Raw genomic sequence first — 72,089 nt, 5'->3', positions numbered from 1 at the left:
CGGAGGATATTTCCTTTAGCCCTATAGTCTTCAAAGGGATCCAAATATCTGTTCTCAGTTTCCACAGAAATAAGGCTAGCAAAGAGATCCACGAAATACAGATGTAACTCTGTGACATGATTACACAGAACACAAAGAAGTTTCTCAGAAAGCTTCTTTCTCTTTGTTATCGGAGGATATTTCCTTTGGCCCTATAGTCTTCAAAGGGATCCGAAATATCTGTTCTCAGATTCCACAGAAATAAGGCTAGCAAAGAGATCCACGAAATACAGATGTAACTCTGTGAGATGAATTAACAGAACACTAAGCAGTTTCTCAGAAATCTTCTTTCCAGATTTCATCTGAGGATATTTCCTTTGTCACCGTAGCCCTCTATGGCCTTCCAAATATCACTTTGCCAATTCCACAAGAACTGTCTTAGCGAAAGGCTTCTTGAGGGGTAAGCTGTAACTCTGTGAGATGATTTCACAGAACACAAAGAAGTTTCTCAGAAAGCTTCTTTCTCTTTGTTATCGGAGGATATTTCCTTTGGCCCTATAGTCTTCAAAGGGATCCGAAATATCTGTTCTCAGTTTCCACAGAAATAAGGCTAGCAAAGATATCCACGAAATACAGATGTAACTCTGTGAGATGAATTAACAGAACACTAAGCAGTTTCTCAGAGAACTTCTTTCCAGATTTCATCTGAGGATATTTCCTTTTTCACCATAGCTCTCTATGGCGTTCCAAATATCACTTTGCCAATTCCACAAGAACTGTCTTAGCGAAAGGCTTCTTGAGGGGAAAGCTGTAACTCTGTGAGATGATTTCACAGAACACGAAGAAGTTTCTCAGAAAGCTTCTTTCTCTTGGTTATCAGAGGATATTTCTTTTGGCCCTATAGTCTTCAAAGGGATCCTCAATATCTGTTCTCAGATTCCACAGAAATAAGGCTAGCAAAGAGATCCACGAAATACAGATGTAACTCTGTGAGATGAATTAACAGAACACTAAGCAGTTTCTCAGAAAGCTTCTTTCCAGATTTCATCTGAGGATATTTCCTTTTTCACCATAGCCCTCTAAGGGCTTCCAAATATCACTTTGCCAATTCCACAAGAACTGTGTTAGCGAAAGGCTTCTTGAGGGGAAAGCTGTAACTCCGTATGATGATTTCACAGAACACAAAGAAGTTTCTCAGAAAGCTTCTTTCTCTTTGTAATCGGAGGATATTTCCTTTGGCCCTATAGTCGTCAAAGGGATCCGAAATATCTGTTCTCAGATTCCACAGAAATAAGGCTAGCAAAGAGATCCACGAAATACAGATGTAACTCTGTGAGATGAATTAACAGAACACTAAGAAGTTTCTCAGAAAGCTTCCTTCCAGATTTCATCTGAGGATATTTCCTTTGTCAACATAGCCCTCTATGGCCTTCCAAATATCACTTTGCCAATTCCACAAGAACTGTCTTAGCGAAAGGCTTCTTGAGGGGAAAGCTGTAACTCTTTGAGATGATTTCACAGAAAACAAAGAAGTTTCTTAGAAAGCTTCTTTCTCTTTGTTATCGGAGGATATTTCCTTTGGCCCTGTAGTCTTCAAAGGGATGGGAAATATCTGTTCTCAGATTCCACAGAAATAAGGCTAGCAAGGAGATCCGAGAAATAGAGATGTAACTCTGTGAGTGGAAGTCACATATCACAGAGCAGTTTCTCAGAAAGCTTCTTTCCAGATTTCATCTGAGGATATTTCCTTTGTCACCGTAGCCCTTTATGGGCTTCCAAATATCACTTTGCCAATTCCACCAGAACTGTCTTAGCGAAAGGCTTCTTGAGGGGAAAGCTGTAACTCTGTGAGATGATTTCACAGAACACAAAGAAGTTTCTCAGAAAGCTTCTTTCTCTTTGTTATCGGAGGATATTTCCTTTCTCCCTATAGTCTTCAAAGGGATCCGAAATATCTGTTCTCAGTTTCCACAGAAATAAGGCTAGCAAAGATATCCACGAAATACAGATGTAACTCTGTGAGATGAATTAACAGAACACTAAGCAGTTTCTCAGTAAGCTTCTTTCCAGATTTCATCTGAGGATATTTCCTTTTTCACCATAGCCCTCTATGGGCTTCCAAATATCACTTTGCCAATTCCACAAGAACTGTCTTAGCGAAAGGCTTCTTGAGGGGAAAGCTGTAACTCTGTGAGATGATTTCACAGAACACAAAGAAGTTTCTCAGAAAGCTTCTTTCTCTTTGTTATCGGAGGATATTTCCTTTGGCCCTATAGTCTTCAAAGGGATCCGAAATATCTGTTCTCAGATTCCTCAGAAATAAGGCTAGCAAAGAGATCCACGAAATACAGATGTAACTCTGTGAGTGGAAGTCACATATCACAGAGCAGTTCCTCAGAAAGCTTCTTTCCAGATTTCATCTGAGGATATTTCCTTTTTCACCATAGCCTTCTATGGCCTTCCAAATATCACTTTGCCAATTCCACAAGAACTGTCTTAGCGAAAGGCTTCTTGAGGGGAAAGCTGTAACTCTGTGAGATGATTTCACAGAACACAAAGAAGTTTCTCAGAAAGCTTCTTTCTCTTTGTAATCGGTGGATATTGCCTTTGGACCTATAGTCTTCAAAGAGATCCGAAATATCTGTTCTCAGATTCCACAGAAATAAGGCTAGCAAAGAGATCCACGAAATACAGATGTAACTCTGTGAGATGAATTAACAGAACACTAAGCAGTTTCTCAGAAAGCTTCTTTCCAGATTTCATCTGAGGATATTTCCTTTTTCACCATAGCCCTCTACTGGCTTCCAAATATCACTTTGCCAATTCCACAAGAACTGTCTTAGCGAAAGGCTTCTTGAGGGGAAAGCTGTAACTCTGTGAGATGATTTCACAGAACACAAAGAAGTTTCTCAGAAAGCTTCTTTCTCTTTGTAATCGGAGGATATTTCCTTTGGCCCTATAGTCTTCAAAGGGATCCGAAATATCTGTTCTCAGATTCCACAGAAATAAGGCTGGCAAGGAGATCCACAAAATACAGACGTAACTCTGTGAGTGGAAGTCACATATTACAGAGCAGTTTCTCAGAAAGCTTCTTTCCAGATTTTGTCAGAGGATATTTCCTTTTTCACCGTAGCCCTCAATGGCGTTCCAAATATCACTTTGCCAATTCCACAAGAACTGTCTTCGCAAAAGGCTTCTTGAAGGGAAAGCTGTAACTCTGTGAGATGATTTCACAGAACACAAAGAAGTTTCTCAGAAAGCTTCTTTCTCTTTGTTATCGGAGGATATTTCCTTTGGCCATATAGTCTTCAAAGGGATGGGAAATATCTGTTCTCAGATTCCACAGAAATTAGGCTAGCAAAGAGATCCACGAAATACAGATGTAACTCTGTGAGAAGAATTAACAGAACACTAAGCAGTTTCTCAGAAAGCTTCTTTCCAGATTTCATCTGAGGATATTTCCTTTGTCACCATAGCCCTCTATGGCCTTCCAAATATCACTTTGCCAATTCCACAAGAACTGTCTTAGCGAAAGGCTTCTTGAGGGGAAAGCTGTAACTCTGTGAGATGATTTCACAGAACACAAAGAAGTTTCTCAGAAAGCTTCTTTCTCTTTGTTATCGGAGGATATTTCCCTTGGCCCTATAGTCTTCAAAGGGATCCGAAATATCTGTTCTCAGTTTCCACAGAAATAAGGCTAGCAAAGAGATCCACGAAATACAGATGTAATTCTGTGAGATGAATTAACAGAACACTAAGCAGTTTCTCAGAGAGCTTCTTTCCAGATTTCATCTGAGGAAATTTCCTTTGTCACCCTAGCCCTCTAGGGACTTCCAAATATCACTTTGCCAATTCCACAAGAACTGTCTTAGCGAAAGGCTTCTTGAGGGAAAAGCTGTAACTCTGTCAGATGATTTCACAGAACACTAAGAAGTTTCTCAGAAAGCTTCTTTCTCTTTGTTATCGGAGGATATTTCCTTTGGCACTATGGTCTTCAAAGGGATCCGAAATATCTGTTTTCAGATTCCACAGAAATAAGGCTAGCAAAGAGATCCACGAAACACAGATTCAACTCCGTGGGATGAATTAACAGAACACTAAGCAGTTTCTCAGAAAGCTTCTTTCCAGATTTCATCTGAGGCTGTTTCCTTTTTCACCCCAGCCCTCTATGGCTTTCCAAATATCACTTTGCCTATTCCACAAGACTGTCTTAGCGAAAGGCTTCTTGAGGGGAAAGCTGTAACTCTGTGAGATGATTTCACAGAACACAAAGAAGTTTCTCAGAAAGCTTCTTTCTCTTTGTTATCGGAAGATATTTCCTTTGGCCCTATAGTTTTCAAAGGGATCCGAAATATCTGTTCTCAGATTCCACAGAAATAAGGCTAGCAAAGAGATCCACGAAATACAGATGTAACTCTGTGAGATGAATTAACAGAACACTAAGCAGTTTCTCAGAAAGCTTCTTTCCAGATTTCATCTGAGGATATTTCCTTTTTCACCATAGCCCTCTATGGCCTTCCAAATATCACTTTGCCAATTCCACAAGAACTGTCTTAGCGAAAGGCTTCTTAAGGGGAAAGCTGTAACTCTGTGAGATGATTTCACATAACAGAAAGAAGTTTCTCAGAAAGCTTCTTTCTCTTTGTTATCGGAGGATATTTCCTTTGGCCCTATAGACTTCAAAGGGATCCGAAATATCTGTTCTCAGATTCCACAGAAATAAGGCTAGCAAAGAGATCCACGAAATACAGATGTAATTCTGTGAGATGGATTAACAGAACACTAAGCAGTTTCTCGGAAAGCTTCTTTCCAGATTTCATCGGAGGATATTTCCTTTTTCACCATAGCCCTCTATGGCCTTCCAAATATCACTTTGCCAATTCCACAAGAACTGTCTTAGCGAAAGGCTTCTTGAGGGGAAAGCTGTAACTCTGTGAGATGATTTCACAGAACACAAAGAAGTTTCTCAGAAAGCTTCTTTCTCTTTGTTATCGGAGGATATTTCCTTTGGCCCTATAGTCTTCAAAGGGATCCGAAATATCTGTTCTCAGATTCCTCAGAAATAAGGCTAGCAAAGAGATCCACGAAATACAGATGTAACTCTGTGAGTGGAAGTCACATATCACAGAGCAGTTCCTCAGAAAGCTTCTTTCCAGATTTCATCTGAGGATATTTCCTTTTTCACCATAGCCTTCTATGGCCTTCCAAATATCACTTTGCCAATTCCACAAGAACTGTCTTAGCGAAAGGCTTCTTGAGGGGAAAGCTGTAACTCTGTGAGATGATTTCACAGAACACAAAGAAGTTTCTCAGAAAGCTTCTTTCTCTTTGTAATCGGTGGATATTGCCTTTGGACCTATAGTCTTCAAAGAGATCCGAAATATCTGTTCTCAAATTCCACAGAAATAAGGCTAGCAAAGAGATCCACGAAATACAGATGTAACTCTGTGAGTTGAATTAACAGAACACTAAGCAGTTTCTCAGAAAGCTTCTTTCCAGATTTCATCTGAGGATATTTCCTTTTTCACCATAGCCCTCTACTAGCTTCCAAATATCACTTTGCCAATTCCACAAGAACTGTCTTAGCGAAAGGCTTCTTGAGGGGAAAGCTGTAACTCTGTGAGATGATTTCACAGAACACAAAGAAGTTTCTCAGAAAGCTTCTTTCTCTTTGTTATCGGAGGGTATTTCCTTTGGCCCGATAGTCTTCAAAGGGATGGGAAATATCTGTTCTCAGATTCCACTGAAATTAGGTTAGCAAAGAGATCCACGAAATACAGATGTAACTCTGTGAGATGAAGTAACAGAACACTAAGCAGTTTCTCAGAAAGCTTCTTTCCAGATTTCATCTGAGGATATTTCCTTTTTCACCATAGCCCTCTATGGTATTCCAAATATCACTTTACCAATTCCACAAGAACTGTCTTAGCGAAAGGCTTCTTGAGGGGAAAGCTGTAACTCTGTGAGATGATTTCACAGAACACAAAAGAAGTTTCTCGGAAAGCTTCTTTCTCTTTGTTATCGGAGGATATTTCCTTTGGCTCTAGAGTCTTCAAAGGGATGAGAAATATCTGTTCTAAGATTCCACAGAAATTAGGCTAGCAAAGAGATCCACGAAATACAGATGTAATTCTGTGAGATGAATTAACAGAACACTAAGCAGTTTCTCAGAAAGCTTCTTTCCAGATTTCATCTGAGGATATTTACTTTTTCACCACAGGCCTCTATGGCCTTCCAAATATCACTTTGCCAATTCCACAAGAACTGTCTTAGCGAAAGGCTTCTTGAGGGGAAAGCTGTAACTCTGTGAGATGATTTCACAGAACACAAAGAAGTTTCTCAGAAAGCTTCTTTCTTCTTGTTATCGGAGGATATTTCCTTTGGCCCTATAGTCTTCAAAGGGATCCGAAATATCTGTTCTCAGATTCCACAGAAATAAGGCTAGCTAGGAGATCCACGAAATACAGATGTAACTCTGTGAGTGGAAGTCACATATAACAGAGCAGTTTCTCAGAAAGCTTCTTTCCAGATTTTATCTAAGGATATTTACTTTTTCACCATAGCCCTCAATGGCGTTCCAAATATCACTTTGCCAATTGCACCAAAACTGTCTTAGCAAAAGGCTTCTTGAGGCGAAAGCTGTAACTCTGTGAGATGATTTCACAGAACACAAAGAAGTTTCTCAGAAAGCTTCTTTCTCTTTGTTATCGGAGGATATTTCCTTTGGCCCTATAGTCTTCAAAGGGATGGGAAATATCTGTTCTCAGATTCCACAGAAATTAGGCTAGGAAAGAGATCCACGAAATACAGATGTAACTCTGTGAGATGAATTAACAGAACACTAAGCAGTTTCTCAGAAAGCTTCTTTCCAGATTTCATCTGAGGATATTTCCTTTTTCACCATAGCCCTCTATGGTATTCCAAATATCACTTTGCCAAATCCACAAGAACTGTCTTAGCGAAATGCTTCTTGAGGGGAAAGCTGTAACTCTGTGAGATGATTTCACAGAACACAAAGAAGTTTCTCAGAAAGCTTCTTTCTCTTTGTTATCGGAGGATATTTCCTTTGGCCCTATAGTCTTCAAAGGGATCCGAAATATCTGTTCTCAGATTCCACAGAAATAAGGCTAGCAAAGAGATCCACGAAATACAGATGTAACTCTGTGAGTGGAAGTCACATATAACAGAGCAGTTTCTCAGAAAGCTTCTTTCCAGATTTCATCTGTGGATATTTCCTTTTACACCATAGCCCTCTATGGCGTTCCAAATATCACTTTGCCAATTCCACAAGAACTGTCTTAGCGAAAGGCTTCTTGAGGGGAAAGCTGTAACTCTGTGAGATGATTTCACAGAACACAAAGAAGTTTCTCAGAAAGCTTCTTTCTCTTTCTTATCGGAGGATATTTCCTTTGGCACTATGGTCTTCAAAGAGATCCGAAATATCTGTTCTCAGATTCCAGAGAAATAAGGCTAGCAAAGTGTTCCACGATATACAGATGTAACTCTGTGAGATGAATTAACAGAACACTAAGCAGTTTCTCAGAAAGCTTCTTTCCAGATTTCATCTGAGGATATTTCCTTTTTCACCATAGCCCTCTATGGCCTTCCAAATATCACTTTGCCAATTCCACAAGAACTGTCTTAGCGAAAGGCTTCTTGAGGGGAAAGCTGTAACTCTGTGAGATGATTTCACAGAACACAAAGAAGTTTCTCAGAAAGCTTCTTTCTCTTTCTTATCGGAGGATATTTCCTTTGGCCCTATAGTCTTCAAAGGTATGGGAAATATCTGTTCTCAGATTCCACAGAAATTAGGCTAGCAAAGAGATCCACGAAATACAGATGTAACTCTGTGAGATGAATTAACAGAACACTAAGCAGTTTCTCAGAAAGCTTCTTTCCAGATTTCATCTGAGGATATTTCCTTTGTCACCATAGCACTCTATGGGCTTCCAAATATCACTTTGCCAATTCCACAAGAACTGTCTAAGCGAAAGGCTTCTTGAGGGGAAAGCTGTAACTCTGTGAGATGATTTCACAAAACACAAAGAAGTTTCTCAGAAAGCTTCTTTCTCTTTATTATTGGAGGATATTTCCTTTGGCCCTATAGTCTTCAAAGGGATGGGAAATATCTGTTCTCAGATTCCACAGAAATAAGGCTAGCAAAGAGGTCCTCGAAATAGACTTGTAACTCTGGGAGTGGAAGTCACATATCACAGAGCAGTTTCTCAGAATGCTTCTTTCCAGATTTCATCTGAGGATATTTCCTTTTTCACCCTAGCCCTCCATGGCCTTCAAATATCACTTTGCCAATTCCACAAGAACTGTCTTAGCGAAAGGCTTCTTGAGGGGAAAGCTGTAACTCTGTGAGATGATTTCACAGAACACAAAGAAGTTTCTCAGAAAGCTTCTTTCTCTTTGTTATCGGAGGATATTTCCTTTGGCCCTATTGTCTTCAAAGGGATGGGAAATATCTGTTCTCAGATTCCACAGAAATAAGGCTAGCAAAGAGATCTACGAAATACAGATGTAACTCTGTGAGATGACTTAACAGAACACTAAGCAGTTTCTCAGAAAGCTTCTTTTCAGATTTCATCTGAGGATATTTACTTTTTCACCATAGCCCTGTATGGCCTTCCAAATATCACTTTACCAATTCCACAAGAACTGTCTTAGCGAAAGGCTTCTTGAGGGGAAAGCTGTAACTCTGTGAGATGATTTCACAGAACACAAAGAAGTTTCTCAGAAAGCTTCTTTCTCCTTGTTATCGGAGTATATTTCCTTTGGCCCTATTGTCTTCAAAGGGATGGGAAATATCTGTTCTCAGATTCCACAGAAATAAGGCTAGCAAAGAGATCCACGAAATACAGATGTAACTCTGTGAGATGAGTTAACAGAACACTAAGCAGTTTCTCAGAAAGCTTCTTTCCAGATTTCATCTGAGGATATTTCCTTTTTCACCATAGCCCTCTAAGGCCTTCCAAATATCACTTTGCCAATTCCACAAGAACTGTCTTAGCGAAAGGCTTCTTGAGGGGAAAGCTGTAACTCTGGGAGATGATTTCACAGAACACAAAGAAGTATCTCAGAAAGTTTCTTTCTCTTTGTTATCGGAGGATATTTCCTTTGGCTCTAGAGTCTTCAAAGGGATGAGAAATATCTCTTCTAAGATTCCACAGAAATTAGGCTAGCAAAGAGATCCACGAAATACAGATGTAATTCTGTGAGATGAATTAACAGAACACTAAGCAGTTTCTCAGAAAGCTTCTTTCCAGATTTCATCTGAGGATATTTACTTTTTCACCACAGGCCTCTATGGCCTTCCAAATATCACTTTGCCAATTCCACAAGAACTGTCTTAGCGAAAGGCTTCTTGAGGGGAAAGCTGTAACTCTGTGAGATGATTTCACAGAACACAAAGAAGTTTCTCAGAAAGCTTCTTTCTCTTTGTTATCGGAGGATATTTCCTTTGGCCCTATAGTCTTCAAAGGGATCCGAAATATCTGTTCTCAGATTCCACAGAAATAAGGCTAGCTAGGAGATCCACGAAATACAGATGTAACTCTGTGAGTGGAAGTCACATATAACAGAGCAGTTTCTCAGAAAGCTTCTTTCCAGATTTTATCTAAGGATATTTACTTTTTCACCATAGCCCTCAATGGCGTTCCAAATATCACTTTGCCAATTGCACCAAAACTGTCTTAGCAAAAGGCTTCTTGAGGCGAAAGCTGTAACTCTGTGAGATGATTTCACAGAACACAAAGAAGTTTCTCAGAAAGCTTCTTTCTCTTTGTTATCGGAGGATATTTCCTTTGGCCCTATAGTCTTCAAAGGGATGGGAAATATCTGTTCTCAGATTCCACAGAAATTAGGCTAGGAAAGAGATCCACGAAATACAGATGTAACTCTGTGAGATGAATTAACAGAACACTAAGCAGTTTCTCAGAAAGCTTCTTTCCAGATTTCATCTGAGGATATTTCCTTTTTCACCATAGCCCTCTATGGTATTCCAAATATCACTTTGCCAAATCCACAAGAACTGTCTTAGCGAAATGCTTCTTGAGGGGAAAGCTGTAACTCTGTGAGATGATTTCACAGAACACAAAGAAGTTTCTCAGAAAGCTTCTTTCTCTTTGTTATCGGAGGATATTACCTTTGGCCCTATAGTCTTCAAAGGGATCCGAAATATCTGTTCTCAGATTCCACAGAAATAAGGCTAGCAAAGAGATCCACGAAATACAGATGTAACTCTGTGAGTGGAAGTCACATATAACAGAGCAGTTTCTCAGAAAGCTTCTTTCCAGATTTCATCTGTGGATATTTCCTTTTACACCATAGCCCTCTATGGCGTTCCAAATATCACTTTGCCAATTCCACAAGAACTGTCTTAGCGAAAGGCTTCTTGAGGGGAAAGCTGTAACTCTGTGAGATGATTTCACAGAACACAAAGAAGTTTCTCAGAAAGCTTCTTTCTCTTTGTTATCGGAGGATATTTCCTTTGGCACTATGGTCTTCAAAGAGATCCGAAATATCTGTTCTCAGATTCCTGAGAAATAAGGCTAGCAAAGTGTTCCACGATATACAGATGTAACTCTGTGAGATGAATTAACAGAACACTAAGCAGTTTCTCAGAAAGCTTCTTTCCAGATTTCATCTGAGGATATTTCCTTTTTCACCATAGCCCTCTATGGCCTTCCAAATATCACTTTGCCAATTCCACAAGAACTGTCTTAGCGAAAGGCTTCTTGAGGGGAAAGCTGTAACTCTGTGAGATGATTTCACAGAACACAAAGAAGTTTCTCAGAAAGCTTCTTTCTCTTTCTTATCGGAGGATATTTCCTTTGGCCCTATAGTCTTCAAAGGTATGGGAAATATCTGTTCTCAGATTCCACAGAAATTAGGCTAGCAAAGAGATCCACGAAATACAGATGTAACTCTGTGAGATGAATTAACAGAACACTAAGCAGTTTCTCAGAAAGCTTCTTTCCAGATTTCATCTGAGGATATTTCCTTTGTCACCATAGCACTCTATGGGCTTCCAAATATCACTTTGCCAATTCCACAAGAACTGTCTAAGCGAAAGGCTTCTTGAGGGGAAAGCTGTAACTCTGTGAGATGATTTCACAAAACACAAAGAAGTTTCTCAGAAAGCTTCTTTCTCTTTATTATTGGAGGATATTTCCTTTGGCCCTATAGTCTTCAACGGGATGGGAAATATCTGTTCTCAGATTCCACAGAAATAAGGCTAGCAAAGAGGTCCTCGACATAGACTTGTAACTCTGGGAGTGGAAGTCACATATCACAGAGCAGTTTCTCAGAATGCTTCTTTCCAGATTTCATCTGTGGATATTTCCTTTTTCACCCTAGCCCTCCATGGCCTTCAAATATCACTTTGCCAATTCCACAAGAACTGTCTTAGCGAAAGGCTTCTTGAGGGGAAAGCTGTAACTCTGTGAGATGATTTCACAGAACACAAAGAAGTTTCTCAGAAAGCTTCTTTCTCTTTGTTATCGGAGGATATTTCCTTTGGCCCTATTGTCTTCAAAGGGATGGGAAATATCTGTTCTCAGATTCCACAGAAATAAGGCTAGCAAAGAGATCTACGAAATACAGATGTAACTCTGTGAGATGACTTAACAGAACACTAAGCAGTTTCTCAGAAAGCTTCTTTTCAGATTTCATCTGAGGATATTTACTTTTTCACCATAGCCCTGTATGGCCTTCCAAATATCACTTTACCAATTCCACAAGAACTGTCTTAGCGAAAGGCTTCTTGAGGGGAAAGCTGTAACTCTGTGAGATGATTTCACAGAACACAAAGAAGTTTCTCAGAAAGCTTCTTTCTCTTTGTTATCGGAGTATATTTCCTTTGGCCCTATTGTCTTCAAAGGGATGGGAAATATCTGTTCTCAGATTCCACAGAAATAAGGCTAGCAAAGAGATCCACGAAATACAGATGTAACTCTGTGAGATGAGTTAACAGAACACTAAGCAGTTTCTCAGAAAGCTTCTTTCCAGATTTCATCTGAGGATATTTCCTTTTTCACCATAGCCCTCTAAGGCCTTCCAAATATCACTTTGCCAATTCCACAAGAACTGTCTTAGCGAAAGGCTTCTTGAGGGGAAAGCTGTAACTCTGGGAGATGATTTCACAGAACACAAAGAAGTATCTCAGAAAGTTTCTTTCTCTTTGTTATCGGAGGATATTTCCTTTGGCCCTTTAGTCTTCAAAGGGATCCGCAATATCTGTTCTCAGATTCCACAGAAATAAGGCTAGCAAAGAGATCCACGAAATACAGATGTAACTCTGTGAGATGAATTAACAGAACACTAAGCAGTTTCTCAGAAAGCTTCCTTCCAGATTACATCTGAGGATATTTAATTTTTCAACATAGCCCTGTATGGCCTTCCAAATATCACTTTACCAATTCCACAAGAACTGTCTTAGCGGAAGGCTTCTTGGGGGGAAAGCTGTAACTCTGTGAGATGATTTCACAGAACACAAAGAAGTTTCTCAGAAAGCTTCTTTCTCTTTGTTATCGGAGGATATTTCCTTTGGCCCTATAGTCTTCAAAGGGATCCGAAATATCTATTCTCAGATTCCACAGAAATAAGGCTATCAAGAGATCCACGAAATACAGATGTACCTCTGTGGGATGAATTAACAGAACACTAAGCAGTTTCTCAGAAAGCTTCTTTCCAGATTTCATCTGAGGATATTTCCTTTTTCACCATAGCCCTCTATGGCCTTCCAAATATCACTTTGCCAATTCCACAAGAACTGTCTTAGCGAAAGGCTTCTTGAGGGGAAATCTGTAACTCTGTGAGATGATTTCACAGAACACAAAGAAGTTTCTCAGAAAGCTTCTTTCTCTTTGTTATCGGAGGATATTTCCTTTGGCCCTATAGTCTTCAAAGGGATCCGAAATATCTGTTCTAAGATTCCACAGAAATAACGCTAGCAAAGAGATCCACGAAATACAGATGTAACTCTTTGAGATGAATTAACAGAACACTAAGCAGTTTCTCAGAAAGCTTCTTTTCAGATTTAATCTGAGGATATTTACTTTTTCACCATAGCCCTGTATGGCCTTCCAAATATCACTTTACCAATTCCGCAAGAACTGTCTTAGCGAAAGGCTTCTTCAGGGGAAAGCTGTAACTCTGTGAGATGATTTCACGGAACACAAAGAAGTATCTCAGAAAGCTTCTTTCTCTTTGTTATCGGTGGATATTTCCTTTGGCCCTATAGTCTTCTAAGGGATCCGAAATATCTGTTCTCAGATTCCAGAGAAATAAGGCTAGCAAAGTGTTCCACGAAATACAAATGTAACTCTGTGAGATGAATTAACAGAACACTAAGCAGTTTCTCTGAAAGCTTCTTTCCAGAATTCGTCTGAGGATATTTCCTTTTTCACCATAGCCCTCTTTGGGCTTCCAAATATCACTTTGCCAATTCCACAAGAACTGTCTTAGCGAAAGGCTTCTTGCGGGGAAAGCTGTAACTCTGTGAGATGATTTCACAGAACACAAAGAAGTTTCTCAGAAAGCTTCTTTCTCTTTGTTATCGGAGGATATTTCCTTTGGCCCTATAGTCTTCAAAGGGATCCGAAATATCTGTTCTCAGATTCCACAGAAATAAGGCTAGCAAAGAGATCCACGAAATACAGATGTAACTCTGTGAGATGAATTAACAGAACACTAAGCAGTTTCTCAGAAAGCTTCTTTCCAGATTTCATCTGAGGATATTTCCTTTGTCACCATAGCCCACTATGGCCTTCCAAATATCATTTTGCCAATTCCACAAGAACTGTATTAGCGAAAGACTTCTTGAGGGGAAAGCTGTAACTCTGTGAGATGATTTCACAGAACACAAAGAAGTTTCTCAGAAAGCTTCTTTCTCTTTGTTATCGGAGGATATTTCCTTTGGCCCTATAGTCTTCAAGGGATCCGAAATATCTGTTCTCAGTTTCCACAGAAATAAGGCTAGCAAAGAGATCCACGAAATACAGATGTAACTCTGTGAGTGGAAGTCACATATCACAGAGCAGTTCCTCAGAAAGCTTCTTTCCAGATTTCATCTGAGGATATTTCCTTTTTCACCATAGCCCTCTATGGCCTTCCAAATATCACTTTGCCAATTCCACAAGAACTGTCTTAGCGAAAGGCTTCTTGAGGGGAAAGCTGTAACTCTGTGAGATGATTTCACAGAACACAAAGAAGTTTCTCAGACAGCTTCTTTCTCTTTGTGATCGGAGGATATTTCCTTTGGCACTATGGTCTTCAAAGGGATCCGAAATATCTGTTCTCAGATTCCACAGAAATAAGGCTAGCAATGAGATCCACGAAATACAGATGTAACTCTGTGAGATGAATTAACAGAACACTAAGCAGTTTCTCAGAAAGCTTCTTTCCAGATTTCATCTGAGGATATTTCCTTTGTCACCATAGCCCTCTATGGGCTTCCAAATATCACTTTGCCAATTCCACAAGAACTGTCTTAGCGAAAGGCTTCTTAAGGGGAGAGCTGTAACTCTGTGAGATGATTTCACAGAACACAAAGAAGCTTCTCAGAAACTTATCGGAGGATATTTCCTTTGCCCCTATAGTCTTCAAAGGGATGGGAAATATCTGTTCTCAGATTCCACAGAAATAAGGCTAGCAAAGAGATCCACGAAATACAGATGTAACTCTGTGAGATGAATTAGCAGAACACTAAGCAGTTTCTCAGAAAGCTTCTTTCCAGATTTCATCTGAGGATATTTCCTTTTTCACCATTGCCCTCTATGGTATTCCAAATATCACTTTGCCAATTCCACAAGAACTGTCTCAGCGAAAGGCTTCTTGAGGGGAAAGCTGTAACTCTGTGAGATGATTTCACAGAACACAAAGAAGTTTCTCAGAAAGCTTCTTTCTCTTTGTTATCGGAGGATATTTCCTTTGGCCCTATAGTCTTCAAAGGGATGAGAAATATCTGTTCTCAGATTCCACAGAAATTAGGCTAGCAAAGAGATCCACGAAATACAGATGTAACTCTGTGAGATGAATTAACAGAACACTAAGCAGTTTCTCAGAAAGCTTCTTTCCAGATTTCATCTGAGGATATTTCCTTTGTCACCATAGCCCTCTATGGCCTTCCAAATATCAATTTGCCAATTCCACAAGAACTGTCTTAGCGAAAGGCTTCTTGAGGGGAAAGTTGTAACTCTGTTAGATGATTTCACAGAACACAAAGAAGTTTCTCAGAAAGCTTCTTTCTCTTTGTTATCGGAGGATATTTCCTTTGGCCTTATAGTCTTCAAAGGGATCCGAAATATCTGTTCTCAGATTCCACAGAAATAAGGCTAGCAAAGACATCCACGAAATACAGATGTAACTCTGTGAGATGAATTAACAGAACACTAAGCAGTTTCTCTGAAAGCTTCTTTCCAGATTTCATCTGAGGATATTTCCTTTTTCACCACAGGCCTCTATGGCCTTCCAAATATCACTTTGCCAATTCCACAAGAACTGTCTTAGCGAAAGGCTTCTTGAGGGGAAAGCTGTAACTCTGTGAGATGATTTCACAGAACACAAAGAAGTTTCTCAGAAAGCTTCTTTCTCTTTGTTATCGGAGGATATTTCCTTTGGCCCTATAGTCTTCAAAGGGATCCGAAATATCTGTTCTCAGATTCCACAGAAATAAGGCTAGCAAAGAGATCCACGAAATAGAGATGTAACTCTGTGACATGAATTAACAGAACACTAAGCAGTTTCTCTGAAATCTTCTTTCCAGAATTCGTCTGAGGATATTTCCTTTTTCACCATAGCCCTCTATGGGCTTCCAAATATCACTTTGCCAATTCCACAAGAACTGTCTTAGCGAAAGGCTTCTTGCGGGGAAAGCTGTAACTCTGTGAGATGATTTCACAGAACACAAAGAAGTTTCTCAGAAAGCTTCTTTCTCTTTGTTATCGGAGGATATTTCCTTTGGCCCTATAGTCTTCAAAGGGATCCGAAATATCTGTTCTCAGATTCCACAGAAATAAGGCTAGCAAAGAGATCCACGAAATACAGATGTAACTCTGTGAGATGAATTAACAGAACACTAAGCAGTTTCTCAGAAAGCTTCTTTCCAGATTTCATCTGAGGATATTTCCTTTGTCACCATAGCCCTCTATGGCCTTCCAAATATCACTTTGCCAATTCACAAGAACTGTATTAGCGAAAGGCTTCTTGAGGGGAAAGCTGTAACTCTGTGAGATGATTTCACAGAACACAAAGAAGTTTCTCAGAAAGCTTCTTTCTCTTTGTTATCGGAGGATATTTCCTTTGGCCCTATAGTCTTCAAGGGATCCGAAATATCTGTTCTCAGTTTCCACAGAAATAAGGCTAGCAAAGAGATCCACGAAATACAGATGTAACTCTGTAAGTGGAAGTCACATATCACAGAGCAGTTCCTCAGAAAGCTTCTTTCCAGATTTCATCTGAGGATATTTCCTTTTTCACCATAGCCCTCTATGGCCTTCCAAATATCACTTTGCCAATTCCACAAGAACTGTCTTAGCGAAAGGCTTCTTGAGGGGAAAGCTGTAACTCTGTGAGATGATTTCACAGAACACAAAGAAGTTTCTCAGACAGCTTCTTTCTCTTTGTGATCGGAGGATATTTCCTTTGGCACTATGGTCTTCAAAGGGATCCGAAATATCTGTTCTCAGATTCCACAGAAATAAGGCTAGCAATGAGATCCACGAAATACAGATGTAACTCTGTGAGATGAATTAACAGAACACTAAGCAGTTTCTCAGAAAGCTTCTTTCCAGATTTCATCTGAGGATATTTCCTTTGTCACCATAGCCCTCTATGGGCTTCCAAATATCACTTTGCCAATTCCACAAGAACTGTCTTAGCGAAAGGCTTCTTAAGGGGAGAGCTGTAACTCTGTGAGATGATTTCACAGAACACAAAGAAGCTTCTCAGAAACTTATCGGAGGATATTTCCTTTGCCCCTATAGTCTTCAAAGGGATGGGAAATATCTGTTCTCAGATTCCACAGAAATAAGGCTAGCAAAGAGATCCACGAAATACAGATGTAACTCTGTGAGATGAATTAGCAGAACACTAAGCAGTTTCTCAGAAAGCTTCTTTCCAGATTTCATCTGAGGATATTTCCTTTTTCACCATTGCCCTCTATGGTATTCCAAATATCACTTTGCCAATTCCACAAGAACTGTCTCAGCGAAAAGCTTCTTGAGGGGAAAGCTGTAACTCTGTGAGATGATTTCACAGAACACAAAGAAGTTTCTCAGAAAGCTTCTTTCTCTTTGTTATTGGAGGATATTTCCTTTGGCCCTATAGTCTTCAAAGGGATGAGAAATATCTGTTCTCAGATTCCACAGAAATTCGGCTAGCAAAGAGATCCACGAAATACAGATGTAACTCTGTGAGATGAATTAACAGAACACTAAGCAGTTTCTCAGAAAGCTTCTTTCCAGATTTCATCTGAGGATATTTCCTTTGTCACCATAGCCCTCTATGGCCTTCCAAATATCAATTTGCCAATTCCACAAGAACTGTCTTAGCGAAAGGCTTCTTGAGGGGAAAGTTGTAACTCTGTTAGATGATTTCACAGAACACAAAGAAGTTTCTCACAAAGCTTCTTTCTCTTTGTTATCGGAGGATATTTCCTTTGGCCTTATAGTCTTCAAAGGGATCCGAAATATCTGTTCTCAGATTCCACAGAAATAAGGCTAGCAAATAGATCCACGAAATACAGATGTAATTCTGTGAGATGAATTAACAGAACACTAAGCAGTTTCTCAGAAAGCTTCTTTCCAGATTTCATCTGAGGATATTTACTTTTTCACCACAGGCCTCTGTGGCCTTCCAAATATCACTTTGCCAATTCCACAAGAACTGTCTTAGCGAAAGGCTTCTTGAGGGGAAAGCTGTAACTCTGTGAGATGATTTCACAGAACACAAAGAAGTATCTCAGAAAGCTTCTTTCTCTTTGTTATCGGAGGATATTTCCTTTGGCCCTATAGTCTTCAAAGGGATCCGAAATATCTGTTCTCAGATTCCACAGAAATAAGGCTAGCAAAGAGATCCTCGAAATACAGATGTAACTCTGTGAGATGAATTAACAGAACACTAAGCAGTTTCTCAGAAAGCTTCTTTCCAGATTTCATCTGAGGATATTTCCTTTTTTACCATAGCCCTCTATCGCCTTCCAAATATAACTTTGCCAATTCCACAAGAACTGTCTTAGCGAAAGGCTTTTTGAGGGGAAAGCTGTAACTCTGTGAGATGATTTCACAGAACACAAAGAAGTTTCTCAGAAAGCTTCTTTCTCTTTGTTATCGGAGGATATTTCCTTTGGCCCTATAGTCTTCAAAGGGATCCGAAATATCTGTTCTCAGATTCCACAGAAATAAGGCTAGCTAGGAGATCCACGAAATACAGATGTAACTCTGTGAGTGGAAGTCACATATAACAGAGCAGTTTCTCAGAAAGCTTCTTTCCAGATTTTATCTGAGGATATTTACTTTTTCACCATAACCCTCAATGGCGTTCCAAATATGACTTTGCCAATTCCACAAGAACTGTCTTAGCGAAAGGCTTCTTGAGGGGAAAGCGGTAACTCTGTGAGATGATTTCACAGAACACAAAGAAGTTTCTCAGAAAGCTTCTTTCTCTTTGTTATCGGAGGATATTTCCTTTGGCCCTATAGTCTTCAAAGGGATGGGAAATATCTGTTCTCAGATTCCACAGAAATTAGGCTAGCAAAGAGATTCACGAAATACAGATGTAACTATGTGAGATGAAGTAACAGAACACTAAGCAGTTTCTCAGAAAGCTTCTTTCCAGATTTCATCTGAGGATATTTCCTTTTTCACCATAGCCCTCTATGGGATTCCAAATATCACTTTGCCAATTCCACAAGAACTGTCTTAGCGAAAGGCTTCTTGAGGGGAAAGCTGTAACTCTGTGAGATGATTTCACAGAACACAAAGAAGTTTCTCGGAAAGCTTCTTTCTCTTTGTTATCGGAGGATATTTCCTTTGGCCCTATAGTCTTCAAAGGGATGGGAAATATCTGTTCTCAGATTCAACAGAAATAAGGCTAGCAAAGAGATCCGAGAAATAGAGATGTAACTCTGTGAGTGGAAGTCACATATCACAGAGCAGTTTCTCAGAAAGCTTCTTTCCAGATTTCATCTGAGGATATTTCCTTTTTCACCATAGCCCTCTATGGCCTTCCAAATATCACTTTGCCAATTCCACAAGAACTGTATTAGCGAAAGGCTTCTTGAGGGGAAAGCTGTAACTCTGTGAGATGATTTCACAGAACACATAGAAGTTTTTCAGAAAGCTTCTTTCTCTTTGTTATCGGAGGATATTTCCTTTGGCCCTATAGTCTTCAAGGGATCCGAAATATCTGTTCTCAGATTCCACAGAAATAAGGCTAGCAAAGAGATCCACGAAATACAGATGTAACTCTGTGAGATGAATTAACAGAACACTAAGCAGTTTCTCAGAAAGCTTCTTTCCAGATTTCATCTGAGGATATTTCCTTTGTCACCATAGCCCTCTATGGCCTTCCAAATATCACTTTGCCAATTCACAAGAACTGTATTAGCGAAAGGCTTCTTGAGGGGAAAGCTGTAACTCTGTGAGATGATTTCACAGAACACAAAGAAGTTTCTCAGAAAGCTTCTTTCTCTTTGTTATCGGAGGATATTTCCTTTGGCCCTATAGTCTTCAAGGGATCCGAAATATCTGTTCTCAGTTTCCACAGAAATAAGGCTAGCAAAGAGATCCACGAAATACAGATGTAACTCTGTAAGTGGAAGTCACATATCACAGAGCAGTTCCTCAGAAAGCTTCTTTCCAGATTTCATCTGAGGATATTTCCTTTTTCACCATAGCCCTCTATGGCCTTCCAAATATCACTTTGCCAATTCCACAAGAACTGTCTTAGCGAAAGGCTTCTTGAGGGGAAAGCTGTAACTCTGTGAGATGATTTCACAGAACACAAAGAAGTTTCTCAGACAGCTTCTTTCTCTTTGTGATCGGAGGATATTTCCTTTGGCACTATGGTCTTCAAAGGGATCCGAAATATCTGTTCTCAGATTCCACAGAAATAAGGCTAGCAATGAGATCCACGAAATACAGATGTAACTCTGTGAGATGAATTAACAGAACACTAAGCAGTTTCTCAGAAAGCTTCTTTCCAGATTTCATCTGAGGATATTTCCTTTGTCACCATAGCCCTCTATGGGCTTCCAAATATCACTTTGCCAATTCCACAAGAACTGTCTTAGCGAAAGGCTTCTTAAGGGGAGAGCTGTAACTCTGTGAGATGATTTCACAGAACACAAAGAAGCTTCTCAGAAACTTATCGGAGGATATTTCCTTTGCCCCTATAGTCTTCAAAGGGATGGGAAATATCTGTTCTCAGATTCCACAGAAATAAGGCTAGCAAAGAGATCCACGAAATACAGATGTAACTCTGTGAGATGAATTAGCAGAACACTAAGCAGTTTCTCAGAAAGCTTCTTTCCAGATTTCATCTGAGGATATTTCCTTTTTCACCATTGCCCTCTATGGTATTCCAAATATCACTTTGCCAATTCCACAAGAACTGTCTCAGCGAAAGGCTTCTTGAGGGGAAAGCTGTAACTCTGTGAGATGATTTCACAGAACACAAAGAAGTTTCTCAGAAAGCTTCTTTCTCTTTGTTATTGGAGGATATTTCCTTTGGCCCTATAGTCTTCAAAGGGATGAGAAATATCTGTTCTCAGATTCCACAGAAATTAGGCTAGCAAAGAGATCCACGAAATACAGATGTAACTCTGTGAGATGAATTAACAGAACACTAAGCAGTTTCTCAGAAAGCTTCTTTCCAGATTTCATCTGAGGATATTTCCTTTGTCACCATAGCCCTCTATGGCCTTCCAAATATCAATTTGCCAATTCCACAAGAACTGTCTTAGCGAAAGGCTTCTTGAGGGGAAAGTTGTAACTCTGTTAGATGATTTCACAGAACACAAAGAAGTTTCTCAGAAAGCTTCTTTCTCTTTGTTATCGGAGGATATTTCCTTTGGCCTTATAGTCTTCAAAGGGATCCGAAATATCTGTTCTCAGATTCCACAGAAATAAGGCTAGCAAATAGATCCACGAAATACAGATGTAATTCTGTGAGATGAATTAACAGAACACTAAGCAGTTTCTCAGAAAGCTTCTTTCCAGATTTCATCTGAGGATATTTACTTTTTCACCACAGGCCTCTGTGGCCTTCCAAATATCACTTTGCCAATTCCACAAGAACTGTCTTAGCGAAAGGCTTCTTGAGGGGAAAGCTGTAACTCTGTGAGATGATTTCACAGAACACAAAGAAGTATCTCAGAAAGCTTCTTTCTCTTTGTTATCGGAGGATATTTCCTTTGGCCCTATAGTCTTCAAAGGGATCCGAAATATCTGTTCTCAGATTCCACAGAAATAAGGCTAGCAAAGAGATCCTCGAAATACAGATGTAACTCTGTGAGATGAATTAACAGAACACTAAGCAGTTTCTCAGAAAGCTTCTTTCCAGATTTCATCTGAGGATATTTCCTTTTTTACCATAGCCCTCTATCGCCTTCCAAATATAACTTTGCCAATTCCACAAGAACTGTCTTAGCGAAAGGCTTTTTGAGGGGAAAGCTGTAACTCTGTGAGATGATTTCACAGAACACAAAGAAGTTTCTCAGAAAGCTTCTTTCTCTTTGTTATCGGAGGATATTTCCTTTGGCCCTATAGTCTTCAAAGGGATCCGAAATATCTGTTCTCAGATTCCACAGAAATAAGGCTAGCTAGGAGATCCACGAAATACAGATGTAACTCTGTGAGTGGAAGTCACATATAACAGAGCAGTTTCTCAGAAAGCTTCTTTCCAGATTTTATCTGAGGATATTTACTTTTTCACCATAACCCTCAATGGCGTTCCAAATATCACTTTGCCAATTCCACAAGAACTGTCTTAGCGAAAGGCTTCTTGAGGGGAAAGCGGTAACTCTGTGAGATGATTTCACAGAACACAAAGAAGTTTCTCAGAAAGCTTCTTTCTCTTTGTTATCGGAGGATATTTCCTTTGGCCCTATAGTCTTCAAAGGGATGGGAAATATCTGTTCTCAGATTCCACAGAAATTAGGCTAGCAAAGAGATTCACGAAATACAGATGTAACTATGTGAGATGAAGTAACAGAACACTAAGCAGTTTCTCAGAAAGCTTCTTTCCAGATTTCATCTGAGGATATTTCCTTTTTCACCATAGCCCTCTATGGGATTCCAAATATCACTTTGCCAATTCCACAAGAACTGTCTTAGCGAAAGGCTTCTTGAGGGGAAAGCTGTAACTCTGTGAGATGATTTCACAGAACACAAAGAAGTTTCTCGGAAAGCTTCTTTCTCTTTGTTATCGGAGGATATTTCCTTTGGCCCTATAGTCTTCAAAGGGATGGGAAATATCTGTTCTCAGATTCAACAGAAATAAGGCTAGCAAAGAGATCCGAGAAATAGAGATGTAACTCTGTGAGTGGAAGTCACATATCACAGAGCAGTTTCTCAGAAAGCTTCTTTCCAGATTTCATCTGAGGATATTTCCTTTTTCACCATAGCCCTCTATGGCCTTCCAAATATCACTTTGCCAATTCCACAAGAACTGTATTAGCGAAAGGCTTCTTGAGGGGAAAGCTGTAACTCTGTGAGATGATTTCACAGAACACAAAGAAGTTTTTCAGAAAGCTTCTTTCTCTTTGTTATCGGAGGATATTTCCTTTGGCCCTATAGTCTTCAAGGGATCCGAAATATCTGTTCTCAGTTTCCACAGAAATAAGGCTAGCAAAGAGATCCACGAAATACAGATGTAACTCTGTGAGATGAATTAACAGAACACTAAGCAGTTTTTCAGAAAACTTCTTTCCAGATTTCATCTGAGGATATTTCCTTTTTCACCGTAGCCCTCTATTGGCTTCCAAGTATCACTTTGCCAATTCCACAAGAACTGTCTTAGCGAAAGGCTTCTTGAGGGGAAAGCTGTAACTCTGTGAGATGATTTCACAGAACACAAAGAAGTTTCTCAGAAAGCTTCTTTCTCTTTGTTATTGGAGGATATTTCCTTTGGCCCTATAGTCTTCAAAGGGATCCGAAATATCTGTTCTCAGATTCCACAGAAATTAGGCTAGCAAAGAGATCCACGAAATACAGATGTAACTCTGTGAGATGAATTAACGGAACACTAAGCAGTTTCTCAGAAAGCTTCTTTCCAGATTTCATCTGAGGATATTTCCTTTTTCACCATAGCCCTCTATGGGCTTCCAAATATCACTTCGCCAATTCCACAAGAACTGTCTTAGCGAAAGGCTTATTGAGGGGAAAGCTGTAACTCTCTGAGATGATTTCACAGAACACAAAGAAGTTTCTCAGAAAGCTTCTTTCTCTTTGTTATCGGAGGATATTTCCTTTGGCCCTATAGTCTTCAAAGAGATCCGAAATATCTGTTCTCAGATTCCACAGAAATAAGGCTAGCAAAGAGATCCACGAAATACAGATGTAATTCCGTGAGATGAATTAACAGAACACTAAGCAGTTTCTCAGAGAGCTTCTTTCCAGATTTCATCTGAGGATATTTCCTTTTTCACCATAGCCCTCTATGGGCTTCCAAATATCACTTTGCCAATTCCACAAGAACTGTCTTAGCGAAAGGCTTCTTGAGGGGAAAGCTGTAACTCTGTGAGATGATTTCACAGAACACAAAGAAGTTTCTCAGAAAGCTTCTTTCTCTTTGTTATCGGAGGATATTTCCTTTGGCCCTATAGTCTTGAAAGGTATCCGAAATATCTGTTCTCAGATTCCACAGAAATAAGGCTAGCAAAGAGATCCACGAAATACAGATGTAACTCTGTGAGATGAATTAACAGAACACTAAGCAGTTTCTCAGAAAGCTTCTTTCCAGATTTCATCTGAGGATATTTCCTTTTTCACCATAACCCTCTATGGCCTTACAAATATCACTTTGCAAATTCCACAAGAACTGTCTTAGCGAAAGGCTTCTTGAGGGGAAAGCTGTAACTCTGTGAGATGATTTCACAGAACACAAAGAAGTTTCTCAGAAAGCTTCTTTCTCTTTGTTATCGGAGGATATTTCCTTTGGCCCTATAGTCTTCAAAGGGATCCGAAATATCTGTTCTCAGATTCCACAGAAATAAAGCTAGCAAGGAGATACACGAAATGCAGATGTAACTCTGTGAGTGGAAGTGACATATAACAGAGCAGTTTCTCAGAAAGATTCTTTCCAGATTTCATCTGTGGATAATTCCTTTTTCACCATAGCCCTCTATGTCGTTTCTAATATCACTTTGCCAATTCCACAAGAACTGTCTTAGCGAAAGGCTTCTTGAGGGGAAATCTGTAACTCTGTGAGATGATTTCACAGAACACAAAGAAGTTTCTCAGAAAGCTTCTTTCTCTTTGTTATCGGAGGATATTTCCTTTGGCCCTATAGTCTTCAAAGGGATCCGAAATATCTGTTCTCAGATTCCACAGAAATAAGGCTAGCAAAGAGATCCACGAACTACAGATGTAACTCTGTGAGATGAATTAACAGAATACTAAGCAGTTTCTCAGAAAGATTCTTTCCAGATTTCATCTGAGGATATTTCCTTTTTCACCATAGACCTCTATGGCCTTCCAAATATCACTTTGCCAATTCCACAAGAACTGTCTTAGCGAAAGGCTTCTTGAGGGGAAAGCTGTAACTCTGTGAGATGATTTCACAGAACACAAAGAAGTTTCTCAGAAAGCTTCTTTCTCTTTGTTATCGGAGGATATTTCCTTTGGCCCTATAGTCTTCAAGATATCCGAAATATCTGTTCTCAGTTTCCACAGAAATAAGGCTAGCAAAGAGATCCACGAAATACAGATGTAACTCTGTGAGATGAATTAACAGAACACTAAGCAGTTCCTCAGAAAGCTTCTTTCCAGAATTCGTCTGAGGATATTTCCTTTTTCACCATAGCCCTCTATGGGCTTCCAAATATCACTTTGCCAATTCCACAAGAACTGTCTTAGCGAAAGGCTTCTTGAGGGGAAAGCGGTAACTCTGTGAGATGATTTCAAAGAACACAAAGAAGTTTCTCAGAAAGCTTCTTTCTCTTTGTTATCGGAGGATATTTCCTTTGGCACTATGGTCTTCAAAGGGATCCGAAATATCTGTTCTCAGATTCCACAGAAATAAGGCTAGCAATGAGATCCACGAAATACAGATGTAACTCTGTGAGATGAATTAACAGAACATTAAGCAGTTTCTCAGAAAGCTTCTTTCCAGATTTCATCTGAGGATATTTCCTTTGTCACCATAGCCCTCTATGGCCTTCCAAATATCACTTTGCCAATTCCACAAGAACTGTCTTAGCGAAAGGCTTCTTGAGGGGAAAGCTGTAACTCTGTGAGATGATTACACAGAACACAAAGAAGTTTCTCAGAAAGCTTCTTTCTCTTTGTTATCGGAGGATATTTCCTTTGGCCCTATAGTCTTCAAATGGATGGGAAATATCTGTTCTCAGATTCCACAGAAATAAGACTAGCAAAGAGATCCGAGAAATAGAGATGTAACTCTGTGAGTGGAAGTCACATATCACAGAGCAGTTTCTCAGAAAGCTTCTTTCCAGATTTCATCTGAGGATATTTCCTTTGCCACCATAGCCCTCTATGGCCTTCCAAATATCACTTTGCCAATTCCACAAGAACTGTATTAGCGAAAGGCTTCTTGAGGGGAAAGCTGTAACTCTGTGAGATGATTTCACAGAACACAAAGATGTTTCTCAGAAAGCTTCTTTCTCTTTGTTATCGGAGGATATTTCCTTTGGCCCTATATTCTTTAAGGGATCCGAAATATCTGTTCTCAGTTTCCACAGAAATAAGGCTAGGAAAGAGATCCACGAAATACAGATGTAACTCTGTGAGTGGAAGTCACATATCACAGAGCAGTTCCTCAGAAAGCTTCTTTCCAGATTTCATCTGAGGATATTTCCTTTTTCACCATAGCCCTCTATGGCCTTCCAAATATCACTTTGCCAATTCCACAAGAACTGTCTTAGCGAAAGGCTTCTTGAGGGGAAAGCTGTAACTCTGTGAGATGATTTCACAGAACACAAAGAAGTTTCTCAGAAAGCTTCTTTCTCTTTGTTATCGGAGGATATTTCCTTTGGCACTATGGTCTTCAAAGGGATCCGAAATATCTGTTCTCAGATTCCACAGAAATAAGGCTATCAATGAGATCCACGAAATACAGATGTAACTCTGTAAGATGATTTAACAGAACACTAAGCAGTTTCTCAGAAAGCTTCTTTCCAGATTTCATCTGAGGATATTTCCTTTGTCACCATAGCCCTCTATGGGCTTCCAAATATCACTTTGCCAATTCCACAAGAACTGTCTTAACGAAAGGCTTCTTAAGGGGAAAGCTGTAACTCTGTGAGATGATTTCACAGAACACAAAGAAGTTTCTCAGAAAGCTTCTTTCTCTTTGTTATCGGAGGATATTTCCTTTGCCCCTATAGTCTTCAAAGGGATGGGAAATATCTGTTCTCAGATTCCACAGAAATAAGGCTAGCAAAGAGATCCACGAAATACAGATGTAACTCTGTGAGATGAATTAGCAGAACACTAAGCAGTTTCTCAGAAAGCTTCTTTCCAGATTTCATCTGAGGATATTTCCTTTGTCACCATAGCCCTCAATGGTATTCCAAATATCACTTTGCCAATTCCACAAGAACTGTCTTAGCGAAAGGCTTCTTGAGGGGAAAGCTGTAACTCTGTGAGATGATTTCACAGAACACAAAGAAGTTTCTCAGAAAGCTTCTTTCTCTTTGTTATTGGAGGATATTTCCTTTGGCCCTATAGTCTTCAAAGGGATCCGAAATATCTGTTCTCAGATTCCACAGAAATTAGGCTAGCAAAGAGATCCACGAAATACAGATGTAACTCTGTGAGATGAATTAACAGAACACTAAGCAGTTTCTGAGAAAGTTTCTTTCCAGAATTCACCTGAGGATATTTCCTTTTTCACCATAGCCCTCTATGGGCTTCCAAATATCACTTTGCCAATTCCACAAGAACTGTCTTAGCGAAAGGCTTCTTGCGGGGAAAGCTGTAACTCTGTGAGATGATTTCACAGAACACAAAGAAGTTTCTCAGAAAGCTTCTTTCTCTTTGTTATCGGAGGATATTTCCTTTGGCCCTATAGTCTTCAAAGGGATCCGAAATATCTGTTCTCAGATTCCACAGAAATAAGGCTAGCAAAGAGATCCACGAAATACAGATGTAACTCTGTGAGATGAATTAACAGAACACTAAGCAGTTTCTCAGAAAGCTTCTTTCCAGATTTCATCTGAGGATATTTCCTTTTTCACCATAGCCCTCTATGGCCTTACAAATATCACTTTGCAAATTCCACAAGAACTGTCTTAGCGAAAGGCTTCTTGAGGGGAAAGCTGTAACTCTGTGAGATGATTTCACAGAACACAAAGAAGTTTCTCAGAAAGCTTCTTTCTCTTTGTTATGGAGGATATTTCCTTTGGCCCTATAGTCTTCAAAGGGATCCGAAATATCTGTTCTCAGATTCCACAGAAATAAAGCTAGCAAGGAGATACACGAAATGCAGATGTAACTCTGTGAGTGGAAGTGACATATAACAGAGCAGTTTCTCAGAAAGATTCTTTCCAGATTTCATCTGTGGATAATTCCTTTTTCACCATACCCCTCTATGTCGTTCCTAATATCACTTTGCCAATTCCACAAGAACTGTCTTAGCGAAAGGCTTCTTGAGGGGAAAGCTGTAACTCTGTGAGATGATTACACAGAACACAAAGAAGTTTCTCAGAAAGCTTCTTTCTCTTTGTTATCGGAGGATATTTCCTTTGGCCCTATAGTCTTCAAAGGGATGGGAAATATCTGTTCTCAGATTCAACAGATATAAGGCTAGCAAAGAGATCCGAGAAATAGAGATGTAACTCTGTGAGTGGAAGTCACATATCACAGAGCAGTTTCTCAGAAAGCTTCTTTCCAGATTTCATCTGAGGATATTTCCTTTGTCACCATAGCCCTCTATGGCCTTCCAAATATCACTTTGCCAATTCCACAAGAACTGTATTAGCGAAAGGCTTCTTGAGGGGAAAGCTGTAACTCTGTGAGATGATTTCACAGAACACAAAGAAGTTTCTCAGAAAGCTTCTTTCTCTTTGTTATCGGAGGATATTTCCTTTGGCCCTATAGTCTTCAAGGGATCCGAAATATCTGTTCTCAGTTTCCACAGAAATAAGGCTAGCAAAGAGATCCACGAAATACAGATGTAACTCTGTGAGATGAATTAACAGAACACTAAGCAGTTTCTCAGAAAGCTTCTTTCCAGATTTCATCTGAGGATATTTCCTTTTTCACCATAGCCCTCTATGGCCTTCCAAATATCACTTTGCCAATTCCACAAGAACTGTCTTAGCGAAAGGCTTCTTGCGGGGAAAGCTGTAACTCTGTGAGATGATTTCACAGAACACAAAGAAGTTTCTCAGAAAGCTTCTTTCTCTTTGTTATCGGAGGATATTTCCTTTGGCCCTATAGTCTTCAAAGGGATCCGAAATATCTGCTCTCAGATTCCACAGAAATAAGGCTAGCAAAGAGATCCACGAAATACAGATGTAACTCTGTGAGATGAATTAACAGAACACTAAGCAGTTTCTCAGAAAGCTTCTTTCCTGAATTCGTCTAAGGATATTTCCTTTGTCACCATAGCCCTCTATGGGCTTCCAAATATCACTTTGCCAATTCCACAAGAACTGTCTTAGCGAAAGGCTTCTTAAGGGGAAAGCTGTAACTCTGTGAGATGATTTCACAGAACACAAACAAGTTTCTCAGAAAGCTTCTTTCTCTTTGTTATCGGAGGATATTTCCTTTGGCCCTATAGTCTTCAAAGGGATCCGAAATATCTGTTCTCAGATTCCACAGAAATAAGGCTAGCAAAGAGATCCACGAAATACAGATGTAACTCTGTGAGATGAATTAACAGAACACTAAGCAGTTTCTCAGAAAGCTTCTTTCCAGATGTCATCTGAGGATATTTCCTTTTTCACCATAGCCCTCTATGGCCTTCCAAATATCACTTTGCCAATTCCACAAGAACTGTCTTAGCGAAAGGCTTCTTGAGGGGAAAGCTGTAACTCTGTGAGATGATTTCACAGAACACAAAGAAGTTTCTCAGAAAGCTTCTTTCTCTTTGTTATCGGAGGATATTTCCTTTGGCCCTATAGTCTTCAAAGGGATGGGAAATATCTGTTCTCAGATTCAACAGAAATAAGGCTAGCAAAGAGATCCGAGAAATAGAGATGTAACTCTGTGAGTGGAAGTCACATATCATAGAGCAGTTTCTCAGAAAGCTTCTTTCCAGATTTCATCTGAGGATATTTCCTTTGCCACCATAGCCCTCTATGGCCTTCCAAATATCACTTTGCCAATTCCACAAGAACTGTATTAGCGAAAGGCTTCTTGAGGGGAAAGCTGTAACTCTGTGAGATGATTTCACAGAACACAAAGAAGTTTCTCAGAAAGCTTCTTTCTCTTTGTTATCGGAGGATATTTCCTTTGGCCCTATAGTCTTCAAGGGATCCGAAATATCTGTTCTCAGTTTCCACAGAAATAAGGCTAGCAAAGAGATCCACGAAATACAGATGTAACTCTGTGAGTGGAAGTCACATATCACAGAGCAGTTCCTCAGAAAGCTTCTTTCCAGATTTCATCTGAGGATATTTCCTTTTTCACCATAGCCCTCTAAGGCCTTCCAAATATCACTTTGCCAATACCACAAGAACTGTCTTAGCGAAAGGCTTCTTGAGGGGAAAGCTGTAACTCTGTGAGATGATTTCACAGAACACAAAGAAGTTTCTCAGAAAGCTTCTTTCTCTTTGTTATCGGAGGATATTTCCTTTGGCACTATGGTCTTCAAAGGGATCCGAAATATCTGTTCTCAGATTCCACAGAAATAAGGCTAGCAATGAGATCCACGAAATACAGATGTAACTCTGTGAGATGATTTAACAGAACACTAAGCAGTTTCTCAGAAAGCTTCTTTCCAGATTTCATCTGAGGATATTTCCTTTTTCACCATAGCCCTCTATGGGCTTCCAAATATCACTTTGCCAATTCCACAAGAACTGTCTTAGCGAAAGGCTTCTTAAGGGGAAAGCTGTAACTCTGTGAGATGATTTCACAGAACACAAAGAAGTTTCTCAGAAAGCTTCTTTCTCTTTGTTATCGGAGGATATTTCCTTTGCCCCTATAGTCTTCAAAGGGATGGGAAATATCTGTTCTCAGATTCCACAGAAATAAGGCTAGCAAAGAGATCCACGAAATACAGATGTAACTCTGTGAGATGAATTAGCAGAACACTAAGCAGTTTCTCAGAAAGCTTCTTTCCAGATTTCATCTGAGGATATTTCCTTTTTCACCAATGCCCTCTATGGTATTCCAAATATCACTTTGCCAATTCCACAAGAACTGTCTTAGCGAAAGGCTTCTTGAGGGGAAAGCTGTAACTCTGTGACATGATTTCACAGAACACAAAGAAGTTTCTCAGAAAGCTTCTTTCTCTTTGTTATTGGAGGATATTTCCTTTGGCCCTATAGTCTTCAAAGGGATCCGAAATATCTGTTCTCAGATTCCACAGAAATTAGGCTAGCAAAGAGATCCACGAAATACAGATGTAACTCTGTGAGTAGAAATCACATATAACAGAGCAGTTTCTCAGAAAGCTTCTTTCCAGATTTTATCTGAGGATATTTCCTTTTTCACCATAGCCCTCTATGGGCTTCCAAATATCACTTTGTCAATTCCACAAGAACTGTCTTAGCGAAAGGCTTCTTGAGGGGAAAGCTGTAACTCTGTGAGATGATTTCACAGAACACAAAGAAGTTTCTCAGAAAGCTTCTTTCTCTTTTTTATCGGAGGATATTTCCTTTGGCCATATAGTCTTCAAAGGGATGGGAAATATCTGTTCTCAGATTCCACAGAAATTAGGCTAGCAAAGAGATCCACGAAATACAGATGTAACACTGTGAGATGAATTAACAGAACACTAAGCAGTTTCTCAGAAAGCTTCTTTCCAAATTTCATCTGAGGATATTTCCTTTTTCACCATATCCCTCTATGGCTTCCACATATCACTTTGACAATTTCACAAGAACTGTCTTAGCGAAAGGCTTCTTGAGGGGAAAGCTGTAACTCTGTGAGATGATTTCACAGAACACAAAGAAGTTTCTCAGAAAGCTTCTTTCTCCTTGTTATCGGAGGATATTTCCTTTGGCCCTATACTCTTCAAAGGGATCCGAAATATCTGTTCTCAGATTCCACAGAAATAAGGCTAGCAAAGAGATCCACGAAATAGAGATGTAACTCTGTGAGTGGAAGTCATATATCACAGAGCAGTTTCTCAGAAAGCTTCTTTCCAGATTTCATCTGAGGATATTTCCTTTGTCACCATAGCCCTCTATGTGCTTCCAAATATCACTTTGCCAATTCCACAAGAACTGTCTTAACGAAAGGCTTCTTGAGGGGAAAGCTGTAACTCTGTGAGATGATTTCACAGAACACAAAGAAGTTTCTCAGAAAGCTTCTTTCTCTTTGTTATCGGAGGATATTTCCTTTAGCCCTATAGTCTTCAAAGGGATCCAAATATCTGTTCTCAGTTTCCACAGAAATAAGGCTAGCAAAGAGATCCACGAAATACAGATGTAACTCTGTGACATGATTACACAGAACACAAAGAAGTTTCTCAGAAAGCTTCTTTCTCTTTGTTATCGGAGGATATTTCCTTTGGCCCTATAGTCTTCAAAGGGATCCGAAATATCTGTTCTCAGATTCCACAGAAATAAGGCTAGCAAAGAGATCCACGAAATACAGATGTAACTCTGTGAGATGAATTAACAGAACACTAAGCAGTTTCTCAGAAATCTTCTTTCCAGATTTCATCTGAGGATATTTCCTTTGTCACCGTAGCCCTCTATGGCCTTCCAAATATCACTTTGCCAATTCCACAAGAACTGTCTTAGCGAAAGGCTTCTTGAGGGGTAAGCTGTAACTCTGTGAGATGATTTCACAGAACACAAAGAAGTTTCTCAGAAAGCTTCTTTCTCTTTGTTATCGGAGGATATTTCCTTTGGCCCTATAGTCTTCAAAGGGATCCGAAATATCTGTTCTCAGTTTCCACAGAAATAAGGCTAGCAAAGATATCCACGAAATACAGATGTAACTCTGTGAGATGAATTAACAGAACACTAAGCAGTTTCTCAGAGAACTTCTTTCCAGATTTCATCTGAGGATATTTCCTTTTTCACCATAGCTCTCTATGGCGTTCCAAATATCACTTTGCCAATTCCACAAGAACTGTCTTAGCGAAAGGCTTCTTGAGGGGAAAGCTGTAACTCTGTGAGATGATTTCACAGAACACGAAGAAGTTTCTCAGAAAGCTTCTTTCTCTTGGTTATCAGAGGATATTTCTTTTGGCCCTATAGTCTTCAAAGGGATCCTCAATATCTGTTCTCAGATTCCACAGAAATAAGGCTAGCAAAGAGATCCACGAAATACAGATGTAACTCTGTGAGATGAATTAACAGAACACTAAGCAGTTTCTCAGAAAGCTTCTTTCCAGATTTCATCTGAGGATATTTCCTTTTTCACCATAGCCCTCTAAGGGCTTCCAAATATCACTTTGCCAATTCCACAAGAACTGTGTTAGCGAAAGGCTTCTTGAGGGGAAAGCTGTAACTCCGTATGATGATTTCACAGAACACAAAGAAGTTTCTCAGAAAGCTTCTTTCTCTTTGTAATCGGAGGATATTTCCTTTGGCCCTATAGTCGTCAAAGGGATCCGAAATATCTGTTCTCAGATTCCACAGAAATAAGGCTAGCAAAGAGATCCACGAAATACAGATGTAACTCTGTGAGATGAATTAACAGAACACTAAGAAGTTTCTCAGAAAGCTTCCTTCCAGATTTCATCTGAGGATATTTCCTTTGTCAACATAGCCCTCTATGGCCTTCCAAATATCACTTTGCCAATTCCACAAGAACTGTCTTAGCGAAAGGCTTCTTGAGGGGAAAGCTGTAACTCTTTGAGATGATTTCACAGAAAACAAAGAAGTTTCTTAGAAAGCTTCTTTCTCTTTGTTATCGGAGGATATTTCCTTTGGCCCTGTAGTCTTCAAAGGGATGGGAAATATCTGTTCTCAGATTCCACAGAAATAAGGCTAGCAAGGAGATCCGAGAAATAGAGATGTAACTCTGTGAGTGGAAGTCACATATCACAGAGCAGTTTCTCAGAAAGCTTCTTTCCAGATTTCATCTGAGGATATTTCCTTTGTCACCGTAGCCCTTTATGGGCTTCCAAATATCACTTTGCCAATTCCACCAGAACTGTCTTAGCGAAAGGCTTCTTGAGGGGAAAGCTGTAACTCTGTGAGATGATTTCACAGAACACAAAGAAGTTTCTCAGAAAGCTTCTTTCTCTTTGTTATCGGAGGATATTTCCTTTCTCCCTATAGTCTTCAAAGGGATCCGAAATATCTGTTCTCAGTTTCCACAGAAATAAGGCTAGCAAAGATATCCACGAAATACAGATGTAACTCTGTGAGATGAATTAACAGAACACTAAGCAGTTTCTCAGTAAGCTTCTTTCCAGATTTCATCTGAGGATATTTCCTTTTTCACCATAGCCCTCTATGGGCTTCCAAATATCACTTTGCCAATTCCACAAGAACTGTCTTAGCGAAAGGCTTCTTGAGGGGAAAGCTGTAACTCTGTGAGATGATTTCACAGAACACAAAGAAGTTTCTCAGAAAGCTTCTTTCTCTTTGTTATCGGAGGATATTTCCTTTGGCCCTATAGTCTTCAAAGGGATCCGAAATATCTGTTCTCAGATTCCTCAGAAATAAGGCTAGCAAAGAGATCCACGAAATACAGATGTAACTCTGTGAGTGGAAGTCACATATCACAGAGCAGTTCCTCAGAAAGCTTCTTTCCAGATTTCATCTGAGGATATTTCCTTTTTCACCATAGCCTTCTATGGCCTTCCAAATATCACTTTGCCAATTCCACAAGAACTGTCTTAGCGAAAGGCTTCTTGAGGGGAAAGCTGTAACTCTGTGAGATGATTTCACAGAACACAAAGAAGTTTCTCAGAAAGCTTCTTTCTCTTTGTAATCGGTGGATATTGCCTTTGGACCTATAGTCTTCAAAGAGATCCGAAATATCTGTTCTCAGATTCCACAGAAATAAGGCTAGCAAAGAGATCCACGAAATACAGATGTAACTCTGTGAGATGAATTAACAGAACACTAAGCAGTTTCTCAGAAAGCTTCTTTCCAGATTTCATCTGAGGATATTTCCTTTTTCACCATAGCCCTCTACTGGCTTCCAAATATCACTTTGCCAATTCCACAAGAACTGTCTTAGCGAAAGGCTTCTTGAGGGGAAAGCTGTAACTCTGTGAGATGATTTCACAGAACACAAAGAAGTTTCTCAGAAAGCTTCTTTCTCTTTGTTATCGGAGGGTATTTCCTTTGGCCCGATAGTCTTCAAAGGGATGGGAAATATCTGTTCTCAGATTCCACTGAAATTAGGTTAGCAAAGAGATCCACGAAATACAGATGTAACTCTGTGAGATGAAGTAACAGAACACTAAGCAGTTTCTCAGAAAGCTTCTTTCCAGATTTCATCTGAGGATATTTCCTTTTTCACCATAGCCCTCTATGATATTCCAAATATCACTTTTCCAATTCCACAAGAACTGTCTTAGCGAAAGGCTTCTTGAGGGGAAAGCTGTAACTCTGTGAGATGATTTCACAGAACACAAAGAAGTTTCTCAGAAAGCTTTTTTCTCTTTGTTATCGCAGGATATTTCCTTTGGCCCTATAGTCTTCAAAGGGATGGGAAATATCTGTTCTCAGATTCCACAGAAATTAGGCTAGCAAAGAGATCCACGAAATACAGATGTAACTCTGTGAGATGAATTAACAGAAAACTAAGCAGTTTCTCAGAAAGCTTCTTTCCAGATTTCATCTGAGAATATTTCCTTTGTCACCATAGCCCTCTATGGGCTTCCAAATATCACTTTGCCAATTCCACAAGAACTGTCTTAGCGAAAGGCTTCTTGAGGGGAAAGCTGTAACTCTGTGAGATGATTTCACAGAACACAAAGAAGTTTCTCAGAAAGCTTCTTTCTCTTTGTAATCGGAGGATATTTCCTTTGGCCCTATAGTCTTCAAAGGGATCCGAAATATCTGTTCTCAGATTCCACAGAAATAAGGCTAGCAAGGAGATCCACAAAATACAGACGTAACTCTGTGAGTGGAAGTCACATATTACAGAGCAGTTTCTCAGAAAGCTTCTTTCCAGATTTTGTCAGAGGATATTTCCTTTTTCACCGTAGCCCTCAATGGCGTTCCAAATATCACTTTGCCAATTCCACAAGAACTGTCTTAGCAAAAGGCTTCTTGAAGGGAAAGCTGTAACTCTGTGAGATGATTTCACAGAACACAAAGAAGTTTCTCAGAAAGCTTCTTTCTCTTTGTTATCGGAGGATATTTCCTTTGGCCATATAGTCTTCAAAGGGATGGGAAATATCTGTTCTCAGATTCCACAGAAATTAGGCTAGCAAAGAGATCCACGAAATACAGATGTAACTCTGTGAGAAGAATTAACAGAACACTAAGCAGTTTCTCAGAAAGCTTCTTTCCAGATTTCATCTGAGGATATTTCCTTTGTCACCATAGCCCTCTATGGCCTTCCAAATATCACTTTGCCAATTCCACAAGAACTGTCTTAGCGAAAGGCTTCTTGAGGGGAAAGCTGTAACTCTGTGAGATGATTTCACAGAACACAAAGAAGTTTCTCAGAAAGCTTCTTTCTCTTTGTTATCGGAGGATATTTCCCTTGGCCCTATAGTCTTCAAAGGGATCCGAAATATCTGTTCTCAGTTTCCACAGAAATAAGGCTAGCAAAGAGATCCACGAAATACAGATGTAATTCTGTGAGATGAATTAACAGAACACTAAGCAGTTTCTCAGAGAGCTTCTTTCCAGATTTCATCTGAGGAAATTTCCTTTGTCACCCTAGCCCTCTAGGGACTTCCAAATATCACTTTGCCAATTCCACAAGAACTGTCTTAGCGAAAGGCTTCTTGAGGGAAAAGCTGTAACTCTGTCAGATGATTTCACAGAACACTAAGAAGTTTCTCAGAAAGCTTCTTTCTCTTTGTTATCGGAGGATATTTCCTTTGGCACTATGGTCTTCAAAGGGATCCGAAATATCTGTTTTCAGATTCCACAGAAATAAGGCTAGCAAAGAGATCCACGAAACACAGATTCAACTCCGTGGGATGAATTAACAGAACACTAAGCAGTTTCTCAGAAAGCTTCTTTCCAGATTTCATCTGAGGCTGTTTCCTTTTTCACCCCAGCCCTCTATGGCCGTCCAAATATCACTTTGCCTATTCCACAAGACTGTCTTAGCGAAAGGCTTCTTGAGGGGAAAGCTGTAACTCTGTGAGATGATTTCACAGAACACAAAGAAGTTTCTCAGAAAGCTTCTTTCTCTTTGTTATCGGAAGATATTTCCTTTGGCCCTATAGTTTTCAAAGGGATCCGAAATATCTGTTCTCAGATTCCACAGAAATAAGGCTAGCAAAGAGATCCACGAAATACAGATGTAACTCTGTGAGATGAATTAACAGAACACTAAGCAGTTTCTCAGAAAGCTTCTTTCCAGATTTCATCTGAGGATATTTCCTTTTTCACCATAGCCCTCTATGGCCTTCCAAATATCACTTTGCCAATTCCACAAGAACTGTCTTAGCGAAAGGCTTCTTAAGGGGAAAGCTGTAACTCTGTGAGATGATTTCACATAACAGAAAGAAGTTTCTCAGAAAGCTTCTTTCTCTTTGTTATCGGAGGATATTTCCTTTGGCCCTATAGACTTCAAAGGGATCCGAAATATCTGTTCTCAGATTCCACAGAAATAAGGCTAGCAAAGAGATCCACGAAATACAGATGTAATTCTGTGAGATGGATTAACAGAACACTAAGCAGTTTCTCAGAAAGCTTCTTTCCAGATTTCATCGGAGGATATTTCCTTTTTCACCATAGCCCTCTATGGCCTTCCAAATATCACTTTGCCAATTCCACAAGAACTGTCTTAGCGAAAGGCTTCTTGAGGGGAAAGCTGTAACTCTGTGAGATGATTTCACAGAACACAAAGAAGTTTCTCAGAAAGCTTCTTTCTCTTTGTTATCGGAGGATATTTCCTTTGGCCCTATAGTCTTCAAAGGGATCCGAAATATCTGTTCTCAGATTCCTCAGAAATAAGGCTAGCAAAGAGATCCACGAAATACAGATGTAACTCTGTGAGTGGAAGTCACATATCACAGAGCAGTTCCTCAGAAAGCTTCTTTCCAGATTTCATCTGAGGATATTTCCTTTTTCACCATAGCCTTCTATGGCCTTCCAAATATCACTTTGCCAATTCCACAAGAACTGTCTTAGCGAAAGGCTTCTTGAGGGGAAAGCTGTAACTCTGTGAGATGATTTCACAGAACACAAAGAAGTTTCTCAGAAAGCTTCTTTCTCTTTGTAATCGGTGGATATTGCCTTTGGACCTATAGTCTTCAAAGAGATCCGAAATATCTGTTCTCAGATTCCACAGAAATAAGGCTAGCAAAGAGATCCACGAAATACAGATGTAACTCTGTGAGTTGAATTAACAGAACACTAAGCAGTTTCTCAGAAAGCTTCTTTCCAGATTTCATCTGAGGATATTTCCTTTTTCACCATAGCCCTCTACTAGCTTCCAAATATCACTTTGCCAATTCCACAAGAACTGTCTTAGCGAAAGGCTTCTTGAGGGGAAAGCTGTAACTCTGTGAGATGATTTCACAGAACACAAAGAAGTTTCTCAGAAAGCTTCTTTCTCTTTGTTATCGGAGGGTATTTCCTTTGGCCCGATAGTCTTCAAAGGGATGGGAAATATCTGTTCTCAGATTCCACTGAAATTAGGTTAGCAAAGAGATCCACGAAATACAGATGTAACTCTGTGAGATGAAGTAACAGAACACTAAGCAGTTTCTCAGAAAGCTTCTTTCCAGATTTCATCTGAGGATATTTCCTTTTTCACCATAGCCCTCTATGGTATTCCAAATATCACTTTACCAATTCCACAAGAACTGTCTTAGCGAAAGGCTTCTTGAGGGGAAAGCTGTAACTCTGTGAGATGATTTCACAGAACACAAAAGAAGTTTCTCGGAAAGCTTCTTTCTCTTTGTTATCGGAGGATATTTCCTTTGGCTCTAGAGTCTTCAAAGGGATGAGAAATATCTGTTCTAAGATTCCACAGAAATTAGGCTAGCAAAGAGATCCACGAAATACAGATGTAATTCTGTGAGATGAATTAACAGAACACTAAGCAGTTTCTCAGAAAGCTTCTTTCCAGATTTCATCTGAGGATATTTACTTTTTCACCACAGGCCTCTATGGCCTTCCAAATATCACTTTGCCAATTCCACAAGAACTGTCTTAGCGAAAGGCTTCTTGAGGGGAAAGCTGTAACTCTGTGAGATGATTTCACAGAACACAAAGAAGTTTCTCAGAAAGCTTCTTTCTTCTTGTTATCGGAGGATATTTCCTTTGGCCCTATAGTCTTCAAAGGGATCCGAAATATCTGTTCTCAGATTCCACAGAAATAAGGCTAGCTAGGAGATCCACGAAATACAGATGTAACTCTGTGAGTGGAAGTCACATATAACAGAGCAGTTTCTCAGAAAGCTTCTTTCCAGATTTTATCTAAGGATATTTACTTTTTCACCATAGCCCTCAATGGCGTTCCAAATATCACTTTGCCAATTGCACCAAAACTGTCTTAGCAAAAGGCTTCTTGAGGCGAAAGCTGTAACTCTGTGAGATGATTTCACAGAACACAAAGAAGTTTCTCAGAAAGCTTCTTTCTCTTTGTTATCGGAGGATATTTCCTTTGGCCCTATAGTCTTCAAAGGGATGGGAAATATCTGTTCTCAGATTCCACAGAAATTAGGCTAGGAAAGAGATCCACGAAATACAGATGTAACTCTGTGAGTTGAATTAACAGAACACTAAGCAGTTTCTCAGAAAGCTTCTTTCCAGATTTCATCTGAGGATATTTCCTTTTTCACCATAGCCCTCTACTAGCTTCCAAATATCACTTTGCCAATTCCACAAGAACTGTCTTAGCGAAAGGCTTCTTGAGGGGAAAGCTGTAACTCTGTGAGATGATTTCACAGAACACAAAGAAGTTTCTCAGAAAGCTTCTTTCTCTTTGTTATCGGAGGGTATTTCCTTTGGCCCGATAGTCTTCAAAGGGATGGGAAATATCTGTTCTCAGATTCCACTGAAATTAGGTTAGCAAAGAGATCCACGAAATACAGATGTAACTCTGTGAGATGAAGTAACAGAACACTAAGCAGTTTCTCAGAAAGCTTCTTTCCAGATTTCATCTGAGGATATTTCCTTTTTCACCATAGCCCTCTATGGTATTCCAAATATCACTTTACCAATTCCACAAGAACTGTCTTAGCGAAAGGCTTCTTGAGGGGAAAGCTGTAACTCTGTGAGATGATTTCACAGAACACAAAAGAAGTTTCTCGGAAAGCTTCTTTCTCTTTGTTATCGGAGGATATTTCCTTTGGCTCTAGAGTCTTCAAAGGGATGAGAAATATCTGTTCTAAGATTCCACAGAAATTAGGCTAGCAAAGAGATCCACGAAATACAGATGTAATTCTGTGAGATGAATTAACAGAACACTAAGCAGTTTCTCAGAAAGCTTCTTTCCAGATTTCATCTGAGGATATTTACTTTTTCACCACAGGCCTCTATGGCCTTCCAAATATCACTTTGCCAATTCCACAAGAACTGTCTTAGCGAAAGGCTTCTTGAGGGGAAAGCTGTAACTCTGTGAGATGATTTCACAGAACACAAAGAAGTTTCTCAGAAAGCTTCTTTCTTCTTGTTATCGGAGGATATTTCCTTTGGCCCTATAGTCTTCAAAGGGATCCGAAATATCTGTTCTCAGATTCCACAGAAATAAGGCTAGCTAGGAGATCCACGAAATACAGATGTAACTCTGTGAGTGGAAGTCACATATAACAGAGCAGTTTCTCAGAAAGCTTCTTTCCAGATTTTATCTAAGGATATTTACTTTTTCACCATAGCCCTCAATGGCGTTCCAAATATCACTTTGCCAATTGCACCAAAACTGTCTTAGCAAAAGGCTTCTTGAGGCGAAAGCTGTAACTCTGTGAGATGATTTCACAGAACACAAAGAAGTTTCTCAGAAAGCTTCTTTCTCTTTGTTATCGGAGGATATTTCCTTTGGCCCTATAGTCTTCAAAGGGATGGGAAATATCTGTTCTCAGATTCCACAGAAATTAGGCTAGGAAAGAGATCCACGAAATACAGATGTAACTCTGTGAGATGAATTAACAGAACACTAAGCAGTTTCTCAGAAAGCTTCTTTCCAGATTTCATCTGAGGATATTTCCTTTTTCACCATAGCCCTCTATGGTATTCCAAATATCACTTTGCCAAATCCACAAGAACTGTCTTAGCGAAATGCTTCTTGAGGGGAAAGCTGTAACTCTGTGAGATGATTTCACAGAACACAAAGAAGTTTCTCAGAAAGCTTCTTTCTCTTTGTTATCGGAGGATATTTCCTTTGGCCCTATAGTCTTCAAAGGGATCCGAAATATCTGTTCTCAGATTCCACAGAAATAAGGCTAGCAAAGAGATCCACGAAATACAGATGTAACTCTGTGAGTGGAAGTCACATATAACAGAGCAGTTTCTCAGAAAGCTTCTTTCCAGATTTCATCTGTGGATATTTCCTTTTACACCATAGCCCTCTATGGCGTTCCAAATATCACTTTGCCAATTCCACAAGAACTGTCTTAGCGAAAGGCTTCTTGAGGGGAAAGCTGTAACTCTGTGAGATGATTTCACAGAACACAAAGAAGTTTCTCAGAAAGCTTCTTTCTCTTTCTTATCGGAGGATATTTCCTTTGGCACTATGGTCTTCAAAGAGATCCGAAATATCTGTTCTCAGATTCCAGAGAAATAAGGCTAGCAAAGTGTTCCACGATATACAGATGTAACTCTGTGAGATGAATTAACAGAACACTAAGCAGTTTCTCAGAAAGCTTCTTTCCAGATTTCATCTGAGGATATTTCCTTTTTCACCATAGCCCTCTATGGCCTTCCAAATATCACTTTGCCAATTCCACAAGAACTGTCTTAGCGAAAGGCTTCTTGAGGGGAAAGCTGTAACTCTGTGAGATGATTTCACAGAACACAAAGAAGTTTCTCAGAAAGCTTCTTTCTCTTTCTTATCGGAGGATATTTCCTTTGGCCCTATAGTCTTCAAAGGTATGGGAAATATCTGTTCTCAGATTCCACAGAAATTAGGCTAGCAAAGAGATCCACGAAATACAGATGTAACTCTGTGAGATGAATTAACAGAACACTAAGCAGTTTCTCAGAAAGCTTCTTTCCAGATTTCATCTGAGGATATTTCCTTTGTCACCATAGCACTCTATGGGCTTCCAAATATCACTTTGCCAATTCCACAAGAACTGTCTAAGCGAAAGGCTTCTTGAGGGGAAAGCTGTAACTCTGTGAGATGATTTCACAAAACACAAAGAAGTTTCTCAGAAAGCTTCTTTCTCTTTATTATTGGAGGATATTTCCTTTGGCCCTATAGTCTTCAAAGGGATGGGAAATATCTGTTCTCAGATTCCACAGAAATAAGGCTAGCAAAGAGGTCCTCGAAATAGACTTGTAACTCTGGGAGTGGAAGTCACATATCACAGAGCAGTTTCTCAGAATGCTTCTTTCCAGATTTCATCTGAGGATATTTCCTTTTTCACCCTAGCCCTCCATGGCCTTCAAATATCACTTTGCCAATTCCACAAGAACTGTCTTAGCGAAAGGCTTCTTGAGGGGAAAGCTGTAACTCTGTGAGATGATTTCACAGAACACAAAGAAGTTTCTCAGAAAGCTTCTTTCTCTTTGTTATCGGAGGATATTTCCTTTGGCCCTATTGTCTTCAAAGGGATGGGAAATATCTGTTCTCAGATTCCACAGAAATAAGGCTAGCAAAGAGATCTACGAAATACAGATGTAACTCTGTGAGATGACTTAACAGAACACTAAGCAGTTTCTCAGAAAGCTTCTTTTCAGATTTCATCTGAGGATATTTACTTTTTCACCATAGCCCTGTATGGCCTTCCAAATATCACTTTACCAATTCCACAAGAACTGTCTTAGCGAAAGGCTTCTTGAGGGGAAAGCTGTAACTCTGTGAGATGATTTCACAGAACACAAAGAAGTTTCTCAGAAAGCTTCTTTCTCCTTGTTATCGGAGTATATTTCCTTTGGCCCTATTGTCTTCAAAGGGATGGGAAATATCTGTTCTCAGATTCCACAGAAATAAGGCTAGCAAAGAGATCCACGAAATACAGATGTAACTCTGTGAGATGAGTTAACAGAACACTAAGCAGTTTCTCAGAAAGCTTCTTTCCAGATTTCATCTGAGGATATTTCCTTTTTCACCATAGCCCTCTAAGGCCTTCCAAATATCACTTTGCCAATTCCACAAGAACTGTCTTAGCGAAAGGCTTCTTGAGGGGAAAGCTGTAACTCTGGGAGATGATTTCACAGAACACAAAGAAGTATCTCAGAAAGTTTCTTTCTCTTTGTTATCGGAGGATATTTCCTTTGGCTCTAGAGTCTTCAAAGGGATGAGAAATATCTGTTCTAAGATTCCACAGAAATTAGGCTAGCAAAGAGATCCACGAAATACAGATGTAATTCTGTGAGATGAATTAACAGAACACTAAGCAGTTTCTCAGAAAGCTTCTTTCCAGATTTCATCTGAGGATATTTACTTTTTCACCACAGGCCTCTATGGCCTTCCAAATATCACTTTGCCAATTCCACAAGAACTGTCTTAGCGAAAGGCTTCTTGAGGGGAAAGCTGTAACTCTGTGAGATGATTTCACAGAACACAAAGAAGTTTCTCAGAAAGCTTCTTTCTCTTTGTTATCGGAGGATATTTCCTTTGGCCCTATAGTCTTCAAAGGGATCCGAAATATCTGTTCTCAGATTCCACAGAAATAAGGCTAGCTAGGAGATCCACGAAATACAGATGTAACTCTGTGAGTGGAAGTCACATATAACAGAGCAGTTTCTCAGAAAGCTTCTTTCCAGATTTTATCTAAGGATATTTACTTTTTCACCATAGCCCTCAATGGCGTTCCAAATATCACTTTGCCAATTGCACCAAAACTGTCTTAGCAAAAGGCTTCTTGAGGCGAAAGCTGTAACTCTGTGAGATGATTTCACAGAACACAAAGAAGTTTCTCAGAAAGCTTCTTTCTCTTTGTTATCGGAGGATATTTCCTTTGGCCCTATAGTCTTCAAAGGGATGGGAAATATCTGTTCTCAGATTCCACAGAAATTAGGCTAGGAAAGAGATCCACGAAATACAGATGTAACTCTGTGAGATGAATTAACAGAACACTAAGCAGTTTCTCAGAAAGCTTCTTTCCAGATTTCATCTGAGGATATTTCCTTTTTCACCATAGCCCTCTATGGTATTCCAAATATCACTTTGCCAAATCCACAAGAACTGTCTTAGCGAAATGCTTCTTGAGGGGAAAGCTGTAACTCTGTGAGATGATTTCACAGAACACAAAGAAGTTTCTCAGAAAGCTTCTTTCTCTTTGTTATCGGAGGATATTACCTTTGGCCCTATAGTCTTCAAAGGGATCCGAAATATCTGTTCTCAGATTCCACAGAAATAAGGCTAGCAAAGAGATCCACGAAATACAGATGTAACTCTGTGAGTGGAAGTCACATATAACAGAGCAGTTTCTCAGAAAGCTTCTTTCCAGATTTCATCTGTGGATATTTCCTTTTACACCATAGCCCTCTATGGCGTTCCAAATATCACTTTGCCAATTCCACAAGAACTGTCTTAGCGAAAGGCTTCTTGAGGGGAAAGCTGTAACTCTGTGAGATGATTTCACAGAACACAAAGAAGTTTCTCAGAAAGCTTCTTTCTCTTTGTTATCGGAGGATATTTCCTTTGGCACTATGGTCTTCAAAGAGATCCGAAATATCTGTTCTCAGATTCCAGAGAAATAAGGCTAGCAAAGTGTTCCACGATATACAGATGTAACTCTGTGAGATGAATTAACAGAACACTAAGCAGTTTCTCAGAAAGCTTCTTTCCAGATTTCATCTGAGGATATTTCCTTTTTCACCATAGCCCTCTATGGCCTTCCAAATATCACTTTGCCAATTCCACAAGAACTGTCTTAGCGAAAGGCTTCTTGAGGGGAAAGCTGTAACTCTGTGAGATGATTTCACAGAACACAAAGAAGTTTCTCAGAAAGCTTCTTTCTCTTTCTTATCGGAGGATATTTCCTTTGGCCCTATAGTCTTCAAAGGTATGGGAAATATCTGTTCTCAGATTCCACAGAAATTAGGCTAGCAAAGAGATCCACGAAATACAGATGTAACTCTGTGAGATGAATTAACAGAACACTAAGCAGTTTCTCAGAAAGCTTCTTTCCAGATTTCATCTGAGGATATTTCCTTTGTCACCATAGCACTCTATGGGCTTCCAAATATCACTTTGCCAATTCCACAAGAACTGTCTAAGCGAAAGGCTTCTTGAGGGGAAAGCTGTAACTCTGTGAGATGATTTCACAAAACACAAAGAAGTTTCTCAGAAAGCTTCTTTCTCTTTATTATTGGAGGATATTTCCTTTGGCCCTATAGTCTTCAACGGGATGGGAAATATCTGTTCTCAGATTCCACAGAAATAAGGCTAGCAAAGAGGTCCTCGACATAGACTTGTAACTCTGGGAGTGGAAGTCACATATCACAGAGCAGTTTCTCAGAATGCTTCTTTCCAGATTTCATCTGTGGATATTTCCTTTTTCACCCTAGCCCTCCATGGCCTTCAAATATCACTTTGCCAATTCCACAAGAACTGTCTTAGCGAAAGGCTTCTTGAGGGGAAAGCTGTAACTCTGTGAGATGATTTCACAGAACACAAAGAAGTTTCTCAGAAAGCTTCTTTCTCTTTGTTATCGGAGGATATTTCCTTTGGCCCTATTGTCTTCAAAGGGATGGGAAATATCTGTTCTCAGATTCCACAGAAATAAGGCTAGCAAAGAGATCTACGAAATACAGATGTAACTCTGTGAGATGACTTAACAGAACACTAAGCAGTTTCTCAGAAAGCTTCTTTTCAGATTTCATCTGAGGATATTTACTTTTTCACCATAGCCCTGTATGGCCTTCCAAATATCACTTTACCAATTCCACAAGAACTGTCTTAGCGAAAGGCTTCTTGAGGGGAAAGCTGTAACTCTGTGAGATGATTTCACAGAACACAAAGAAGTTTCTCAGAAAGCTTCTTTCTCTTTGTTATCGGAGTATATTTCCTTTGGCCCTATTGTCTTCAAAGGGATGGGAAATATCTGTTCTCAGATTCCACAGAAATAAGGCTAGCAAAGAGATCCACGAAATACAGATGTAACTCTGTGAGATGAGTTAACAGAACACTAAGCAGTTTCTCAGAAAGCTTCTTTCCAGATTTCATCTGAGGATATTTCCTTTTTCACCATAGCCCTCTAAGGCCTTCCAAATATCACTTTGCCAATTCCACAAGAACTGTCTTAGCGAAAGGCTTCTTGAGGGGAAAGCTGTAACTCTGGGAGATGATTTCACAGAACACAAAGAAGTATCTCAGAAAGTTTCTTTCTCTTTGTTATCGGAGGATATTTCCTTTGGCCCTTTAGTCTTCAAAGGGATCCGCAATATCTGTTCTCAGATTCCACAGAAATAAGGCTAGCAAAGAGATCCACGAAATACAGATGTAACTCTGTGAGATGAATTAACAGAACACTAAGCAGTTTCTCAGAAAGCTTCCTTCCAGATTACATCTGAGGATATTTAATTTTTCAACATAGCCCTGTATGGCCTTCCAAATATCACTTTACCAATTCCACAAGAACTGTCTTAGCGGAAGGCTTCTTGGGGGGAAAGCTGTAACTCTGTGAGATGATTTCACAGAACACAAAGAAGTTTCTCAGAAAGCTTCTTTCTCTTTGTTATCGGAGGATATTTCCTTTGGCCCTATAGTCTTCAAAGGGATCCGAAATATCTATTCTCAGATTCCACAGAAATAAGGCTATCAAGAGATCCACGAAATACAGATGTACCTCTGTGAGATGAATTAACAGAACACTAAGCAGTTTCTCAGAAAGCTTCTTTCCAGATTTCATCTGAGGATATTTCCTTTTTCACCATAGCCCTCTATGGCCTTCCAAATATCACTTTGCCAATTCCACAAGAACTGTCTTAGCGAAAGGCTTCTTGAGGGGAAATCTGTAACTCTGTGAGATGATTTCACAGAACACAAAGAAGTTTCTCAGAAAGCTTCTTTCTCTTTGTTATCGGAGGATATTTCCTTTGGCCCTATAGTCTTCAAAGGGATCCGAAATATCTGTTCTAAGATTCCACAGAAATAACGCTAGCAAAGAGATCCACGAAATACAGATGTAACTCTTTGAGATGAATTAACAGAACACTAAGCAGTTTCTCAGAAAGCTTCTTTCCAGATTTCATCTGAGGATATTTCCTTTTTCACCATAGCCCTCTATGGGCTTCCAAATATCACTTTGCCAATTCCACAAGAACTGTCTTAGCGAAAGGCTTCTTGAGGGGAAAGCTGTAACTCTGTGAGATGATTTCATAGAACACAAAGAAGTTTCTCAGAAAGCTTCCTTCTCTTTGTTAACGGAGGATATTTTCTTTGGCCCTATAGTCTTCAAAGGGATGGGAAATATCTGTTCCCAGATTCCACAGAAATTAGGCTAGCAAAGAGATCCACGAAATACAGATGTAACTCTGTGAGATGAATTAACAGAACACTAAGCAGTTTCTCAGAAAGCTTCTTTCCAGATTTCATCTGAGGATATTTCCTTTGTCACAATTGCCCTCTATGGCCTTCCAAATATCACTTTGCCAATTCCACAAGAACTGTCTTAGCGAAAGGCTTCTTGAGGGGAAAGCTGTAACTCTTTGAGATGATTTCACAGAACACAAAGAAGTTTCTCAGAAAGCTTCTTTCTCTTTGTTATCGGAGGATATTTCCTTTGGCCCTATAGTTTTCAAAGGGATCCGAAATATCTGTTCTCAGATTCCACTGAAATAAGGCTAGCAAAGACATCCACGAAATACAGATGTAACTCTGTGAGTGGAAGTCACATATTACAGAGCAGTTTCTCAGAAAGCTTCTTTCCAGATTTCACCTGAGGATATTTCCTTTTTCACCATAGCCCTCTATGGGCTTCCAAATATCACTTCGCCAATTCCACAAGAACTGTCTTAGCGAAAGGCTTATTGAGGGGAAAGCTGTAACTCTGTGAGATGATTTCACAGAACACAAAGAAGTTTCTCAGAAGGCTTCTTTCTCTTTGTTATCGGAGGATATTTCCTTTGGCCCTATAGTCTTCAAAGAGATCCGAAATATCTGTTCTCAGATTCCACAGAAATAAGGCTAGCAAAGAGATCCACGAAATACAGATGTAATTCCGTGAGATGAATTAACAGAACACTAAGCAGTTTCTCAGAGAGCTTCTTTCCAGATTTCATCTGAGGATATTTCCTTTTTCACCATAGCCCTCTATGGGCTTCCAAATATCACTTTGCCAATTCCACAAGAACTGTCTTAGCGAAAGGCTTCTTGAGGGGAAAGCTGTAACTCTGTGAGATGATTTCACAGAACACAAAGAAGTTTCTCAGAAAGCTTCTTTCTCTTTGTTATCGGAGGATATTTCCTTTGGCCCTATAGTCTTGAAAGGGATCCGAAATATCTGTTCTCAGATTCCACAGAAATAAGGCTAGCAAAGAGATCCACGAAATACAGATGTAACTCTGTGAGATGAATTAACAGAACACTAAGCAGTTTCTCAGAAAGCTTCTTTCCAGATTTCATCTGAGGATATTTCCTTTTTCACCATAGACCTCTATGGCCTTCCAAATATCACTTTGCCAATTCCACAAGAACTGTCTTAGCGAAAGGCTTCTTGAGGGGAAAGCTGTAACTCTGTGAGATGATTTCACAGAACACAAAGAAGTTTCTCAGAAAGCTTCTTTCTCTTTGTTATCGGAGGATATTTCCTTTGGCCCTATAGTCTTCAAGATATCCGAAATATCTGTTCTCAGTTTCCACAGAAATTAGGCTAGCAAAGAGATCCACGAAATACAGATGTAACTCTGTGAGATGAATTAACAGAACACTAAGCAGTTCCTCAGAAAGCTTCTTTCCAGAATTCGTCTGAGGATATTTCCTTTGTCACCATAGCCCTCTATGGGCTTCCAAATATCACTTTGCCAATTCCACAAGAACTGTCTTAGCGAAAGGCTTCTTGAGGGGAAAGCGGTAACTCTGTGAGATGATTTCACAGAACACAAAGAAGTTTCTCAGAAAGCTTCTTTCTCTTTGTTATCGGAGGATATTTCCTTTGGCACTATGGTCTTCAAAGGGATCCGAAATATCTGTTCTCAGATTCCACAGAAATAAGGCTAGCAATGAGATCCACGAAATACAGATGTAACTCTGTGAGATGAATTAACAGAACACTAAGCAGTTTCTCAGAAAGCTTCTTTCCAGATTTCATCTGAGGATATTTCCTTTGTCACCATAGCCCTCTATGGCCTTCCAAATATCACTTTGCCAATTCCACAAGAACTGTCTTAGCGAAAGGCTTCTTGAGGGGAAAGCTGTAACTCTGTGAGATGATTACACAGAACACAAAGAAGTTTCTCAGAAAGCTTCTTTCTCTTTGTTATCGGAGGATATTTCCTTTGGCCCTATAGTCTTCAAAGGGATGGGAAATATCTGTTCTCAGATTCCACACAAATAAGGCTAGCAAAGAGATCCGAGAAATAGAGATGTAACTCTGTGAGTGGAAGTCACATATCACAGAGCAGTTTCTCAGAAAGCTTCTTTCCAGATTTCATCTGAGGATATTTCCTTTGCCACCATAGCCCTCTATGGCCTTCCAAATATCACTTTGCCAATTCCACAAGAACTGTATTAGCGAAAGGCTTCTTGAGGGGAAAGCTGTAACTCTGTGAGATGATTTCACAGAACACAAAGATGTTTCTCAGAAAGCTTCTTTCTCTTTGTTATCGGAGGATATTTCCTTTGGCCCTATATTCTTCAAGGGATCCGAAATATCTGTTCTCAGTTTCCACAGAAATAAGGCTAGGAAAGAGATCCACGAAATACAGATGTAACTCTGTGAGTGGAAGTCACATATCACAGAGCAGTTCCTCAGAAAGCTTCTTTCCAGATTTCATCTGAGGATATTTCCTTTTTCACCATAGCCCTCTATGGCCTTCCAAATATCACTTTGCCAATTCCACAAGAACTGTCTTAGCGAAAGGCTTCTTGAGGGGAAAGCTGTAACTCTGTGAGATGATTTCACAGAACACAAAGAAGTTTCTCAGAAAGCTTCTTTCTCTTTGTTATCGGAGGATATTTCCTTTGGCACTATGGTCTTCAAAGGGATCCGAAATATCTGTTCTCAGATTCCACAGAAATAAGGCTAGCAATGAGATCCACGAAATACAGATGTAACTCTGTAAGATGATTTAACAGAACACTAAGCAGTTTCTCAGAAAGCTTCTTTCCAGATTTCATCTGAGGATATTTCCTTTGTCACCATAGCCCTCTATGGGCTTCCAAATATCACTTTGCCAATTCCACAAGAACTGTCTTAGCGAAAGGCTTCTTAAGGGGAAAGCTGTAACTCTGTGAGATGATTTCACAGAACACAAAGAAGTTTCTCAGAAAGCTTCTTTCTCTTTGTTATCGGAGGATATTTCCTTTGCCCCTATAGTCTTCAAAGGGATGGGAAATATCTGTTCTCAGATTCCACAGAAATAAGGCTAGCAAAGAGATCCACGAAATACAGATGTAACTCTGTGAGATGAATTAGCAGAACACTAAGCAGTTTCTCAGAAAGCTTCTTTCCAGATTTCATCTGAGGATATTTCCTTTGTCACCATAGCCCTCTATGGTATTCCAAATATCACTTTGCCAATTCCACAAGAACTGTCTTAGCGAAAGGCTTCTTGAGGGGAAAGCTGTAACTCTGTGAGATGATTTCACAGAACACAAAGAAGTTTCTCAGAAAGCTTCTTTCTCTTTGTTATTGGAGGATATTTCCTTTGGCCCTATAGTCTTCAAAGGGATCCGAAATATCTGTTCTCAGATTCCACAGAAATTAGGCTAGCAAAGAGATCCACGAAATACAGATGTAACTCTGTGAGGTGAATTAACAGAACACTAAGCAGTTTCTGAGAAAGTTTCTTTCCAGAATTCACCTGAGGATATTTCCTTTTTCACCATAGCCCTCTATGGGCTTCCAAATATCACTTTGCCAATTCCACAAGAACTGTCTTAGCGAAAGGCTTCTTGCGGGGAAAGCTGTAACTCTGTGAGATGATTTCACAGAACACAAAGAAGTTTCTCAGAAAGCTTCTTTCTCTTTGTTATCGGAGGATATTTCCTTTGGCCCTATAGTCTTCAAAGGGATCCGAAATATCTGTTCTCAGATTCCACAGAAATAAGGCTAGCAAAGAGATCCAGGAAATACAGATGTAACTCTGTGAGATGAATTAACAGAACACTAAGCAGTTTCTCAGAAAGCTTCTTTCCAGATTTCATCTGAGGATATTTCCTTTTTCACCATAGCCCTCTATGGCCTTACAAATATCACTTTGCAAATTCCACAAGAACTGTCTTAGCGAAAGGCTTCTTGAGGGGAAAGCTGTAACTCTGTGAGATGATTTCACAGAACACAAAGAAGTTTCTCAGAAAGCTTCTTTCTCTTTGTTATGGAGGATATTTCCTTTGGCCCTATAGTCTTCAAAGGGATCCGAAATATCTGTTCTCAGATTCCACAGAAATAAAGCTAGCAAGGAGATACACGAAATGCAGATGTAACTCTGTGAGTGGAAGTGACATATAACAGAGCAGTTTCTCAGAAAGATTCTTTCCAGATTTCATCTGTGGATAATTCCTTTTTCACCATACCCCTCTATGTCGTTCCTAATATCACTTTGCCAATTCCACAAGAACTGTCTTAGCGAAAGGCTTCTTGAGGGGAAAGCTGTAACTCTGTGAGATGATTACACAGAACACAAAGAAGTTTCTCAGAAAGCTTCTTTCTCCCTGTTATCGGAGGATATTTCCTTTGGCCCTATAGTCTTCAAAGGGATGGGAAATATCTGTTCTCAGATTCAACAGATATAAGGCTAGAAAAGAGATCCGAGAAATAGAGATGTAACTCTGTGAGTGGAAGTCACATATCACAAAGCAGTTTCTCAGAAAGCTTCTTTCCAGATTTCATCTGAGGATATTTCCTTTGTCACCATAGCCCTCTATGGCCTTCCAAATATCACTTTGCCAATTCCACAAGAACTGTATTAGCGAAAGGCTTCTTGAGGGGAAAGCTGTAACTCTGTGAGATGATTTCAAAGAACACAAAGAAGTTTCTCAGAAAGCTTCTTTCTCTTTGTTATCGGAGGATATTTCCTTTGGCCCTATAGTCTTCAAGGGATCCGAAATATCTGTTCTCAGTTTCCACAGAAATAAGGCTAGCAAAGAGATCCACGAAATACAGATGTAACTCTGTGAGTGGAAGTCACATATCACAGAGCAGTTCCTCAGAAAGCTTCTTTCCAGATTTCATCTGAGGATATTTCCTTTTTCACCATAGCCCTCTATGGGCTTCCAAATATCACTTTGCCAATTCCACAAGAACTGTCTTAGCCAAAGGCTTCTTGAGGGGAAAGCTGTAACTCTGTGAGATGATTTCAGAGAACACAAAGAAGTTTCTCAGAAAGCTTCTTTCTCTTTGTTATTGGAGGATATTTCCTTTGGCACTATGGTCTTCAAAGGGATCCGAAATATCTGTTCTCAGATTCCACAGAAAGAAGGCTAGAAATGAGATCCACGAAATACAGATGTAACTCTGTGAGATGAATTAACAGAACACTAAGCAGTTTCTCAGAAAGCTTCTTTCCAGATTTCATCTGAGGATATTTCCTTTGTCACCATAGCCCTCTATGGGCTTCCAAATATCACTTTGCCAATTCCACAAGAACTGTCTTAGCGAAAGGCTTCTTAAGGGGAAAGCTGTAACTCTGTGAGATGATTTCACAGAACACAAAGAAGTTTCTCAGAAAGCTTCTTTCTCTTTGTTATCGGAGGATATTTCCTTTGCCCCTATAGTCTTCAAAGGGATGGGAAATATCTGTTCTCAGATTCCACAGAAATAAGGCTAGCAAAGAGATCCACAAAATACAGATGTAACTCTGTGAGATGAATTAGCAGAACACTAAGCAGTTTCTTAGAAAGCTTCTTTACAGATTTCATCTGAGGATATTTCCTTTTTCACCATTGCCCTCTATGGTATTCCAAATATCACTTTGCCAATTCCACAAGAACTGTCTTAGCGAAACGCTTCTGAAGGGGAAAGCTGTAACTCTCTAAGATGATTTCACAGAACACAAAGAAGTTTCTCAGAAAGCTTCTTTCTCTTTGTTATTGGAGGATATTTCCTTTGGCCCTATAGTCTTCAAAGGGATTCGAAATATCTGTTCTCAGATTCCACAGAAATTAGGCTAGCAAAGAGATCCACGAAATACAGATGTAACTCTGTGAGATGAATTAACAGAACACTAAGCAGTTTCTCAGAAAGCTTCTTTCCAGATTTCATCTGAGGATATTTCCTTTTTCACCATAGCCCTCTATGGGCTTCCAAATATCACTTTGCCAATTCCACAAGAACTGTCTTAGCGAAAGGCTTATTGAGGGGAAAGCTGTAACTCTCTGAGATGATTTCACAGAACACAAAGAAGTTTCTCAGAAAGCTTCTTTCTCTTTGTTATCGGAGGATATTTCCTTTGGCCCTATAGTCTTCAAAGAGATCCGAAATATCTGTTCTCAGATTCCACAGAAATAAGGCTAGCAAAGAGATCCACGAAATACAGATGTAATTCCGTGAGATGAATTAACAGAACACTAAGCAGTTTCTCAGAGAGCTTCTTTCCAGATTTCATCTGAGGATATTTCCTTTTTCACCATAGCCCCCTATGGCCTTCCAAATATCACTTTGCCAATTCCACAAGAACTGTCTTAGCGAAAGGCTTCTTGAGGGGAAAGCTGTAACTCTGTGAGATGATTTCACAGAACACAAAGAAGTTTCTCAGAAAGCTTCTTTCTCTTTGTTATCGGAGGATATTTCCTTTGGCCCTATAGTCTTCAAAGGGATCCGAAATATCTGTTCTCAGATTCCACAGAAATAAGGCTAGCAAAGAGATCCACGAAATACAGATGTAACTCTGTGAGATGAATTAACAGAACACTAAGCAGTTTCTCAGAAAGCTTCTTTCCAGATTTCACCTGAGGATATTTCCTTTTTCACCATAGCCCTCTATGGCCTTACAAATATCACTTTGCAAATTCCACAAGAACTGTCTTCGCGAAAGGCTTCTTGAGGGGAAAGCTGTAACTCTGTGAGATGATTTCACAGAACACAAAGAAGTTTCTCAGAAAGCTTCTTTCTCTTTGTTATCGGAGGATATTTCCTTTGGCCCTATAGTCTTCAAAGGGATCCGAAATATCTGTTCTCAGATTCCACAGAAATAAAGCTAGCAAGGAGATACACGAAATGCAGATGTAACTCTGTGAGTGGAAGTGACATATAACAGAGCAGTTTCTCAGAAAGATTCTTTCCAGATTTCATCTGTGGATAATTCCTTTTTCACCATAGCCCTCCATGTCGTTTCTAATATCACTTTGCCAATTCCACAAGAACCGTCTAAGCGAAAGGCTTCTTGAGGGGAAATCTGTAACTCTGTGAGATGATTTCACAGAACACAAAGAAGTTTCTCAGAAAGCTTCTTTCTCTTTGTTATCGGAGGATATTTCCTTTGGCCCTATAGTCTTCAGAGGGATCCGAAATATCTGTTCTCAGATTCCACAGAAATAAGGCTAGCAAAGAGATCCACGAAATACAGATGTAACTCTGTGAGATGAATTAACAGAACACTAAGCAGTTTCTCAGAAAGCTTCTTTCCAGATTTCATCTGAGGATATTTCCTTTTTCACCATAGCCCTCTATGGCCTTCCAAATATCACTTTGCCAATTCCACAAGAACTGTCTTAGCGAAAGGCTTCTTGAGGGGAAAGCTGTAACTCTGTGAGATGATTACACAGAACACAAAGAAGTTTCTCAGAAAGCTTCTTTCTCTTTGTTATCGGAGGATATTTCCTTTGGCCCTATAGTCTTCAAAGGGATGGGAAATATCTGTTCTCAGATTCAACAGAAATAAGGCTAGCAAAGAGATCCGAGAAATACAGATGTAACTCTGTGAGTGGAAGTCACATATCACAGAGCAGTTTCTCAGAAAGCTTCTTTCCAGATTTCATCTGAGGATATTTCCTTTGCCACCATAGCCCTCTATGGCCTTCCAAATATCACTTTGCCAATTCCACAAGAACTGTATTAGCGAAAGGCTTCTTGAGGGGAAAGCTGTAACTCTGTGAGATGATTTCACAGAACACAAAGATCTTTCTCAGAAAGCTTCTTTCTCTTTGTTATCGGAGGATATTTCCTTTGGCCCTATAGTCTTCAAGGGATCCGAAATATCTGTTCTCAGTTTCCACAGAAATAAGGCTAGCAAAGAGATCCACGAAATACAGATGTAACTCTGTGAGTGGAAGTCACATATCACAGAGCAGTTCCTCAGAAAGCTTCTTTCCAGATTTCATCTGAGGATATTTCCTTTTTCACCATAGCCCTCTATGGCCTTCCAAATATCACTTTGCCAATTCCACAAGAACTGTCTTAGCGAAAGGCTTCTTGAGGGGAAAGCTGTAACTCTGTGAGATGATTTCACAGAACACAAAGAAGTTTCTCAGAAAGCTTCTTTCTCTTTGTTATCGGAGGATATTTCCTTTGGCACTATGGTCTTCAAAGGGATCCGAAATATCTGTTCTCAGATTCCACAGAAATAAGGCTAGCAATGAGATCCACGAAATACAGATGTAACTCTGTGAGATGATTTAACAGAACACTAAGCAGTTTCTCAGAAAGCTTCTTTCCAGATTTCATCTGAGGATATTTCCTTTGTCACCATAGCCCTCTATGGGCTTCCAAATATCACTTTGCCAATTCCACAAGAACTGTCTTAGCGAAAGGATTCTTAAGGGGAAAGCTGTAACTCTGTGAGATGATTTCACAGAACACAAAGAAGTTTCTCAGAAAGCTTCTTTCTCTTTGTTATCGGAGGATATTTCCTTTGCCCCTATAGTCTCAAAGGGATGGGAAATATCTGTTCTCAGATTCCACAGAAATAAGGCTAGCAAAGAGATCCACGAAATACAGATGTAACTCTGTGAGATGAATTAGCAGAACACTAAGCAGTTTCTCAGAAAGCTTCTTTCCAGATTTCATCTGAGGATATTTCCTTTTTCACCATAGCCCTCTATGGTATTCCAAATATCACTTTACCAATTCCAGAAGAACTGTCTTAGCGAAAGACTTCTTGAGGGGAAAGCTGTAACTCTGTGAGATGATTTCACAGAACACAAAGAAGTTTCTCAGAAAGCTTCTTTCTCTTTGTTATTGGAGGATATTTCCTTTGGCCCTATAGTCTTCAAAGGGATCCGAAATATCTGTTCTCAGATTCCACAGAAATTAGGCTAGCAAAGAGATCCACGAAATACAGATGTAACTCTGTGAGATGAATTAACAGAACACTAAGCAGTTTCTGAGAAAGTTTCTTTCCAGAATTCGTCTGAGGATATTTCCTTTTTCACCATAGCCCTCTATGGGCTTCCAAATATCACTTTGCCAATTCCACAAGAACTGTCTTAGCGAAAGGCTTCTTGCGGGGAAAGCTGTAACTCTGTGAGATGATTTCACAGAACACAAAGAAGTTTCTCAGAAAGCTTCTTTCTCTTTGTTATCGGAGGATATTTCCTTTGGCCCTATAGTCTTCAAAGGGATACGAAATATCTGTTCTCAGATTCCACAGAAATAAGGCTAGCAAAGAGATCCACGAAATACAGATGTAACTCTGTGAGATGAATTAACAGAACACTAAGCAGTTTCTCAGAAAGCTTCTTTCCAGATTTCATCTGAGGATATTTCCTTTTTCACCATAGCCCTCTATGGCCTTACAAATATCACTTTGCAAATTCCACAAGAACTGTCTTAGCGAAAGGCTTCTTGAGGGGAAAGCTGTAACTCTGTGAGATGATTTCACAGAACACAAAGAAGTTTCTCAGAAAGCTTCTTTCTCTTTGTTATCGGAGGATATTTCCTTTGGCCCTATAGTCTTCAAAGGGATCCGAAATATCTGTTCTCAGATTCCACAGAAATAAAGCTAGCAAGGAGATACACGAAATGCAGATTTAACTCTGTGAGTGGAAGTGACATATAACAGAGCAGTTTCTCAGAAAGATTCTTTCCAGATTTCATCTGTGGATAATTCCTTTTTCACCATAGCCCTCTATGTCGTTCCTAATATCACTTTGCCAATTCCACAAGAACTGTCTTAGCGAAAGGCTTCTTGAGGGGAAAGCTGTAACTCTCTGAGATGATTTCACAGAACACAAAGAAGTTTCTCAGAAAGCTTCTTTCTCTTTGTTATCGGAGGATATTTCCTTTGGCCCTATAGTCTTCAATGGGATCCGAAATATCTGCTCTCAGATTCCACAGAAATAAGGCTAGCACAGAGATCCACGAAATACAGATGTAACACTGTGAGATGAATTAACAGAACACTAAGCAGTTTCTCAGAAAGCTTCTTTCCAGATGTCATCTGAGGATATTTCCTTTGTCACCATAGCCCTCTATGGCCTTCCAAATATCACTTTGCCAATTCCACAAGAACTGTCTTAGCGAAAGGCTTCTTGAGGGGAAAGCTGTAACTCTGTGAGATGATTACACAGAACACAAAGAAGTTTCTCAGAAAGCTTATTTCTCTTTGTTATCGGAGGATATTTCCTTTGGCCCTATAGTCTTCAAAGGGATGGGAAATATCTGTTCTCAGATTCAACAGAAATAAGGCTAGCAAAGAGATCCGAGAAATAGAGATGTACCTCTGTGAGTGGAAGTCACATATCACAGAGCAGTTTCTCAGAAAGCTTCTTTCCAGATTTCAACTGAGGATATTTCCTTTGTCACCATAGCCCTCTATGGCCTTCCAAATATCACTTTGCCAATTCCACAAGAACTGTATTAGCGAAAGGCATCTTGAGGGGAAAGCTGTAACTCTGTGAGATGATTTCACAGAACACAAAGAAGTTTCTCAGAAAGCTTCTTTCTCTTTGTTATCGGAGGATATTTCCTTTGGCCCTATAGTCTTCAAGGGATCCGAAATATCTGTTCTCAGTTTCCACAGAAATAAGGCTAGCAAAGAGATCCACGAAATACAGATGTAACTCTGTGAGTGGAAGTCACATATCACAGAGCAGTTCCTCAGAAAGCTTCTTTCCAGATTTCATCTGAGGATATTTCCTTTTTCACCATAGCCCTCTATCGCCTTCCAAATATCACTTTGCCAATTCCACAAGAACTGTCTTAGCGAAAGGCTTCTTGAGGGGAAAGCTGTAACTCTGAGAGATGATTTCACAGAACACAAAGAAGTTTCTCAGAAAGCTTCTTTCTCTTTGTTATTGGAGGATATTTCCTTTGGCACTATGGTCTTCAAAGGGATTCGAAATATCTGTTCTCAAATTCCACAGAAAGAAGGCTAGCAATGAGATCCACGAAATACAGATGTAACTCTGTGAGATGAATTAACAGAACACTAAGAGTTTCTCAGAAAGCTTCTTTCCAGATTTCATCTGAGGATATTTCCTTTGTCACCATAGCCCTCTATGGGCTTCCAAATATCACTTTGCCAATTCCACAAGAACTGTCTTAGCGAAAGGCTTCTTAAGGGGAAAGCTGTAACTCTGTGAGATGATTTCACAGAACACAAAGAAGTTTCTCAGAAAGCTTCTTTCTCTTTGTTATCGGAGGATATTTCCTTTGCCCCTATAGTCTTCAAAGGGATGGGAAATATCTGTTCTCAGATTCCACAGAAATAAGGCTAGCAAAGAGATCCACGAAATACAGATGTAACTCTGTGAGATGAATTAGCAGAACACTAAGCAGTTTCTCAGAAAGCTTCTTTCCAGATTTCATCTGAGGATATTTCCTTTTTCACCATTGCCCTCTATGGTATTCCAAATATCACTTTGCCAATTCCACAAGATCTGTCTTAGCGAAAGGCTTCTTGAGGGGAAAGCTGTAACTCTGTGAGATGATTTCACAGAACACAAAGAAGTTTCTCAGAAAGCTTCTTTCTCTTTGTTATTGGAGGATATTTCCTTTGGCCCTATAGTCTTCAAAGGGATCCGAAATATCTGTTCTCAGATTCCACAGAAATTAGGCTAGCAAAGAGATCCACGAAATACAGATGTAACTCTGTGAGATGAATTAACAGAACACTAAGCAGTTTCTCAGAAAGCTTCTTTCCAGATTTCATCTGAGGATATTTCCTTTTTCACCATAGCCCTCTATGGGCTTCCAAATATCACTTTGCCAATTCCACAAGAACTGTCTTAGCGAAAGGCTTCTTGCGGGGAAAGCTGTAACTCTGTGAGATGATTTCACAGAACACAAACAAGTTTCTCAGAAAGCTTCTTTCTCTTTGTTATCGGAGGATATTTCCTTTGGCCCTATAGTCTTCAAAGGGATCCGAAATATCTGTTCTCAGATTCCACAGAAATAAGGCTAGCAAAGAGATCCACGAAATACAGATGTAACTCTGTGAGATGAATTAACAGAACACTAAGCAGTTTCTCAGAAAGCTTCTTTCCAGATGTCATCTGAGGATATTTCCTTTGTCACCATAGCCCTCTATGGCCTTCCAAATATCACTTTGCCAATTCCACAAGAACTGTCTTAGCGAAAGGCTTCTTGAGGGGAAAGCTGTAACTCTGTGAGATGATTACACAGAACACAAAGAAGTTTCTCAGAAAGCTTCTTTCTCTTTGTTATCGGAGGATATTTCCTTTGGCCCTATAGTCTTCAAAGGGATGGGAAATATCTGTTCTCAGATTCAACAGAAATAAGGCTAGCAAAGAGATCCGAGAAATAGAGATGTAACTCTGTGAGTGGAAGTCACATATCATAGAGCAGTTTCTCAGAAAGCTTCTTTTCAGATTTCATCTGAGGATATTTCCTTTGCCACCATAGCCCTCTATGGCCTTCCAAATATCACTTTGCCAATTCCACAAGAACTGTATTAGCGAAAGGCTTCTTGAGGGGAAAGCTGTAACTCTGTGAGATGATTTCACAGAACACAAAGAAGTTTCTTAGAAAGCTTCTTTCTCTTTGTTATCGGAGGATATTTCCTTTGGCCCTATAGTCTTCAAGGGATCCGAAATATCTGTTCTCAGTTTCCACAGAAATAAGGCTAGCAAAGAGATCCACGAAATACAGATGTAACTCTGTGAGTGGAAGTCACATATCACAGAGCAGTTCCTCAGAAAGCTTCTTTCCAGATTTCATCTGAGGATATTTCCTTTTTCACCATAGCCCTCTAAGGCCTTCCAAATATCACTTTGCCAATTCCACAAGAACTGTCTTAGCGAAAGGCTTCTTGAGGGGAAAGCTGTAACTCTGTGAGATGATTTCACAGAACACAAAGAAGTTTCTCAGAAAGCTTCTTTCTCTTTTTATCGGAGGATATTTCCTTTGGCACTATGGTCTTCAAAGGGATCCGAAATATCTGTTCTCAGATTCCACAGAAATAAGGCTAGCAATGAGATCCACGAAATACAGATGTAACTCTGTGAGATGATTTAACAGAACACTAAGCAGTTTCTCAGAAAGCTTCTTTCCAGATTTCATCTGAGGATATTTCCTTTGTCACCATAGCCCTCTATGGGCTTCCAAATATCACTTTGCCAATTCCACAAGAACTGTCTTAGCGAAAGGCTTCTTGAGGGGAAAGCTGTAACTCTGTGAGATGATTTCACAGAACACAAAGAAGTTTCTCAGAAAGCTTCTTTCTCTTTGTTATCGGAGGATATTTCCTTTGCCCCTATAGTCTTCAAAGGGATGGGAAATATCTGTTCTCAGATTCCACAGAAATAAGGCTAGCAAAGAGATCCACGAAATACAGATGTAACTCTGTGAGATGAATTAGCAGAACACTAAGCAGTTTCTCAGAAAGCTTCTTTCCAGATTTCATCTGAGGATATTTCCTTTTTCACCATATCCCTCTATGGCTTCCACATATCACTTTGAAAATTTCACAAGAACTGTCTTAGCGAAAGGCTTCTTGAGGGGAAAGCTGTAACTCTGTGAGATGATTTCACAGAACACAAAGAAGTTTCTCAGAAAGCTTCTTTCTCCTTGTTATCGGAGGATATTTCCTTTGGCCCTATAGTCTTCAAAGGGATCCGAAATATCTGTTCTCAGATTCCACAGAAATAAGGCTAGCAAAGAGATCCACGAAATAGAGATGTAACTCTGTGAGTGGAAGTCATATATCACAGAGCAGTTTCTCAGAAAGCTTCTTTCCAGATTTCATCTGAGGATATTTCCTTTGTCACCATAGCCCTCTATGTGCTTCCAAATATCACTTTGCCAATTCCACAAGAACTGTCTTAACGAAAGGCTTCTTGAGGGGAAAGCTGTAACTCTGTGAGATGATTTCACAGAACACAAAGAAGTTTCTCAGAAAGCTTCTTTCTCTTTGTTATCGGAGGATATTTCCTTTGGCCCTATAGTCTTCAAAGGGATCCAAATATCTGTTCTCAGTTTCCACAGAAATAAGGCTAGCAAAGAGATCCACGAAATACAGATGTAACTCTGTGACATGATTACACAGAACACAAAGAAGTTTCTCAGAAAGCTTCTTTCTCTTTGTTATCGGAGGATATATCCTTTGGCCCTATAGTCTTCAAAGGGATCCGAAATATCTGTTCTCAGATTCCACAGAAATAAGGCTAGCAAAGAGATCCACGAAATACAGATGTAACTCTGTGAGATGAATTAACAGAACACTAAGCAGTTTCTCAGAAATCTTCTTTCCAGATTTCATCTGAGGATATTTCCTTTGTCACCGTAGCCCTCTATGGCCTTCCAAATATCACTTTGCCAATTCCACAAGAACTGTCTTAGCGAAAGGCTTCTTGAGGGGAAAGCTGTAACTCTGTGAGATGATTTCACAGAACACGAAGAAGTTTCTCAGAAAGCTTCTTTCTCTTGGTTATCAGAGGATATTTCTTTTGGCCCTATAGTCTTCAAAGGGATCCTCAATATCTGTTCTCAGATTCCACAGAAATAAGGCTAGCAAAGAGATCCACGAAATACAGATGTAACTCTGTGAGATGAATTAACAGAACACTAAGCAGTTTCTCAGAAAGCTTCTTTCCAGATTTCATCTGAGGATATTTCCTTTTTCACCATAGCCCTCTAAGGGCTTCCAAATATCACTTTGCCAATTCCACAAGAACTGTGTTAGCGAAAGGCTTCTTGAGGGGAAAGCTGTAACTCCGTATGATGATTTCACAGAACACAAAGAAGTTTCTCAGAAAGCTTCTTTCTCTTTGTAATCGGAGGATATTTCCTTTGGCCCTATAGTCGTCAAAGGGATCCGAAATATCTGTTCTCAGATTCCACAGAAATAAGGCTAGCAAAGAGATCCACGAAATACAGATGTAACTCTGTGAGATGAATTAACAGAACACTAAGAAGTTTCTCAGAAAGCTTCTTTCCAGATTTCATCTGAGGATATTTCCTTTGTCAACATAGCCCTCTATGGCCTTCCAAATATCACTTTGCCAATTCCACAAGAACTGTCTTAGCGAAAGGCTTCTTGAGGGGAAAGCTGTAACTCTTTGAGATGATTTCACAGAAAACAAAGAAGTTTCTTAGAAAGCTTCTTTCTCTTTGTTATCGGAGGATATTTCCTTTGGCCCTGTAGTCTTCAAAGGGATGGGAAATATCTGTTCTCAGATTCCACAGAAATAAGGCTAGCAAGGAGATCCGAGAAATAGAGATGTAACTCTGTGAGTGGAAGTCACATATCACAGAGCAGTTTCTCAGAAAGCTTCTTTCCAGATTTCATCTGAGGATATTTCCTTTGTCACCGTAGCCCTTTATGGGCTTCCAAATATCACTTTGCCAATTCCACCAGAACTGTCTTAGCGAAAGGCTTCTTGAGGGGAAAGCTGTAACTCTGTGAGATGATTTCACAGAACACAAAGAAGTTTCTCAGAAAGCTTCTTTCCTTTGTTATCGCAGGATATTTCCTTTCTCCCTATAGTCTTCAAAGGGATCCGAAATATCTGTTCTCAGTTTCCACAGAAATAAGGCTAGCAAAGATATCCACGAAATACAGATGTAACTCTGTGAGATGAATTAACAGAACACTAAGCAGTTTCTCAGTAAGCTTCTTTCCAGATTTCATCTGAGGATATTTCCTTTTTCACCATAGCCCTCTATGGGCTTCCAAATATCACTTTGCCAATTCCACAAGAACTGTCTTAGCGAAAGGCTTCTTGAGGGGAAAGCTGTAACTCTGTGAGATGATTTCACAGAACACAAAGAAGTTTCTCAGAAAGCTTCTTTCTCTTTGTAATCGGAGGATATTTCCTTTGGCCCTATAGTCTTCAAAGGGATCCGAAATATCTGTTCTCAGATTCCACAGAAATAAGGCTAGCAAGGAGATCCACAAAATACAGACGTAACTCTGTGAGTGGAAGTCACATATTACAGAGCAGTTTCTCAGAAAGCTTCTTTCCAGATTTTATCAGAGGATATTTCCGTTTTCACCATAGCCCTCTATGGGCTTCTAAATATCACTTTGTCAATTCCACAAGAACTGTCTTAGCGAAAGGCTTCTTGAGGGGAAATCTGTAACTCTGTGAGATGATTTCAGAACACAAAGAAGTTTCTCAGAAAGCTTCTTTCTCTTTGTTATCGGAGGATATTTCCTTTGGCCCTATAGTCTTCAAAGGGATCCGAAATATCTGTTCTCAGTTTCCACAGAAATAAGGCTAGCAAAGAGATCCACGAAATACAGATGTAATTCTGTGAGATGAATTAACAGAACACTAAGCAGTTTCTCAGAGAGCTTCTTTCCAGATTTCATCTGAGGAAATTTCCTTTGTCACCCTAGCCCTCTAGGGACTTCCAAATATCACTTTGCCAATTCCACAAGAACTGTCTTAGCGAAAGGCTTCTTGAGGGAAAAGCTGTAACTCTGTCAGATGATTTCACAGAACACTAAGAAGTTTCTCAGAAAGCTTCTTTCTCTTTGTTATCGGAGGATATTTCCTTTGGCACTATGGTCTTCAAAGGGATCCGAAATATCTGTTCTCAGATTCCACAGAAATAAGGCTAGCAAAGAGATCCACGAAATACAGATTCAACTCCGTGAGATGAATTAACAGAACACTAAGCAGTTTCTCAGAAAGCTTCTTTCCAGATTTCATCTGAGGCTGTTTCCTTTTTCACCCCGGCCCTCTATGGCCTTCAAAATATCACTTTGCCAATTCCACAAGACTGTCTTAGCGAAAGGCTTCTTGAGGGGAAAGCTGTAACTCTGTGAGATGATTTCACAGAACACAAAGAAGTTTCTCAGAAAGCTTCTTTCTCTTTGTTATCGGAAGATATTTCCTTTGGCCCTATAGTCTTCAAAGGGATCCGAAATATCTGTTCTCAGATTCCACAGAAATAAGGCTAGCAAAGAGATCCACGAAATACAGATGTAACTCTGTGAGATGAATTAACAGAACACTAAGCAGTTTCTCAGAAAGCTTCTTTCCAGATTTCATCTGAGGATATTTCCTTTTTCACCATAGCCCTCTATGGCCTTCCAAATATCACTTTGCCAATTCCACAAGAACTGTCTTAGCGAAAGGCTTCTTGAGGAGAAAGCTGTAACTCTGTGAGATGATTTCACATAACAGAAAGAAGTTTCTCAGAAAGCTTCTTTCTCTTTGTTATCGGAGGATATTTCCTTTGGCCCTATAGACTTCAAAGGGATCCGAAATATCTGTTCTCAGATTCCACAGAAATAAGGCTAGCAAAGAGATCCACGAAATACAGATGTAATTCTGTGAGATGGATTAACAGAACACTAAGCAGTTTCTCAGAAAGCTTCTTTCCAGATTTCATCGGAGGATATTTCCTTTTTCACCATAGCCCTCTATGGCCTTCCAAATATCACTTTGCCAATTCCACAAGAACTGTCTTAGCGAAAGTCTTCTTGAGGGGAAAGCTGTAACTCTGTGAGATGATTTCACAGAACACAAAGAAGTTTCTCAGAAAGCTTCTTTCTCTTTGTTATCGGAGGATATTTCCTTTGGCCCTATAGTCTTCAAAGGGATCCGAAATATCTGTTCTCAGATTCCTCAGAAATAAGGCTAGCAAAGAGATCCACGAAATACAGATGGAACTCTGTGAGTGGAAGTCACATATCACAGAGCAGTTCCTCAGAAAGCTTCTTTCCAGATTTCATCTGAGGATATTTCCTTTTTCACCATAGCCCTCTATGGCCTTCCAAATATCACTTTGCCAATTCCACAAGAACTGTCTTAGCGAAAGGCTTCTTGAGGGGAAAGCTGTAACTCTGTGAGATGATTTCACAGAACACAAAGAAGTTTCTCAGAAAGCTTCTTTCTCTTTGTAATCGGTGGATATTGCCTTTGGACCTATAGTCTTCAAAGAGATCCGAAATATCTGTTCTCAGATTCCACAGAAATAAGGCTAGCAAAGAGATCCACGAAATACAGATGTAACTCTGTGAGATGAATTAACAGAACACTAAGCAGTTTCTCAGAAAGCTTCTTTCCAGATTTCATCTGAGGATATTTCCTTTTTCACCATAGCCCTCTACTAGCTTCCAAATATCACTTTGCCAATTCCACAAGAACTGTCTTAGCGAAAGGCTTCTTGAGGGGAAAGCTGTAACTCTGTGAGATGATTTCACAGAACACAAAGAAGTTTCTCAGAAAGCTTCTTTCTCTTTGTTATCGGAGGATATTTCCTTTGGCCCGATAGTCTTCAAAGGGATGGGAAATATCTGTTCTCAGATTCCACTGAAATTAGGTTAGCAAAGAGATCCACGAAATACAGATGTAACTCTGTGAGATGAAGTAACAGAACACTAAGCAGTTTCTCAGAAAGCTTCTTTCCAGATTTCATCTGAGGATATTTCCTTTTTCACCATAGCCCTCTATGGTATTCCAAATATCACTTTACCAATTCCACAAGAACTGTCTTAGCGAAAGGCTTCTTGAGGGGAAAGCTGTAACTCTGTGAGATGATTTCACAGAACACAAAAGAAGTTTCTCGGAAAGCTTCTTTCTCTTTGTTATCGGAGGATATTTCCTTTGGCTCTAGAGTCTTCAAAGGGATGAGAAATATCTGTTCTAAGATTCCACAGAAATTAGGCTAGCAAGGAGATCCACGAAATACAGATGTAATTCTGTGAGATGAATTAACAGAACACTAAGCAGTTTCTCAGAAAGCTTCTTTCCAGATTTCATCTGAGGATATTTACTTTTTCACCACAGGCCTCTATGGCCTTCCAAATATCACTTTGCCAATTCCACAAGAACTGTCTTAGCGAAAGGCTTATTGAGGGGAAAGCTGTAACTCTGTGAGATGATTTCACAGAACACAAAGAAGTTTCTCAGAAAGCTTCTTTCTCTTTGTTATCGGAGGATATTTCCTTTGGCCCTATAGTCTTCAAAGGGATCCGAAATATCTGTTCTCAGATTCCACAGAAATAAGGCTAGCTAGGAGATCCACGAAATACAGATGTAACTCTGTGAGTGGAAGTCACATATAACAGAGCAGTTTCTCAGAAAGCTTCTTTCCAGATTTTATCTAAGGATATTTACTTTTTCACCATAGCCCTCAATGGCGTTCCAAATATCACTTTGCCAATTGCACCAAAACTGTCTTAGCAAAAGGCTTCTTGAGGCGAAAGCTGTAACTCTGTGAGATGATTTCACAGAACACAAAGAAGTTTCTCAGAAAGCTTCTTTCTCTTTGTTATCGGAGGATATTTCCTTTGGCCCTATAGTCTTCAAAGGGATGGGAAATATCTGTTCTCAGATTCCACAGAAATTAGGCTAGGAAAGAGATCCACGAAATACAGATGTAACTCTGTGAGATGAATTAACAGAACACTAAGCAGTTTCTCAGAAAGCTTCTTTCCAGATTTCATCTGAGGATATTTCCTTTTTCACCATAGCCCTCTATGGTATTCCAAATATCACTTTGCCAAATCCACAAGAACTGTCTTAGCGAAATGCTTCTTGAGGGGAAAGCTGTAACTCTGTGAGATGATTTCACAGAACACAAAGAAGTTTCTCAGAAAGCTTCTTTCTCTTTGTTATCGGAGGATATTTCCTTTGGCCCTATAGTCTTCAAAGGGATCCGAAATATCTGTTCTCAGATTCCACAGAAATAAGGCTAGCAAAGAGATCCACGAAATACAGATGTAACTCTGTGAGTGGAAGTCACATATAACAGAGCAGTTTCTCAGAAAGCTTCTTTCCAGATTTCATCTGTGGATATTTCCTTTTACACCATAGCCCTCTATGGCGTTCCAAATATCACTTTGCCAATTCCACAAGAACTGTCTTAGCGAAAGGCTTCTTGAGGGGAAAGCTGTAACTCTGTGAGATGATTTCACAGAACACAAAGAAGTTTCTCAGAAAGCTTCTTTCTCTTTGTTATCGGAGGATATTTCCTTTGGCCCTATTGTCTTCAAAGGGATGGGAAATATCTGTTCTCAGATTCCACAGAAATAAGGCTAGCAAAGAGATCTACGAAATACAGATGTAACACTGTGAGATGACTTAACAGAACACTAAGCAGTTTCTCAGAAAGCTTCTTTTCAGATTTCATCTGAGGATATTTACTTTTTCACCATAGCCCTCTATGGCCTTCCAAATATCACTTTACCAATTCCACAAGAACTGTCTTAGCGAAAGGCTTCTTGAGGGGAAAGCTGTAACTCTGTGAGATGAATTCACAGAACACAAAGAAGTTTCTCAGAAAGCTTCTTTCTCTTTGTTATCGGAGTATATTTCCTTTGGCCCTATTGTCTTCAAAGGGATGGGAAATATCTGTTCTCAGATTCCACAGAAATAAGGCTAGCAAAGAGATCCACGAAATACAGATGTAACTCTGTGAGATGAGTTAACAGAACACTAAGCAGTTTCTCAGAAAGCTTCTTTCCAGATTTCATCTGAGGATATTTCCTTTTTCACCATAGCCCTCTAAGGCCTTCCAAATATCACTTTGCCAATTCCACAAGAACTGTCTTAGCGAAAGGCTTCTTGAGGGGAAAGCTGTAACTCTGGGAGATGATTTCACAGAACACAAAGAAGTATCTCAGAAAGTTTCTTTCTCTTTGTTATCGGAGGATATTTCCTTTGGCCCTTTAGTCTTCAAAGGGATCCGCAATATCTGTTCTCAGATTCCACAGAAATAAGGCTAGCAAAGAGATCCACGAAATACAGATGTAACTCTGTGAGATGAATTAACAGAACACTAAGCAGTTTCTCAGAAAGCTTCCTTCCAGATTACATCTGAGGATATTTAATTTTTCAACATAGCCCAGTATGGCCTTCCAAATATCACTTTACCAATTCCACAAGAACTGTCTTAGCGAAAGGCTTCTAGGGGGGAAAGCTGTAACTCTGTGAGATGATTTCACAGAACACAAAGAAGTTTCTCAGAAAGCTTCTTTCTCTTTGTTATCGGAGGATATTTCCTTTGGCCCTATAGTCTTCAAAGGGATCCGAAATATCTATTCTCAGATTCCACAGAAATAAGGCTATCAAGAGATCCACGAAATACAGATGTAACTCTGTGAGATGAATTAACAGAACACTAAGCAGTTTCTCAGAAAGCTTCTTTCCAGATTTCATCTGAGGATATTTCCTTTTTCACCATAGCCCTCTATGGCCTTCCAAATATCACTTTGCCAATTCCACAAGAACTGTCTTAGCGAAAGGCTTCTTGAGGGGAAATCTGTAACTCTGTGAGATGATTTCACAGAACACAAAGAAGTATCTCAGAAAGCTTCTTTCTCTTTGTTATCGGTGGATATTTCCTTTGGCCCTATAGTCTTCTAAGGGATCCGAAATATCTGTTCTCAGATTCCAGAGAAATAAGGCTAGCAAAGTGTTCCACGAAATACAAATGTAACTCTGTGAGATGAATTAACAGAACACTAAGCAGTTTCTCAGAAAGCTTCTTTCCAGATTTCATCTGAGGATATTTCCTTTTTCACCATAGCCCTCTATGGGCTTCCAAATATCACTTTGCCAATTCCACAAGAACTGTCTTAGCGAAAGGCTTCTTGAGGGGAAAGCTGTAACTCTGTGAGATGATTTCATAGAACACAAAGAAGTTTCTCAGAAAGCTTCCTTCTCTTTGTTAACGGAGGATATTTTCTTTGGCCCTATAGTCTTCAAAGGGATGGGAAATATCTGTTCCCAGATTCCACAGAAATTAGGCTAGCAAAGAGATCCACGAAATACAGATGTAACTCTGTGAGATGAATTAACAGAACACTAAGCAGTTTCTCAGAAAGCTTCTTTCCAGATTTCATCTGAGGATATTTCCTTTGTCACAATTGCCCTCTATGGCCTTCCAAATATCACTTTGCCAATTCCACAAGAACTGTCTTAGCGAAAGGCTTCTTGAGGGGAAAGCTGTAACTCTTTGAGATGATTTCACAGAACACAAAGAAGTTTCTCAGAAAGCTTCTTTCTCTTTGTTATCGGAGGATATTTCCTTTGGCCCTATAATTTTCAAAGGGATCCGAAATATCTGTTCTCAGATTCCACTGAAATAAGGCTAGCAAAGACTTCCACGAAATACAGATGTAACTCTGTGAGTGGAAGTCACATATTACAGAGCAGTTTCTCAGAAAGCTTCTTTCCAGATTTCACCTGAGGATATTTCCTTTTTCACCATAGCCCTCTATGGCGTTCCAATTATCACTTTGCGAATTCCACAAGAACTGTCTTAGCGAAAGGCTTCTTGAGGGGAAAGCTGTAACTCTGTGAGATGATTTCACAGAACACAAAGAAGTTTCTCAGAAAGCTTCTTTCTCTTCGTTATCGGAGGATATTTCCTTTGGCCCTATAGTCTTCAAAGGGATCCGAAATATCTGTTCTCAGATTCCACAGAAATAAGGCTAGCAAAGAGATCCACGAAATACAGATGTAACTCTGTGAGTGGAAGTCACATATAACAGAGCAGTTTCTCAGTAAGCTTCTTTCCAGATTTCATCTGAGGATATTTCCTTTTTCACCATAGCCCTCTATGGCCTTCCAAATATCACTTTGCCAATTCCACGAGAACTGTTTTAGCGAAAGGCTTCTTGAGGCGAAAGCTGTAACTCTGTGAGATGATTTCACAGAACACAAAGAAGTTTCTCAGAAAGCTTCTTTCTCTTTGTTATCGGAGGATATTTCCTTTGGCCCTATAGTCTTCAAAGGGATCCGAAATATCTGTTCTCAGATTCCACAGAAATAAGGCTAGCAAAGAGATCCACGAAATACAGATGTAACTCTGTGAGTGGAAGTCACATATAACAGAGCAGTTTCTCAGACAGCTTCTTTCCAGATTTCATCTGTGGATATTTCCTTTTTCACCATAGCCCTCTATGGCCTTCCAAATATCACTTTGCCAATTCCACAAGAACTGTCTAAGCGAAAGGCTTCTTGTGGGGAAAGCTGTAACTGTGTGAGATGATTTCACAGAACACAAAGAAGTTTCTCAGAAAGCTTCTTTCTCTTTGTTATCGGAGGATATTTCCTTTGGCACTATGGTCTTCAAAGGGATCCGAAATATCTGTTCTCAGATTCCACAGAAATAAGGCTAGCAATGAGATCCACGAAATACAGATGTAACTTTGTGAGATGAATTAACAGAACACTAAGCAGTTTCTCAGAAAGCTTCTTTCCAGATTTCATCTGAGGATATTTCCTTTTTCACCATAGCCCTCTAAGGCCTTCCAAATATCACTTTGCCAATTCCACAAGAACTGTATTAGCGAAAGGCTTCTTGAGGGGAAAGCTGTAACTCTGGGAGATGATTTCACAGAACACAAAGAAGTATCTCAGAAAGTTTCTTTCTCTTTGTTATCGGAGGATATTTCCTTTGGCCCTTTAGTCTTCAAAGGGATCCGCAATATCTGTTCTCAGATTCCACAGAAATAAGGCTAGCAAAGAGATCCACGAAATACAGATGTAACTCTGTGAGATGAATTAACAGAACACTAAGCAGTTTCTCAGAAAGCTTCCTTCCAGATTTCATCTGAGGATATTTAATTTTTCAACATAGCCCTGTATGGCCTTCCAAATATCACTTTGCCAATTCCACAAGAACTGTCTTAGCGAAAGGCTTCTTGAGGGGAAAGCTGTAACTCTGTGAGGTGATTTCACAGAACACAAAGAAGTTTCTCAGAAAGCTTCTTTCTCTTTGTTATCGGAGGATATTTCCTTTGGCCCTATAGTCCTCAAAGGGATCAGAAATATCTGTTCTCAGATTCCACAGAAATAAGGCTATCAAAGCGATCCACGAAATACACATGTAACTCTGTGAGTGGAAGTCACATATAACAGAGCAGTTTCTCAGAAAGCTTCTTTCCAGATTTCACCTGAGGATATTTCCTTTTTCACCATAGCCCTCTATGGCGTTCCAAATATCACTTTGCCAATTCCACAAGAACTGTCTTAGCGAAAGGCTTCTTGAGGGGAAAGCTGTAACTCTGTGAGATGATTTCACAGAACACAAAGAAGTTTCTCAGAAAGCTTCTTTCTCTTTGTTATCAGAGGATATCTCCTTTGGCCCTATAGTCTTCAAAGGGATGCGAAATATCTGTTCTCAGATTCCACAGAAATAAGGCTAGCAAAGAGATGCACGAAATACATATGTAACTCTGTGAGATGAATTAACAGAACACTAAGCAGTTTCTCAGAAAGCTTCTTTCCAGATTTCATCTGAGGATATTTCCTTTTTCACCATAGCCCTCTATGGGCTTCCAAATATCACTTTGCCAATTCCACAAGAACTGTCTTAGCCAAAGGCTTCTTGAGGGGAAAGCTGTAACTCTGTGAGATGAGTTCACAGAACACAAAGAAGTTTCTCAGAAAGCTTCTCTCTCTTTGTTATCGGAGGATATTTCCTTTGGCCCTATAGTCGTCAAAGGGATCCGAAATATCTGTTCTCAGATTCCATAGAAAAAAGGCTAGCGAAGACATTCACGAAATACAGATGTAACTCTGTGAGTGGAAGTCACATATAACAGAGCAGTTTCTCAGAAAGCTTCTTTCCAGATTTCACCTGAGGATATTTCCTTTTTCACCATAGCCCTCTATGGAGTTCCAAATATCACTTTGCCAATTACACAAGAACTGTCTTAGCGAAAGGCTTCTTGAGGGGAAAGCTGTAACTCTGGGAGATGATTTCACAGAACACAAAGAAGTATCTCAGAAAGCTTCTTTCTCTTTGTTATCGGAGGATATTTCCTTTGGCCCTTTAGTCTTCAAAGGGATCCGCAATATCTGTTCTCAGATTCCACAGAAATAAGGCTAGCAAAGAGATCCACGAAATACAGATTTAACTCTGTGAGATGAATTAACAGAACACTAAGCAGTTCTCAGAAAGCTTCCTTCCAGATTTCATCTGAGGATATTTAATTTTTCAACATAGCCCTGTATGGCCTTCCAAATATCACTTTACCAATTCCACAAGAACTGTCTTAGCGAAAGGCTTCTAGGGGGGAAAGCTGTAACTCTGTGAGATGATTTCACAGAACACAAACA

Source organism: Macaca mulatta, chromosome 13 (genome assembly GCF_049350105.2).
Source record: "Macaca mulatta isolate MMU2019108-1 chromosome 13, T2T-MMU8v2.0, whole genome shotgun sequence".
In the NCBI taxonomy this organism is placed as follows: domain Eukaryota; kingdom Metazoa; phylum Chordata; class Mammalia; order Primates; family Cercopithecidae; genus Macaca; species Macaca mulatta.
Note: the sequence above shows the minus strand (reverse complement) of the source record.